Genomic DNA, 68,914 nt, shown 5'->3' with positions numbered 1-68,914 from the left:
ATAATAACAATAAAAATACAGTTTCCATTGGTGCATATAGTATATGGGAGCAGTTATTTGTAGCTTTTCATTGTAATACTAAGTATCCTCTCAGTGTAAACATTCTTTTGCTCTGGTTTATTCAGATAGGTTTGTGTTTTGGTTCTGAAACCTTGTATTGCTCATCAAGTTGGAATATTTTTGACATTAGACATTTGAAACATGAAAAATATGAATAAATTGTCGCAGCAGGGTCTTGATAATTTAAAGGAAAGATCCTTCCCAGCTTTACCACAGTTGTTCTGTGAATGAATTTCTAGTACTTCTTGGAATTTTCCAGAAACAGAATCTCTCAGTGCAGGGGATTGTCCGTGGGAATGTAGTTGTGTGCCTGGTGATATGTTATTTTATGTGGTAGTACCTGTCTTGAAGGGTATGGAGTTGGGTAAACAACTGTAGAAAACTGCAAGGTTCAGGTGATAGTTCTTAAACAGAAGTAACCTAATTGTCTTTCCTTTTTTATACACATTACCAATGAAAAAGGATTTCTACAGCTCAGATGGTTTTGTGGAAAGACTTGAAAAGATCATTTGAAACCATTAACAGTTCGAGAACTAACATGCACACCTCGTCCTAAGATTTCCCACCACAAATGTACTGAGCAGTATGGAGAGACGCTGCTGATGTTTCTAAACTAGAAATGTCTTCTGAAGGACAAGCCTTCCTACAGTTGGAAGAGCAATGCCTGCCCCGCGCTTTCTCGGCTGGCACTGAAAATGGAAAGAGACTTGGCGCTCCACGGGGATTCTTATTTCTTTCTCTGTTACAAACCCATCTTCTTCACCTCGGGTATTAATATTTGTTTTCACCTGTTTTGCATAAAAGGTAGGATGAAGGTACTATGGGGTAATCAATGCACAGTTCTCTGTTGTGAGGGTCTCCCCCAGAGGGCTAAGTGCTGATAGAGGCTTCACCTGACCGTCTCCGCCGGGTTACCTAGGTGACCCGCACACCTGGGGGCGGTGGCCTCCCCGCCCCTGAGGTCACATCCGGGCCCCACCTCCCATCCCGGCCCTACAGAAGGCCTCGCCCGGGGCTGTCTCGCTCTCTGGCCCGCCGCGTGCGCCTGAAGCATCTGCAGAACGAGCTCTCCTCTCCGGCCCGAGACGCGTGGCGTCCTCCTTTCCCGGCTCCTGCTCTTCACACCCAGCAGCCATCAGGTAAGGAGTGCGCCGAGACGGAAGGCGGAGGTTCTCATCCTCCTTAGAGGGGTCTTGAACTTTCGGGCGGTTAGTGTGGGGCGCTGCAGTGAACTTGCAGTTTCACCGAGGCTCTGAACTCCAGGTGGGAAGCCCACACGGAGCCGCCGCGGCTTCTCCCGCGGAGTCCACGGGTGTTCACCGGCAGCCTCGCCGGCCTGGTTTCTTCTTTAGGACCCGCATTTGCACTGCGGGTGCTGCCGGGCGGGGCGCGGGGAGCCGGGTCTGGAAGGGGCGGCCCGCCCCCATCGCCACCCGGAGCCCTCCCCTCGCCGAGCTTCCAGCCCCCGCTCCCGGCTCCCGTGGGACGCGCGGCCCCGAGCCGCCGGCACGGACCTGTGGGACGGCGCGCGCCGCACCGAGTCCGGGTCCTCCCGGTTCCGGGGCGCAGGCTCGGGGTGCTGACCCTGCCCGCCCGAAACGCCCGCCTGAGAGTCGGGCAGACGCGGGAGCGGACGGTGTAGACCCCGCTCGGGGACGGGCGCCGACCGCCCGAGGGCGAAGCGCCCCGGGACTGGAGGCCTCTGTGCGCCTCTGGGCGCCGGGCGCCGCCCCTCCCCGCCCGGGGCCGGCAGGTGCGCGCGCCTCCTCCACCCGCCCGGCTCTCCCGGAGCCGAGCCCAGGGCCGGCGCCGCCCGGAGCCGCGCTCCTCGCCTCTGGCGCCGGCCGCAGCGCTTCTCCCTTCTGCAGCACTGCGGGCGGCCCTGGCCGGGTTGGGGTCCCCCGCCGCCCCGGAGGCAGCGCCGCTGAACCTCGCTCGGGCCGGGGAGGAGCGGAGTCTCCCGAAGGACTCCCGGCCCTCAGTGTGCTCGGAAGAAGGAGAATGAGACGGAAAGGGGGCGAACTGGACGTCTGCTCTTGGTGTGAGTCAACACGCTGCCTAAAACCACATGTTGTTGAAAATGAACTTTGTCAGGATAGGCGATATTTGGGTTACGCTTCAGGCGTAGGGCTCGGTGTTAATGGTAGGATTAAAATTTGATTATGGTAACCATGCCCTAATACATACCCTAAGACACTCAGGAATCCTATGCCTTACTTGAGACTTTTCAATAACTAAACCCACACGGTAACTGTGCCCAACACAGCAACCCTAACACAGTCCTCAAAGCTGGGAGAGGGAACTGGTTTGCTGGTATGGTTTTTGTTCTTTCCTCCCTCTTTGGCCTGTTTCCCCACAGTGTGGAGGGTCTGTGTGGGCTGCAGGGCCTTTGTAACAGCTGGCTGCCTGCAGACTGCTAATGCTCTGATAAAGACTCCAAGATTCCATCCTTAAGTATGTGGCTTCTCAGATAATTTGCATATATCTAACAGTTAGGGTTCCGTTGTTGATGTCAATAAGGACAGGTGGTTTTAGGGCTACTCAGTGAACGTTATCATAAAGATTTAGTTATGGCTTGGAAATAGATTAGGCAGGTGTTGGGTTTTCCATTAACTTTACAAAGCAGGTTAGTGTTAGGGACTAAGTTAGGGTTAGGCTCACTATTACAGAAAGCTAGTAGATGATGGTTGAGGAATGGGTCAGGCTTAGGGAGTGGGTTAGGGAATGTGGTAGACAAAGGATGAGGTTGGGGAGCCTGTTAGGGAAGATTTTAGGATCAGGGTTTAGGAAGGGTTGAGGGTTAGGGAATGGGTGAGAACCAACTTTGTGGCATGAGTTTGAGTTATGAGATGTGTTATGGAGTGGTTTACAAAACAAGTTCTGGAACAGGTAAGGATTAAGAACGTGTTAAGGAAGGTGCTAGGGTGAGAGTTAGGCAATGTTTTCAATATGAATGTGTTAGGTACACAATTGTATCGATTTTGGTTAGTGAATGGCCACAATTGTATGGATTTTGGTTAGTGAATGGCTTAGGGTGAGGCATAAGATTGGTGAGTAGTGTGGGTTTCGGTTGGAGCACATTAGGGTGTGAGTACTGGCTAGAGTTAGTGTGCACAATGGCGATCCATGTTAGGGTATGGGGTAGGGGTAGGATTAAGGTTGGGTTGAAGCTGTACCACACTTAGGGTACATGTGAGTGTAGGGTTATGGTTACGGTTAGGACATGTGTTTTGGTATGGGGTAGGAGATAGGGTAGGGGTTATAGTCTGAGTGGCCTCAAGATCCTCTTGGTTTACTAGCCCTGCTCTTTCCCATGTCCTCCTTTCTGGTGTCTCAGGGTTTGTCTTCCCCATGTATTTGTCTTCACCATTTGTCTCCCACTTATTATGCAAAAAAGTCCATTTCCTCTCACTGGAAGGCCTGTAAGCATACAATTTAAAGCTTAAGACAAGGGTCCTAGCTTTGAAGAAAGCCCATCTGTACTCTCAGAAATACCTCTGAAGAACCTAGATAGTTGAGGATGAAGCTGTGAGGATAGGTGGTGGTTTCCCCTGGACTGTGTCAATCCTGTTTAAAGGCCCTGTACTCTTCCCTATGGTAATATGGCACCTGGGTGACCCAAACCCCTGGGTGGTCTGGGTCTGGGTTCTCTATGGTTCACCTCTCAGGAGCAGTACCCTGATGGAGGGTTCGGTCTGTGGAGAACATTTGTTGGAGTTGCTGGTACCCAGCGGTACCAGTTTCCTTTTTTTGTGGTGTTAGGCCCAGATTTCATGTCCCCAAAGACCACCAAGGAGCCGATTCTGATGCAAATGCAAGTCCAAGCAAGTTGGAGCCTGGACTCTAAACTGCCACTGAGACAGCTGATCTGCATTGAGACTCCCTCCCCCCCCCCAACACCCTCAGATAAACAGTTTTTATTGTGATTGCTACGGGGCAGGGTATTTTCAACTTGTCAGATACTTGATTGGATGGCATTTAGCAAGCAAGTCCTGTTGTATTTCTATTGGCTATCTACCCTTTCAGTTATCTATTTTGGCTTTGATAATGGGAACTGGCCTTCATATCAGGAACTGACATCAGGTGGTCACATAGCAGTGTTAATGCATGGGGTAGAGCAAGTCACAAATAGGTTAAGCAAGCCGTTTACAGAAACAGAATTCTGCAGTCAGGCTGACCTAGTACCAACTTTATTTTAACAATTGCTACCGTGTTTTCCCATTACCAGTAAGCAAGCTTGAGTGGGCTAAAACAATCCAGTACTCAATCATAAGTAAACCAACCCAACAGTTACCATGGCATTTCTACTATTATGGTTATTTCTATAGTCTATGACTGTGATCATTTTTTACTGTCTTTTACCATGGTTGCTACCTAGGTACAGAGGGGAACAAGGGCTCCCTATATTTTTAAATGTCAGCTACAAAAAACTAGTCTCATGGGTGGGTGTTGGGGATTATTATGGCCTGGGAAAGACTGCCCTTCCACCAGCCTTGGGACAATAGAAGCCCCTCCCACCTTCTGACCTCCACCCCTTGGGAGGTGAACACGTGTGTGCCACCATGATGGGGTTGTCCCGCCCACAAAGGGAAGTTTCGTGATGTCACTTGATGAACGTGACCCCTAGCCTATGACTGACCCTTTGGCCAGCCCCCTTTCCTTCCCGCCATTACTTCTATATAAGTGCCCTTCCATATTAAAGTCTTTGAGACGCATTCCACCACCGCAGCGTGTCCCTGATGCCTTCCTTTTCGCCTCCGCCCTCGGTAACATGTGGGGGGGACTGGGGGGAGGGGAAGCTTCAGCAACCCGTCCTCAACTTAGCGCTTGCCCATGTGAGCACGCCTTTGGCCTTCTGCTGGCGGAGGGCCAGGCTAGGTGCTCTTTCATAGAGTTTGTGGTTGTGTCCAGAACCCCAACAGGTGGGGGTCCACCCCTCTAGCATGGAGTCATCACCAGAGTTTAGGAGCTGTTATAATTTTAACAATAAACTTGTATTTAGTCATTCAGGTTCTCAGATTAGCCCTTACAGTGGCAGGACCTCATGTGCCTCCACAGAAGTATCCTGATGTTGTTTCCTGTCCTGTGTGTATACTGGGATAGGTATCCACTTTTTGTCGCTGCTTCTAGAAGGCCGAGGGCAGCTCTTCATCCGAGGTCTTCCTTGTCTTTGGTACCTGTGAACGTTTGTACCCATCTACAGACTACTGAGCTAGGGCTGGGGAGCAGAGAGGGACTTGAAGGGACTCCAGTTCCTTGACTGAGACCAGGCTGATATCTTGTGAGGGATATAGAGTCTTGGGGGTATTGGTGTCAATTCAGCAGTGGATATGGACATGAAAAGAGCAGGCTGCTGTAGTCAGAGTGGGTCCCAGCATGCTGCCTGAATTCTTACCTGGACCCTGTCATCTGCTTCAGGCCTGGGCCTGGACTTGATAGAGCCTCTCTACAGCCTGCCAGGAACTCCTGTCCAGGAACCTGGGAGGCCATCACACTGCTTACCTATAGCCACTGCACCCCTGGCAGTCCTCAGGCCTAAATGAGGAGGAAGGCACTGGCCCTGCCCACCCAGGGGTTCCTTAGCTCCAAGGATGATGTGTTGGCAGCAGAGGCATGTAAGGGGGGGCAGGGGAGTTGGGAAGCTCTCTGTCTGCTTGCCTCAGGAGGACTGGATCCTTTCTCCCACCAGGCTGGCTCCTCCAGAGTCAGAGGGAGGCAGCAGTGACTACTGCACTTTAGGCTGCTGTGGTGAGTTCCACCTGTCTTTGTTCCACATGGAGAACCCCATGCCCATTCTAGGCCTGTGTTCTTTCCTATATACAGCAGAGCCCAGATACCCAGCAAAGGGCTACTTGTAAAGAAGCTTCCCACAGTCACAGGTGCAGACTGCTTGAGGACTGCTTGAAAGCACATTTTGCTTTCTCCCATTCTGGGCAGGCAGCAGGTTCTCTCTGACGTGGCCAGCTGCTTCATGTCCACATTGAGGAAAGTGAATTAATGCCCCTGTTGCTGAGTGTTGGTGGGCTTTTGCCTCCTGAGAAGGTCACCTGCACACTGTACAGAAGCCCTTCATCAATCCTCAGTTCTGTGGGGAAAGGTCCCTACCCTTAACATCCTGACACCCAGCCTCTTTCCTCCCTTTCCCCCTTCTGGTTTTGCCCCAGGCCTCTCTAAGAAGGGAGTGGATACACATACTGTTCTGTGCTTCCCCCTTTAAAGGCCCAGCCCGGGCTCTGTGGACACAGGTGAGATGCCATGACCAGGTGGAACAGCCTCTTCATGCATCTTCCTGAGTCACATTCCCAACTGAGTTTACAAGGGATGTCTTGGCTCTTCCAAAGTGTAGATTACCAAGCTCTGGGTCCTGCTGATGCAGCATCATCAGGGTAGAGGCCCACCAAATTTCAGAAAGATATACCTCTTACTTGTCTTAATTTTCCCACTGCCCCATAGATTGAGAGCTGAGGCCAGGGATGGCAGACAGACTGAAACGACCCTCTGGCAGTTCCCATGGCCTTTGAAGGGCCCTGCTTCCTATAAAATCATATTGGGTGACCTTGAGGGAGGCACCCATGGTCTGGAGAGAGTATAGACAAAACATTTGTGTTATTTCCCTATGGTTGCTATGACAAGGCACTGCACACTGGGAGCTATGGAGATCTTTCACAGCTCTGAAGTCCAACAGGTGGAACAAGGTCCAACAGTGAAAGCAAGGTATATTATAGGCCACATTCCCTTGAGAGGTGCAAGAGCATGGTGTGTTCCAGGTCTTGTCCTGGTTTCTAAACCTGTGAGGGAATAGCATAGTTTGTAGAGTAACTCCCCTGTGTGCATTTCTGTGACTGAGTTTCCACCTTTTTTTTTTCCAGTGTTAAGCCTTGAACTCAGAGCCTGAGCACTGTCCCTGGCTTCATTTTGCTCAAGGCTACCACTTTGCCACTTGATGCACAGTGTCACTTCTGGCCGTTTTCTATATATATGGTGCTGAGGATTCGAACTCAGGGTTTCATGTGGGGCACTAAGGTTTGGAGGAGGATCAGACAGAGCCTAGTCTTGTCTGTGTGCACTGAGACATTGGTATACCTACTTAGGGCTTCAAGTTTCCCTGTGACCTGAGCAGAAAGTAGTTGCAGCTACAGGCTGCCTAAGGCTAAATCCTTTCCTAGCTGGGGTATGAATTGCTCTTGGGATCTGCAGAGATGACAGAGTTTCCTGGTGAACCTCGGTGGCCAGATCCTGGTCAGTGGGAGCAAGGCATGCCCAGAATATGTCTTCAGCATCCAGAGTGGGAGAGGTATGGGCAGAAGAGAGGAGCAGGCATCCTCATGTGTAACCAATTGTAAGACACCATTGTGGATCCACTTCTAGGACCCAGCCTCTGGGAGACTCTGGCTAGTGAGGCTCCAGATGCTTCACATAGAATCTGTGCCACTTGAGGGCCAGACAGACACATGTGACCCCCCATGGCTGGAGTGCCCCAACCCACCCTGTGTGGCCTGGGCTTATGTTCACTGGAGTGTTAGATGCCCTGAGTAGTTCTTAGGGTTCTTACCCTGGGTGGGAATCTGAGTGTTAAGCACTAAGAGGCTATGCAATTACAGGATCAGGGGTCACTTCACCTGGACTTCATCTTCCTTTCTCTACATGGGATTAAACACACATAGCGGGTTGTTGTGAGGTATTCATTATTTTGAGCAGGACACTTGCCCATGGTCGGTGCTGAGAGAACACTGATTTCCATTTATTGAGAGATGACAACCATTAGAAACCATTATGAGGTAGGCATCACTGTAGGTCAGGGACACTGAGCACTGTAATCCCAGTCATCTGAGGAGGCATCAGGGAGAAGGTGACAAGGACCTGGTATGAAAAGATGGTCACTGGGTTTAGGTTAGGAGCTGAGTAAACAAGGTGTCTGGGACACAAAAACACAGGCTCTGGCTGGCCAGGCTCCAGGTAGCACTGGGCTGTGGAGGGACTTGGAAGCTATGCTGAGGAGGAACCATGGTGTCACCAGGCAAATGACTTCTTAACTTCCAGGAGTTATCATGTGTTAGGCAGTGCTCTGTTTCAGACAAGATCCCCACCTAGGCAGCCACACAGACACCTGTGGCCTCCTTTGCTCCCATGAGGCAGGATGCAGAAGGAGATGTGGCAACATGCATTTTAGCCACAAAGGATGCCACGTGGACTGGCTGTTTACACATTTCCTAAAAAAAAAAGTTATGAATGATCCTACTCAGTTAAAATGTCTCTTTTGACCTTAGTCTTAAAAGGACCCCATCTCTTAGATGAGAGATGGTGGCTCTGCTTCTTCCACAGATTTTTCCTGTTTTTTGGCTGAAGTATAAATTCTCCATCACTGCATTAGCTCTTGGTTTTGTTATTGTTTCCATAATTTGTAGAGGGAGAGAGAGTCTCATTTGTGTCAGATATGAGTAACAATGGGAAGCGAATTCATCCTAAGATTATTCTGGAAACACACTGTTTTCAAAGATTCAAAGTTCAAAGTAAAGTTCACATGATACAGAAGGACTTGAACACTTTAGTGATGCACACTGCCCATGTTGTGTGTTTATTTGTCCTAGATACTTCGCTTGTTTCCATCGAATTTCTGTTGTGCACAATGCTGCTAAACACTTATATATTCACACATTTCTGTGTGAATGTTTTCACTTGTGTCAGTATATGTAGGAATAGAATTCCTGGATCCTATGGAAATTCAAGTGTTAGCTTTTGTTTCACATGTGCCAAACTGGTTTCTGCAGCTGCTGCACAATTTGCATTTCTATGATCAACGTCCACTTCTTTATTTTTTCTCACCAATACTTGAGCATTTTTACCTTTTTTTCTCTTCCTGAAGAGATGTCTTGTGGTTTTGATTCTTATTTCCCTCTTGAGTAATGATGTTGAATAAGTTTTTTCCTTTGGTTTTTGGTGGGAGGTTTTCACTGTGTGGCCTTGAACTCATGATCTTCAAGCCACATCAGATGGCTGCAACCAACCAACAGAGCATGGGGCAACTTGATTGTGGGGTCCTGCTCACCTGTGGCGTTGCTAGGGTATATGAAGGCTTGTATGAAGCCAATGGTGTTGGAGGGGTACTGACTGTAGAGAGGCTTGCCATGTCCATCCCAGGAGACATGGAGGTGCAGGCTCACAGTATCTGGCTCTAAGGAGATGCTGTCCATCTGGAGCACACCTGCACAAGGGCATCCATGAGCGTCTAACCTCTACCGGTATCTACTGAGCACTGAAGCTTCAGAGGCTAAACAGAAGAGGAAAGGCCACTGTGATGTTTGGGCTGGACAAAGCTGAAGCCTGGTGATGAGTAGGTGCTATGGTGGGCGACAGAAAATCCACTAGCCATCAAAGAAAAGTCCAATAAATTGAACTGTTTCAAAGGAAATCAGTATAAACCTCCTAAGATTTCCAAGACAAGCTGCCAAATTCTACACAGCACCCATGATAGGCTGCCAAACTCTCCAGAGACAAAGCACCCGTTAAGTCCTAAGAACGGAGATTTAATAAATTTATAATAAATCACTGAATGACCTGAGAGACACACAATCCAAAGATGTGAACAAGGAAAGAAATGTAACTCATTGTTGAAGCTCCATAGTTGTATTTTAGGTATTAGTAAGGAAAGTGCACAGTAGTTCTGAGTTCATCTACCATTTCTACATTCTAAACCACATTTTAGGGTTGGCTATTGAATCCTGGCCACTTACTTGCTAGCCACGTCTTATTGAATGACTTTTATATTTTGTTTATTTCCACATTCTCAGTCTACAATTTGGGAAGCCATTGTAGAATTAAAACATATCTTATGCTGTGATCCATTCGTTCTGCCTTTAGTTATTTCCCCAATAGTTGCACTCTGCCCTACTCTCAGTGACTCTCAGTGCTCCAATGAGAAGGCTCCCAAGAGAATATCAGTAAGAACCTGTGGAAATTGTCCATACAGAGTCAAAGTGGGGCTCTATGGCGCTGTCCCAAGTGCTAGGGTGCCCTCTGCTGTTTACTTGGGAAATGACAGGTGTGACATGTAAATGTGTGAAACAGTTTTTTTCCCCCCTTAATTCTGTGTGTGTGGGTGCAGTTAATAGAGATTTACTTTAGGACTTGGGTGCTGTTCTTTAGCTTTTCTACTTAGGATTGTGCTGCACTGCTTGAGCCACAGCCCGTCTTCTGGCTTCATTTTGTCTAAGTGTGTGTGTGTATTTATTATTTTGTCTCTGTGTTTTCCAGCATGAATTTCATCTTTTTTTTTTTTTTTTTTGGCCGGTCCTGGGGCTTGGACTCAGGGCCTGAGCCCTGTCCCTGGCTTCTTTTTGCTCAAGGCTAGCACTCTGCCACTTGAGCCACAGCGCCACTTCTGGCCGTTTTCTGTATATGTGGTGCTGGGGAATCGAACCCAGGGCCTCATGTATACGAGGCAAGCTCTCTTGCCACTAGGCCATATCCCCAGCCCCGATGAATTTCATCTTTAAAGATCTCCTTACTCTCTTTATAGAGTATTATTTCGGCAAGCATGGATGAGGTCAGAGTGAGGGAAGGAAGAAGGCAGGGAGGGAGAGGGAGAGTACAGTTTTTTTTTTTTTTTGGTTGTTGTTGTTGTTGTTGTTTTTTGGTTTTTGGCCAGTCCTGGGCCTTGGTCTCAGGGCCCAAGCACTGTCCCTGGCTTCCTTTTTGCTCAAGGCTAGCACTCTGACAATTGAGCCACAGCGCCACTTCTGGCCATTTTCTATATATGTGGTGCTGGGGAATCGAACCTAGGGCTTCATGTATATGAGGCAAGCACTCTTGCCACTAGGCCATATTCCCAGCCCGAGAGTACAGGTTTTTCATTCATTTTTGTAGTTTATGAGGGAGCATGAAGCTGCAAATAAACTAATCTTGGATGTAAGCTTTTTGTGAAGATAGCACTTGTTGCCTATGAATACCTAGCCATTGTTTTCCATGGCTGTTTGCCTGCCTCCCTGCTATAAATTTTTGAAGGAAATACTGGTTGATGAAGTCAGGAGAAGATTAAATGTTTTAATTTAAATTCATCCTTCAACAACTAGATTGCTGTAAAGGTCTAACAGACCCATATGATAACAAAGGTATTTCCCCCTTCTACCTGCAAAATAGAATAATGAGTAAACATCAATAAAAACCCAGCCTACTTATTCTTGTTTAGTTTTGCTCTCTGGTCTTGTCTGTCCTCCTCTCTGTTCTCCCTCCCCTCGCCCCCTCATCTGCCAAATCTGATTGTGACAGTAATCTGGGATGAATGGAAGTGACTATGTGATTCCCCTAGCTGTTGTCCCTAGCAGGTGTCCCCTTAAGCCTGCTTGTGCCAGTGGGTTGGATATTTCTAGGTGCAGGAGAGACCCTGAAGTCTTGTGGACTGTCCTGCCTCAGGCCCTGGGTTGGAGCAAAGGCCTTCTAGGCAGGCGGTCCGTTGGTGGGGCCTCAGGAAGCTAGAGGTGTAGGGGCGGGGCTTATGGGGCATCATAGCACAAGAGAGGTGGGGCAAGAGCCAGGAAGCTAGAGGTGCAGGGCTGGAGCTTATGTGGCATCACAACTAGAGAGAGGAGGGGCAAGGGCAAGGAAGCTAGAGGTGCAGGGGCAGGACTTATGGGGCCTTACATTACAGCACGAGGGGCAGAGAAAGCAGGAGGAAGTGAGAAGTCATGGGCCGTGGCCCTGGTACTGGACTGGTTTAGGTCAGTTCTGCCTGGGACTAGCAGTCCTGCCAGTAGCCCCCATCTAGGGGTTTGGGCCTGCAAAGCTGGTCAGGCTCACTGTGGTTTGGTGGTGGGTCTGGGCCTCTGTACACCCATCCCATCAGGCACCATCCCCTTGTTTGTGTGGGGAAACCTGGAGAAACATGGACCATTCACAGATTCAGCTTGTGTGTGGAGAAGGCCTGACCCAGGTGCACCAAGCTGACTTTGAGGCAACTCTGGAAGACAAGCAGAGCTAAGTGGAGCTTCCTGGCAGGTGGGGCTCAGGGCTTGGGTGTGGGGTGGCTGTGAAAGTGTGTGGAGAAGCACGGCCTGCCTCTCCAGTTTGCTTGTTTGTACCCTTCCTGATGTGGCTTTGGTGAGGCTAGGCCTCAAACTAGGTCTACGGAGCCCGCTTCTAGTCTGAGGCTTTTAGTCTTGGTAGGCCCAGGCCATGGTTGTGGGATCGCTTATGGTGTTGAGCTTATGGGGTGTTACAGCAGGAGACAGGTGGGGCAAAAGCAAAGAAAGTAGAAGTAAGGGGTGCTGCTTATTGGGTTTCAATGCAGGAGAGGGGAGGAGCAAGGGCCAGGAAGTGAGAGGTGCAGGGGCGTGGCATATCGGATATCACAGCAGGACAGGGGTGGGGAAACTGGGAGGAAGTGAGCCGTCAAGGGGCCTGGTGGCCCTGGCACTGGACTGGTTTAGGTCGGTTCTGCCTGGCATAAGCCAGTCACTCAGCTCCTTTCTGTGAGGTCCCATCTTTTGGTTTTGGCCTACAAAGCAGGTCAGGCTCAGCATGGTTTCATGGTAGGTCTGGGCTTCCATACATCTGTCCCATCAGGCAGCAGCCAATTTTCTGTGTGGGGAAGCCTGGGGTAATGCTGCACAGATGGGGCTTGTTTGTGGAGATGGCCAGACTCAGGTGCACCGAGCTGACCTTGAGGCAACTCCGGAAGACAAGCAGAGCTAAGCGGAGCTTCCTGGCAGGTGGGGTCCAGGACTTGGGTGTGGGTTGGCTGTGAAAGTGTGTGGAGAAGTGTGACCTGCCTCTGCTGTTTGCTTGTGTCCTTCCTGACTTAGGTGAGGCTAGGCCTTAAACCAGGCCTCCAGAGCTGGCTTCCTCAGTGCTGAGCCTTTAGCTGGGGCAGGCCCTGGCCACAGTTGTGGGGTGGGTATGAATGTGTAGAGGAGCGTGGCCTGCCTATCGTGTTTGCTCATTTGTGCCCTTCCTGAAGTGGCTTTGGTGAGGCTAGGCCTCAAACCAGGCCTCCGGAGCTGGCTTAGTAGCGCCAATCCTTTTAGCTGTGTTTTTCAGTCTTGGCAGGCCCACGCCATGGTTGTAGGGTAGCTGTGAATGTATGTGTAGGAGCGAGACCTGCTTCTCCTGTTTGCCCCTTTGGGCCCTTACTGAAGTGGCTTTGAGGCTAGGTCTCAAACCATGCCTCCAGAGCCGGGTTCCAGTCAGTGCAGAGCTTTTATCCGGTGCTTTCAGTCTTGGCAGGCCGGGTCTACAGTTGTATGGTGTCTGTGAAAGTGTGGAGGAGTGGGGCCTGAGATGCAGGTTTTGGGCTTTTGCAGCCTCACAGCACCAAGGGGGAGGGCAAGACCTGGAAGCTAGAGGTAAGGGGGCCAGGCTTATGGGGTATCACAACACCAGAGGGGAGGGGCAAGGGGGTGGAAGTGAGAGCTGCAGGGGCGGGCGGCCCTTATGTGGCATCAGCATGAAAGTGGTGGAGCAAGAGACAGGAAGTGAGAGGTGAAGGGGCTGGGCTTATGGGGCATCACAGAACAAGAGGGGAGGGGCAAGGTGAGTAAGTGAGGAGTCAAGGGGTGTGGCTTGGGTGCTGGACTGGTTTAAGTCGGTTCTGCCTGGAACTAACAGTCCTGCCAGTAGTCCCCATCTAGGGGTTTGGGCCTACAAAGCTGGTCAGGCTCACTGTGGTTTGGTGGTGGGTCTGGGCTTCTGTACACCCGTCCCATCAGGCATAAGCCGCTTGTCTGTGTGGGGAAGCCTGGAGGAACGCTGACCATGCACAGATGCAGCCTTTTTGTGGAGAAGGCTGGACCCAGCTGCACAGAGCTCACCTTAAGGCAACTCTGGAAGACAAGCAGAGCTAAGCTGAGCTTCCTGGCAAGTGTGGCCCAGGGCATGGGTGTGGGGTACTTGTGAATGTGTGTTGAGTAGCATGGCCTGCCTCTCCTGTTTGCTCCTTTGGGCTCTTCCTCAAGTGGCTTTGGGCTTCCAGTCAGTGCTGAGCATTTAGTGAGCTTTCAGTTTTGGCAGGCCCAGGCCATGGTTGTTGGGTGTTTGTGAAAGTGTGTGGAGGATTGCGGCCTGCCTCTCTTGTTTACTTGTTTGTGCCCTTCCTGAAGTGGCTTCAGTGAGGTTAGGCCTCAAACCAGTCTTCTGGAGGTTGGCTCCTAGTCAGTGCAGGGCTTGTAGCCGGTGCTTTCAGTCTTGGCAGGCCCATGGCATGGGTGTCGGTTTTAATTGCCTGCCTGCCTGCCTCTCTGTGTTGGTTTGTGTCCTTCCTGAAGTGTCTTTGGTGAGGCCAGTCCCCAAACCAAGCTTCTGGAGCTGGCTTTTAGTTGGCACTTTCAGTCTATGCATGCCCAGGGCATGGATACAGGTGAGGGACAGTGTGGAGAAATACGACCTGCTTCTCCTAAAGTGGCTTGGGCGAGGCCAGTCCCAAAACCAGGCCTCCGGAGCCAGCTCCAGTCATTGTCAAGGTTTTATCTGCCACTTTCAGTCTGTACAGGTCCAGACATGGGTGTGGGGTGTTTGTGATTGTGTGTGGAGAAGTGCGGCCTTCCTCTCTTATTTGTTCATTTGTGCTCTTTCTGTTATATAACCTTTTTTTTTTTCAAATTTTTATTATCAAACTTAGGTACAGAGAGGTTACAGTTTCATATGTTAGGCATTGGATACATTCCTTTTTTTTTTTTTTTTGGCCAGTCCTGGGCCTTGAACTCAGGGCCTGAGCACTGTCCCTGGCTTCCTTTTTGCTCAAGGCTAGCACTCTGCCACTTGAGCCACAGCGCCACTTCTGGCCGTTTTCTGTATATGTGGTGCTGGGGAATCGAACCCAGGGCCTCATGTATACGAGGCAAGGTCTCTTGCCACTAAGCCATATCCCCAGCCCCTGGATACATTTCTTGTACTGTTTGTTACCTTGTCCCTCATATCCCCTTCTCTCCTCCCCCTGTTATATAACATAGTAACATATTACATAAGGTCAGGTCCGGCTGGTGCCATCTTGGCCACACACATGTTCAATTGTAGGGTTTGGCATCTCTTCTTCATGGTGGAGGGAGGGAATTCTGACCCCCAGGTGATGGTTGTTCCTGAATTCCTGGAGACAGGTGTGAGCACTTCCTTTATAGGTGACTGAACCTGTGAGTCCAGTGTTTGGGAATAGGAGCTTCCTATTTCCCTGTCCCCTGACTTTATCTTATTTAGGCCCAGACAAGCACTGGTGCCTTTGCACCATATCATAAAGACTCCAACATTTGATCCTTCAAAATGTGGTTTCTCTGATAATTTGCATTATAACAGGCCCAAACCAGGCTTCTGGATCCAGCTCCCATTCACTGCAAAGACTAGGGAGTCACAGGGCTTGGTTGTGGTGGTATTTGTGAAAGTGTGTGGAGAAGTTCAGCCTGACTCTCTTGTTTATTCCACAGTTTACTTGGCATACCAAGGTATTTTGTCCAGTTTTTGGAGCATGCCTTGCCAGCCAGGCAAGCACCTTTATACTGAATTGTGTCCCCTCCTGGTCTCAGTTTGACCATCACTGCCCCCAGGCCTGGCATGAGAGCTGTCTCATTAGGAGCTGGATGGAGGTAGCAAAAGGCAGGAGCAGAAAGTGTGGTCTAAATGGCCTTTTCCTGTTTTTCCTTCTATCAGCCATGGCTCTGATCCCACTCAACAGAGAGGCCTAAGTGTTGAGGATTGGAATGGTAGGTGTTGGATCTAGGTGTTCAGTCTAATGTAGGGTGGGCTCAGTGGACCCCAACAAATCTTGGTTAGGAGAACATAGACCCCAATCCAGGTCTTTCATAGGGCACAGAGGTTCTGGTGGATGGGATGTGTGGACAATGTTTTTTCCAGATGCCTGTAATCCTATCTACTCAGGTGGCCAAAATCTGTTGATTGCAGTTCTAATCCAGCCCTGGTAGGAAAGTCCATGAAGCTCTTTATCACCAATCAACAGCAACAACAAAAAACCTCTAGTAGAAGCAGAGCTGTGTCTTAGGTGGTACGGTGCTCATGCCTGAATTCAAGCCCCAAGACCAGCACAAAAAGAATTTTGGGGGTGGGAATGTGGCTTAGTGGTAGGGTGCTCGTCTAGCCTTCATGAAACCGTGCGTTCGATTCCTTAGCACCACATACACAGAAAAAGGAGGAAGTGGTGCTGTGGCTCAAGTGGTAGAGTACCACCCTTGAACAAAAGAAGGTCTGGGACTGTGCCCAGACTCTGAGTTTAAGCTCCAGGATTGGCAAAAAAAAAAAGATTTTCATTTTTATTATATGGGTCTTACATGCATTTATTTTTAAAGTTTAATTTATTATTATTATTTTTTTTTTTTTGCTCGATGTGGGTTGTGAACTCTGTGCCTGGGTTCTGTCCTTGAGGTCTTCAGCTGAAGACTAGTGCTCTACCACCTGAGCCACAGCACCACTTCTGGTTTTCTAGTGGGTCATTGGAGATAACAGTCTTATGAACTTTCCTGCCAGAGCTGGCTTTGAACCTGGATCCTCTTGTCTCAGCCTCCTGAGTAGCTAGGATGACAGGAGTGACCCACATTTTATAAGGCATACAAAAGTATTTCACTTTTTTCTGAGTTCCAGTGGTCTTGTGTTCCAGGGCCTTCCACAAGCTCGGCAAGTACCTCAGCTCTTAGCCTTGGTTGTTTTTATGCCGCCATTAGTTTTATGATTTCCAGCTTTTGTAGGCATTTTGAAGAGAAAATGCAGTGTGTCAGAATAAAATGTGTAAAGCCTGGAAGCTTGGAAGCATGAAAAGAGGTTCTGGCTCTATTGCCCAAGGTAGAACAATGTGGATGGGCCCCATTCGAACTTGCTCTGGTGAACTCATGCCTTGCCCAGGCCCTGGTCTCTGTTCAAGTCTGCATCAAGTTTTCATTTATTCTTTCATACCCATCCTGGGGGCCTGGAGATGGAGGTGAAGGCATGTGTGAGGAAGGGCAGTGTTGGACCCAGGAACTGCAACTGTAGTCAGGACACAGGGGATGCAAGGCGAGTGAACCAATGTATACTTTATTTTAGGAGGGCCAGGGTTTATATTTCATTAGAAATCAATTCCCAAATTTCAGGGCAAAGGTTAACACAGCATATATCATTAGAAATCAGCTTACAAGTTTCAGGGTAAAGGTTAATACAGCATATTATCCATTATAACTACAAGAATTTGAGGAACGCCATTTCTGGGAGGAAGGACACTAACATAGAAGTTTATCTACTACAAAATTTTACTGCTTTGAAGAGAGTTTACTTATTTAGGGCCAAACTATTTACTACCTAGCTACTATTTGCTCCGGACCTTGACCAGGGCTCTATGCACCTAGAGGAGACTTCTCTGTTTACTGTGGGAAGAAACTATCCTGATTGAGAAGGGAATTTGCGATTTGCTAAGAAGTTATCCTATCTATAATTAGTAACTATCACAAAAGGCAGCTGTGCAAACCAGTCTCCTCAGGAAGACTGTATGGGGAAAGGGGAGAATCTCCTGACAAAAGGTGCATCCTTTGGCTCACAGACACAAAGAAATTTCTAACTGGGAATATGTTCCCAGGAGCCTGTCAATTATCTGACATGGCATTGAAGTGGCTGTGCCGAGTCTAAGTCTTCCTTTGGCCCAACAGACACAAAGAAACTTCTAGCTGGGAATATGTTCTCAGGAGCCTGTCAGTATGCTGACCGGCATTGAAGTGACTGTGCCAAGGCTAAGTCTTCCTTTTGGTCAGAGAAATTAATTCTCCCACAGGGCAGCCTATCTTTTCCTGCTTCATAAGTTGGTGCTGATCAGAACAACTTCAGTGACCCTAGGCCTCTGCCCAAGCCTCTGAGTCTTTGCTATGCATTCAGTTCTGCTTTTGGTCATGTCCTACTCTGTGATTGTGGGTTAGGGGCTGAGGGGCTGTGTGGAAAATATTTTATTTTTATTACATAGGTCTTACACACATTTTGTTCAGCATACCAAGGCATGCAAATTTCTTTTTGGTGAATTTAAAATTTATTGTGTTTCAGGGCCTCCCACAACCTAGGCATGCAACTCAACACTGAACCTCACCCTTTAATGTAACCCAGTCAGTTTCCTTAGACAGGTATTGTTTAAGTTTCCTAGTACTGAGTTTCTTCCCATGTCGCCTATATAGGATCCTGCTTCCCAGCGGAGTAGTTCCAGCATGCCCATCCTTTGTTGCATGTTGATTTCTTCTGACTGTAAGTACTTTGAGTGCAAACTGTGTCTAGTATCAGAAGAAAATATGGAGTACATAAACTTGGAATTTTGAGTATAGTATCTGGAAGTAAGGCCCAATGTAGTAAAGTGGCTTGAATGACACCCCCTCTCCTGAAGAAGTGACACCCATTCAAAAACATTCTGAAGTTGGCATCACTGTAGGTCAAGGTTGTAAGACCCTCTAATCATTGAATCACAATCATATGAGGAGGCTTCCGGGATAAGGTGACAAGGACCTGGTATGAAAAGATGGCCACTGGGTTTAGTTTAGAAGCTGAGCGACCAGTGTGGCTGAGACTGAAGTACCCAGACCCTGGCTGGCCATGCTCCAAGTTAGTACTTGGCGATGGAGGGACTTGAAAGCTATGCTGAAGTAGTGCCATGGTGTCACCAGGCAAATGGCCTCTCAAACCCTGGGAGCTATCCCTTATGCTCATTAGTGCACAGTTTCAGACAGGAACTCCACCTAAGTAGCCGCACAGATACCTGGGGCCTGTTATGAGAAAGGATACACAATGAGGCTTGACAAAACACACATTTTAGCCATAAAGGGTGCCATGTGGACTGGCTGTTTCCTCCTGGTACTTGAACTGTGGGCCTGGGAGCTGTCCCTGAGCTTCTTTTTGCTTAATGCTAGCACTCTACCACTTTTAACCATAGCACCATTTCTGGGCTTTTCTGTTTATGTGGTACTGAGGAATCTAACTCAAGGCTTCATGCATGCTAGGTAAGCACTCTACCACTAAGCCACATTCTCAGCCCCAGTCTTTGGTTTTGAGATGACACTTGAGGCACACCTGAGGATCAGACATTGTTGCCTTTGAAGCAACAGAAGCATGTGCCTCACTTGATCAACACGAGTGTTGCATGATGGTAGAGAGTGGGGTGTCCCAGGCACATACTGAGCACTGTAGGCTCAGGCTGGAAAGGCCACCATGATGCTTGGGCTGGACAAGGCTGAAGCTTGGAGATTAGTAGGCGCTATGGTGGATGCCAGAAAATCCACAAGCCATTAAAGAAACGTGTGATAAATTGAAATCCATTAAAGGAAATCAGTACAAACCTCCTAAGATTCTAAACATAAGCTGCAAGCAAAACTCTTCAGATGCAAAGAACCCATTAATTTATAAGTACAGAGGTTCAATAAATCAAGAACAGAGGCACCATTGGCTCACACCAGTAAACCTTGCTACTCAGGAGGCTGAAATCTGAAGATCATGGCTCAAAGCCAGCCCATGCAGGAATGTCCTCGAGACTCTTATCTCCAGTTAACCACCAGAAAATCAGAAGTGGCACTGGCTCAAGGACAGCCCACGACTGACAACAACAAAAGAACAGACCACTAATGACCTGAGTGAGAGACAGACGGTCCAAATGTGAACAAGGAAGGAGATGGCAACTAACTGTTGAATCTCCATAAATTGTATATCATTGACTTTTCAACAGTGGCACAATTGACTGTTCATTCTTTTTCTTATTCATATGTGCAAATCCCTTGTGTTCATGGTGATTCTTAGGGACATTTTTGGTGGTTCATTATTTCTAGGATTCGTTTTATTTGAGTAAGTGTTGGAATGTTAACATGCAAAATACATTTGATGTTGGATTCTTCTAGACCAGCAGCTTTTACAGATTAGTGCACTGAAGAAAACTGCACTTGTGCCACCTAGTGGCTTACTTAAGTGGCTCTCTCCTCTCCCATTTCCCTCTCTTCTTCTCCCCTCCTGTTTTTTCTTTCTCCAGACATTGTATTGCTGCATTAGACCAGGCAGGTCTCAAACTTGTCTTGCCTCAGCCTCCCAACTGTTGGGGTTACCTGCATTTATACCACCTGAAAACATTATTCTCCCTCTTCTACTTCTCTCCTCTGTGCTCCCCTCCTCCTTTGCTTCGGCCTCCACCTCTGCCCTCCTCCTCTCCTTCTCTTCTCTTTTTTTTCTCTTCTTTTCTCCAGACATTTTTATGTTTGCGGTACATGTTACTATTCATGATTCTAAACCCATGTGGTTTAGAGTGTCTGTCAGGCCCCTCTGATGGCCTTCAGCTGTGGGGTTGTTTAATCAGAGTCCTTGCTCTACCATGCTTGATTGTGTGCTCTCCCTGTGCCTAACTTTGGGTGATAATGGAGATTTGAATAAACGGTCAGCTGTGCTTTCCCTGTGTTCATGCACCTGCTCTACATACACATGTGAGGGTTTGGTTGGGGGATCGAGTACTGTGTATCTCTGTGTGTAAACATGGACACCCCTTAAGCACGTTTGACAAAACAAGGCCACCTACCCTCAAGGATGCAGAACACTGGTCAGCAATGGAGTGTGTTGGGTTTTAGTTTAAGGAATTGGGTTGTTAGGTGTCTGGGGTTAGAGGTAAGGGTTTCAGGTCTTAGGGCTACTGTTGTCAGGGTTGGTATGATTGAGATTAGGGTTGTCGATCTTAAGGATAGGGTTAAGGTTGGGTGTTGTTAAGGATACTCAGGGTGTGAATTGCAACTAAATTTTTTGTTATGCTGCAGAAAAATAGATATCACAGCACTACATCATGGCACAGACTCAACATCACATCACATCTTGAAATCACTTCACATCATCACATCACGCCAACCTTATGTGAATTTGCCACCTTACCTGGCTCAGTTTTCTGATCTAATAGTTCTTTTTTTTTCTTTTTTTTTTGTTTTTTTTTTTGTTTTTTTTTTTTTTTTTTTATTAATTGGACATAAATTTTTTTACAAGGTGTTGTGCAAAGAGGGTGCAGTTACATAGTAGGGCAGTGTGTACATTTCTTATGATATCTTACAACCTGTTTTTCTATCCCTTGTCTAGGTCAGGTTGACATATATGCAATATACAATGTATCAAGAACATATACAGTATTCACAGACTTGGTCTCTACTGTCTCTCCGTCTCCCTTTGTTAACAGTCATATATCAGGGAGATCATGCCCCTTTGTTTTCTGTGTTCTAGGCTTGTCTCACTCAACATTATTTGTTCGAGTTCCGACCATTTCCCTGCGAATAACAATATTTCACCATTCCTAATCGCTATGTAGTATTCCATTGTGTATAAGTACCATATTTTTTGGATCCATTCGTCTGTGGAGGGGCATCTGGGTTGTTTCCATATTTTAGCTATTGTGAATTGTGCCGCGATAAACATGGTAGTACAAATGCCTTTTTGATATCTTGGATTTTGCTGTTTAGGTTAGATGCCTAGGAGTGGTATGGCTGGGTCATAGGGTAGGTCTATATTGAGCTTTTTGAGAAACCTCCATACTGTTCTCCAAAGTGGTTGTACTAATTTGCACTCCCACCAACAATGGAGAAGGGTTCCTCTTTCCCCACAGCCCCTCCAGCATTTGTTGTTTCCTGAGTTCAGAGTATAGGCCATTCTAACTGGGGTGAGGTGGTATCTCAGGGTTGTTTTTATTTGCATTTCCTTTACTAGCAGGGATGTTGAGCATTTCCTCATATGTTTCTTTGCCATTTTTATATCTTCTCTTGTGAAGTCTCTCTTTAGCTCTTTTGCCCATTTCCTAATAGGTTTATTGGGCTTGGAGGGGCTTAGTTTTTTGAGTTCTCTGTAGATGACCGATATCAGGCCTTTGTCTGTTGTTGTGCTGGTAAATATCCTTTCCCATATCGTTGGCTGTCTTTCTATTTTGGTGGCTATGTCCTTAGCTGTGCAGAAACTTTTTATTTGTAGTAGTCCCATTTGTCGAGTCTTTCTCCTATTTGTTGTGCCCCTGGGACTCTATTCAGGAAGTTCCTTCCTGTGCCTATAAGTTCTAGTGTCTTTCCTACCCTGTCCTTCAGTAGTTTCAAGGATTCAGGTCTGATGTTGAGGTCCTTGATCCATTTTGAGTTGATCTTGGTGCATGGTGATAGGCTTGGGTCTACTTTGAGTTTTCTGCATATGGCTGCCCAGTTCTCCCAGCACCAGTAGTTGAAGAGGCTATGTTTATTCCATTGTATATCTTTAGCTCCTTTGTCGAATATCAGTTGGCTGTAAGAGTGCGGTTTTATTTCTGGGTCTTCAGTTCTAATCCATTGGTCTTCCGATCTGTTTTTATACCAATACCATGCTGTTTTTGTTATGATGGCCTTGTAGTAGAACTTGAAGTCAGGTATTGTGATACCTCCAGCATTGCTTTTTTTGCCTAGAATTGCTTTGGCTATTCTAGGTTTTTTGCTGTTCCATATGAATTTATGGATTGGTTTCTCTATTTCAGTGAAGAATGTGGCTGGGATTTTGATAGGTATTGCATTGAATTTGTATAACAATTTGGGCAATATGGCCATTTTCACTATATTGATTCTGCCTACCCATGAGCATGGGAGGTCTTTCCATCTCCTTGTGTCTTCTTTGATTTCCCTTATTAGATTTTTGTAGTTTTCATTGAATAGGTCCGTCACGTCCTTGGTTAAGTTGATCCCTAGGTACTTTATTCTTTTTTTGGCTACTGTAAATGGAATTGTTTCCATAATTTCCTTTTCTGTTTGTCTATTGCTGGTCTATTGCTGATCTAATAGTTCTTCACCAAGTAGATTGCTGTAAAGGTCTAACAGAGACCCATGTGATAAAAATGGTATTTCCCCCTTCTACCTGGAAAACGGAATAATGAGTAAACATCAATTAAAAACCCTGCCTGCTTATTCTTGTTTTGTTTTGATCTCTGGTCTTGTCTGTCCTCTCTGTTCTCCCTCCCCTGGCCCCCTTATTTGCCAAGTCTGATTGTGACAGTAATCTGGGATGAATGGAAGTGGCCATGTGATGCCCCTAGCCGCTGTCCCTAGCAGGTGTCCCCTTAAGCCTGCTTGTGCCAGTGGGTTGGATAGTTCTAGGTGCAGGAGAGACCCTGAAGGCTTGTGGTCTGTCCTGCACCAGGCCTGGGTTGGAGCAAAGGCCTTCTGCTAGGCAGGCAGGGGAGCAGGTTCGCAGGTGGGGCGTCAGGAAGCTAGAGGTTGAGGGTCGAGGCTTATGGGGATTCAGAGCACTAGAGAGGCAGGGCAAGAGCCAGGAAGCTAGAGGTGCAGGCCTGGAGCTTATGGTGCATCACAGCTGGAGAGGGGGAGGGGCAAGGGCAAGGAAGCTAGAGGTGCAGGGGTGGGCCTTATGTGGCCTTACAGCAGAGAAAGTGCAGGTGCAGAGAAAGCAGGAGGAAGTGAGAAGTCAAGGGGTGTGGCCTTGGCACTGGACTGGTATAGGTCGGTTCTGCCTGGGACTGGTTGTCCTGCCAGTAGCCCCCATCTTTGGGTTTGGGCCTACAAGCTGGTCAGGCTCACTGTGATTTGGTGGTGGATCTGGGCCTCTGCACACCCATCCCATCAGGCACCATTTGCTTGTCTGTGTGGGGAAGCCTGGAGGAATGCTGACCCTGCCCAGATGTGGCTTGTGTGTGAAGGCCTGACCCAGGTGCACCAAGCTGACTTTGAGGCAGCTCCAGATGACAAGCAGAGCTAAGTGGTGTTTCCTGGCAGGTGGTGCCCAGGGCATGGGTGTGGGGTAGCTGTGAAAGTGTGTGGAGAAGCGCAGCCTGCCTCTCTGGTTTGCTTGTTTGTGCCCTTTCTGATGTGGCTTTGGTGAGGCTAGGCCTCAAACTAGGCCTCTGGAGCTGGCTTCGAGTCAGTGCAGAGCTTTTATCTGGTGCTTTTAGTCTTGGCAGGCCCAGGCCCCGGTTGTTGGGTGGGTGTGAGAGCATGTGGAGAATCGCGGCCTACACCTCCTGTTTGCTTGTTTGTGTCCTTCCTGAAGTGGCTTAGGTGGTATGGCTAGGTCTCAAACCACGCCTCCAAAGCCTGCTTCCAGTCAGTGTAGAAGCTGTTAGCTGGTGCTTTCAGTCTTGGCAGGCCCAGGCCATGGTTGTGGGGTGGCTTATGGTGTTGAGCTTATGGGGTGTCACAGCAGGAGACAGGTGGTGCAAAAGCAAGGAAAGTGGAGGTGAAGGGGCACTGTTTGGGCTTTACTGCAGGAGGGGGCTGGGGCAAGGGGAAGGAAGTGAGAGGTGCAGGGGCAAGGCTATTGGGCATCACAGCAGGAGAGGGGAGTGGCAAGGGGAAGGAAGTGAGAGGTGCAGGGGTGTGGCTTATGGGGCATCACAGCGCCACAGTGGTGGGGCAAGAGGCAGGAAGGTAGTGGTACAGGGGTGTGGGTTACAGGGCATCACAGCATGAGAGGGGAGGGGCAAGGGGGAGGAAATGAGAGGTGCAGGGGCGGGGCTTATGGGTCATCACAGCAGGATAGGGGTGGGGAAAGCAGGAGGAAGTGAGAAGTCAAGGGGTGGGGCTCTGTCACTGGACTGGTTTAGATCAGTTCTGCCTGGGACTAGCAGTCCTGCCAGTAGCCACCATGTCTGGGTTTGGGCCTACAAAGCTGGTCAGGCTCAGCGTGGTTTGGTTGTGGGTCTGGGGTCCCATACACCTGTTCCATCTGGCACCATCCGCTTTTCTGTGTGTGGAAGTCTGGAGGAATGCTGACCATGCACAGATGCAGCCTTTTTGTGGAGAAGGCTGTACCCAGGTGCACCAAGATGACTTTGAAGCAACTCTGGAAGACAAGCAGAGCTAAGCCGAGCTTCTTGGCAGGTGTGTCCCAGGGCTTGGGTGTGGGGTGGCTGTGAAAGTGTGTGGAGAAGCGCGGCTTGCCTTTCCCGTTTGCTTGTTTGTGTCCTTCCTGATGTGGCTTTGGTGAGGCTAGGCCTCAAACCAGGCCTCTGGAGCCCACTCTGAGTCAGTGCAGAGCTTTTGTCTGGTGCTTTTAGTCTTGGCAGGCCCAGGCCACAGTTGTTGGGTGGGTGTGAGAGTGTGTGAAGAATCGAGGCCTGCCCCTCCTGTTTGCTTGTTTGTGACCTTCCTGAAGTGGCTTAGGTGGTGTGGCTAGGCCTCAAACCACGCCTCTAAAGCAGGCCTCCAGTCAGTGTAGAGCTGTTAGCTGTTGCTTTCAGTCTTGGCAGGCCCAGGCCATGGTCAGGGGGTCGCTTATGGTGTTGAGCTTATGGGGCATCACAGCAGGAGACAGGTGGGGCAAAAGCAAGGAAAGTAGAGGTGAAGGGGCATGGCTTATTGGGCTTCAATACAGGAGAGGGGAGGGGCAAGGACCAGGAAGTGATAGGTACAGGGGCGGGGCATATTGGGCATCACAGCATGATAGGGGTGGGGAGACCAGGAGGAAGTGAGAGGTCAAGGGGCGTGGCCCTGGCACTATGTCGGTTCTGCCTGGGACAAGCTAGTCACTCAGCTCCTTTCTGTGAGGTCCCATCTTTGGGTTTTGGCCTACAAAGCTGGTCAGGCTCAGCGTGGTTTGGTGGTGGGTCTGGGCTTCCATACACCCGTCCCATCAGGCAGCAGCTGCTTTTCTGTGTGTGGGAAGCCTGGAGGAATGCTGACCATGCACAGATGCGGCCTGTTTGTGGAGAAGGCTGGACCAGGGGTGGGGCTTTGCGGCATTACAGCATGAGAGAGGTGGGGCAAGAGTCTTGAAGCTATAGGTAAAGGGGCCAGGCTCATGGGTTATCACAGCACGGGAAAGGAGGGGGCAAGGGGGTGGAAGTGAGAGCTGTAGGGGCGGGGCTTATGCGGCATCAACATGAAAGAGGTGGGTCAAGAGACAGGAAGTGAGAGGTGAAGGAGCAGGGCTTATGGGGCATCACAGAACAAGAGTTGGAGGGGCAAGGGGTGTGGCTGGGGCGCTGGACTGGTTTAGGTTTGTTCTGCAAGGAGCAAGCAGATTTGCCACAAGGCTAGGAAGCAGCTCCTTTCTCTGAGGGTCCTCTAGTTGTATTCGGGCCTACAAAGCTGGTCAGGCTCACTGTGGTTTGGTGGTGGGGCTGGGCTTCCATATACTCATCCCATCAGGCAGTAGCTGCTTGTCTGTGTGGGGCAGCCTGGAGGAACGTTAACCATGCACAGATGCAGCTTGTTTGTGGAGAAGGCTGGACCCAGGTGCACAGAGCTCACCTTGAGGCAACTCCAGAAGACATGCAGAGCTAAGCTGAGCCTCCTGGCAGGTGTGGCCCAGGGCATAGGTGTGGGGTGCTTGTGAATGTGTGTGGGGTAGCATGGCCTGCCTCTCCTGTTTGCTCCTTTGGACACTTCATGAAGTGGCTTTGGTGAGGCTAATGCCTCAAAAAAGTCCTCCAGAGCCGGCTTCCAGTCAGTGCTGAGCATTTAGCGGGCTTTCAGTTTTGGCAGGCCCAGGCCATGGTTGTGGAGTGTTTGTGAAAGTGTGTGGAGGCGCGCGGCCTGCCTCTCCTGTTTGCTCGTTTGTGTCCTTCCTGAAGTGGGCTTCGGTGAGGCTAGGCCTCAAACCAGTCTTCCGGAGCTGACTCCTAGTCAGTGCAGACCTTGTAGCTGGTGCTTTCAGTCTTGGCAGGCCCATGGCAGGGGTGTGGTTTTTATTGCCTGCCTGCCTCTCTGTGTTGGCTTGTGTCCTTCCTGAAGTGGTTTTGATGATGCCAGTTCCCAAACCAAACTTTTAGTTGGCACTTACAGTCTAGGCAGGCCCAGGGCATGGATACAGGTGAGGGATAGTGTGGAGAAATAGGGTCTGCTTCTCCTAAAGTGACTTGGGCGAGGCAGGTCCCCAAACCAGGCCTCCAGAGCCAGCTCCCAGTCATTGTCAAGCTTTTAGTTGGCACTTTCAGTCTATGTATGCCCAGAACATGGGTGTGGGGTGTTTGTGATTTTGTGTGAAGAAGTGCAGTCTTCCTCTCTTGTTTGTTCATTTGTGCCCTTCCTGTAGTGGCTTGAGGGTGGCTAAGCCCTGAAGTAAGGAGGTCAGGTCTTTCCGGTGCCATCTTGGCCACATGTTGAATTGTAGGGTCTGGCATCTTGTAGGGTCTGGTGGAGGGAGGGATGGATGGAATCCTGACCCCCAGGTGATGGTTGTGCCTGAATTCCTGGAGACAGGTGTGAGCACTTCCCTTGTAGGTTACTGAACCTGTCAGTCCAGTGCTTGTGAATAGCAGCTTCCTATTACCCTGTCCCCTGACTTTACCATATTTAAGCCCAGACAAGCACTGGTGCCATTACACCATGCCACACATCTCCGTGTTTGCATCCTGTGTCCTGTCTCTTGGCTTATCTCTGGTCAACATTGTGTCTCAAATCAGCTCTTGGAGCTGAATTGGTTTGTTAGTATAGTTTTTGATTTTTCTTTCCTCTCTGGCCTGTTTCCTAACAGTGATAAATATATTTGGGGCAGCAGCAGGCCATTGTAACAATTGGCTGCCTATAGACTACTAGCATTCTAATAAAGATTCCAAGATTGGATCCTTCAAAATGTGGTTTCTCTCATAATTTACATTACAACAGTCTCAAACCAGGCTTCTGGATCCAGCTCCCAGTCACTGCAGAGACTTTAGATGGTGCTTTCAGTCTAGGCAGACACAGGGCATGGTTTTGGGGGTATTTGTGAAAGTGTGGTGAAGTTCAGCCTGCCTCTCTTGTTTATTGCATATTTTACTTGGCATACCAGGGTATTTTGTCTAGTTTTTGGAGCATTCCTTGCCAGCCAGGCAAGCACCTTTATTCTGAGTCGTGTCCCGTCGTGGTCTCAGTGGGCCATCACTGCCCCCAGGCTTGGCGTGAGATCTGTCTCATTAGGAGCTGGATGGAGGTAGCAGAAGGCAGGAGCAGAAAGTGTGGTCTAAATGGCCTTTTCCTGTTTTTCCTTCCATCAGGCATGGATCTCACTCAACAGAGGAGAGGCCTAAGTGTTGAGCATTGCAGTGGTAGGTGTTGGATCCAGATGTCCAGTCCAATGTAGGATGGCCTCAGTGGATCCCAAGAAATCTTGGTTAGGAGAACATAGACCCCAATCTAGGTGTTGCATAGGGCACAGAGTTTAGGGTGGAGGGAATGTGTGTAAAATGTTTTTTCCAGATGCCTGTAATCCTATCTACTCAGGAGGCCAAAATCTGTTGATTGCAGTTGGAATCCAGCCTGGTAGGAAAGTTCATGAGGCTCTTTATCATCAATCATCATCAACAACAACAACAACAACAAACCTCTAGTAGAAGCAGAGCTGTGTCTCAATTGGTGGAGTGCTCATGCCTGAGTTCAAGCCCCAGGACCAGCACAAAAAGAGTTTTTGGGGTGGAAATGTGAGTTATTGGTAAAGTGGTCCCCTAGCATTCATGAAATCCTGTTTATTTCCTCAGCACCACATACAGAAAAAGCAGGAAGTAGTGCTGTGGCTCAAGTGGTAGAATACTACCCTTGAGCAAAAGAAGCTCAGGGACAGTGCCTAGACCCTGAGTTCAAGCTCCAGGATTGGCAAAAAAAGATTTTCATTTTTATCATATAGGTCTTAAACACATTTATTTTTAAACTTTTATTTATTTAAAATTTTTTTCTTTGCCGAATGTGGGTTGTGAACTCTGTGCCTGGGTCATGTCCTTGAGGTCTTCAGCTGAAGACTAGTGCTCTACCACCTGAGCCACAGCGCCACTTCTGGTTTTTTGGTGGGTCATTGGAGATAACAGTCTTATTCACTTTCCTGCCTGAGCTGGCTTTGAACCTGGATCCTCTGGTCTCAACATCCTGAGTAGCTAGGATGACAGGAGTGAGCCACATTGTATTAGACATGCAAAAGTATTTCACTTTCTTTTTTGTGAGTTCCAGTCTATTGTGTTCGAGGGCCTTCCACAAGGTAGGCAAGTACCTCAGCTCTTAGCCCTGGTTGTTTTTATGCCGCCTTTGGTTTCCATGATTTCCAGCCTTTGTAGGCATGTTGAATAGAAAATGCACAGAGTGCACAGAGTGTCAGAATAAAATGTGTAAAGCCTGGAAGCTTGGAATCCTGAATAGAGGTTCTGGCTCTATAGCTCAAGGTAGGACATAGTGGATGGCTCCCATTGGAACCTGCTCTGGAGAACTCATGCCTTGCCCAGGCCCCTGGCCTCTGTTCAAGTCTGTGTTAAGTTTTCATTTATACTTTCATGTCCATCCTGGGGCCTGGGTCTGGGGTCGGATTGGGTGGCAGGGAGGGTGGTGGGGTTGTGTTAGGGGTCTGGGCACTGCTGGCATGCTGCTGATGCACACGCCTCCTCCCTGCACGTGCCACCCGTGACGTCACCAGCCCCTTCACACGCGCGGGAACACTGAACTCGCGCCAGCGGCACCAAGCACTGGTTCGGGTTGGAGTGCGGCCTCACACGCAGGCGGGAGGTCTGGGTCCCGTCCTTACCTTCCTGTGTGTGCAAGCGCACTGTAGGCCAGAGAAGAGCTGCGGCTCAGCAGCGGGGCGGGGACAGTGAAGGCCTGGTTTGAGTGCCAGGCGAGGCCGGGGGGGGGGGGGGGGGTGAGCGCCAGCCCGAGCATGCGGCCCTGAGGGCAATGGCGATGGTGATGTCGTGGACAAGTGCATTTGTACTGGTCAAGGGTCCAACAAAGTCCTAACCCCAGATGGAGATCCCTGCCCTGACAGTGTCTCAGCCTTGCCCCACAGTGGCTTCACAGCCCCGCCCCTGTTGGCATCACGGCCCCTCCCCATGCCATCGCCACGGCCCCGCCCCTCATGGCGTCACAGTACTGCCCTATGCCTTCGACGCGCGGGATAGGGGGAGGGGCGGGCCTGCAGTGCATGGGAGGAGGCCCTGCCTCATGTGGAGGGGACCGGAACCTCTGCCTCCACCCTGGGAGGGCAAGATTTCTGGGAAAGGGAGCAGAGGCACGGGAAAGCCACAGCCAGGAGAGCCTCCTGCTGCTGAACTGCCACAGGAGCGACCTGCAGGCCCACGGGCGGGAGGAGAGCGAGTCCCCGGGCCTGAGGACAGAGGACAGGAGGTGAGCTGGGGCCTGCGGACAGAGGAGGCCCGAGCCCCGGGCCTGTGGAGAATGGAGGCCGGGCAGCCGAGCCACATGTGGGTGGGAGAAGAGCCGAGGTCTGCGGAGCCAAGGCCCGCCGAGAGCAGCCTGGGAGCACTGGGCCTGCCGACCTTGAGGCGACTCCAGGAGACGATCTGAGCGCAGCCAAGGAAGCGGAACCTCCTGTCATGTGTGGCGCGGGTGTGGGGTAAGTGTGACAGTGTGTGGGGGAGCGCGGCCCGCCTCCCTGCTTGCTCACTTGTGCCCTTCCTGTGGTGTCTTTAGGGTGCCCAAGCCCTGCAGGAAGGAGGTCAGGTCTGGCCGGCGCCATCTTGGTCACAGACATGTTTAATTTTAGGGCCTGGCATCTAGTCCTCATGGTAGAGGGAGGGAAGTCTGACCCCCAGGTGATGGTTGTTCCTGAGTTCCTGGAGGCAGGTGTGAGCACTTTCCTTATAGGTGACTGAACCTGCCAGTCCAGGGCTTAGGAATAGCAGCTTCCTATTACCCTGCCCCCTGACTTTACCTTATTTAGGAAGGTAGAGTTGCAGGGCTTATTTGGGCATCACAGTACGAGAGGGTAGGGGTAAAATGGAGGAGGTCAAGGAGCTAAGCTTATGTGGGCATCCCAGCATGAGAGAGGCAGGGAAAGAGCCAGGAAGGTAGAGGTGCTTATGGGGCATCACAGCAAAAAAGGGAAGGGGCAAGGAGGAGGAGAAAGTTAGAAGTCAAGGGGTGTGGCCTGAGCACTGGTGTAGGTCACTTCTGGGGGGAACAAACAGGCCTGCCAGAAGCTCCTTTCTCTGGGAGTGCAGTCGTTGGCTTTGGGCGTACAAAGCTGGTCAGGCTTACTGTGGTCGGTGGTTGGGCTGGGCTTCCGTACACCCATCCCATTTGGCACCAGCAGCTTTTCTGTGTGGGGAAGCCTGGAGGAATGCTGACCGTGTGTAGATGCTGCTTGTGTGTGGATAAGGCCAGACCCAGGTGCACTGGGCTGATCTTGAGGCAACTCTGGAAGACAAGCAGAGCTAGCTAAGCTTCCTGCCAGGTGTGGCCCTGGGCATGATGGTGGGGTGTTGGTGAAAGTGTGTGGAGAAGCATGGCCTGTCTCTCCTGTTTGCTTGTTTGTGGCTGTGGTGAGGCTAATCCTCAAACTAGGCCTCTGGATCCAGCTTCCAGTTAGTGCCCAGCCTTTAGCTGGGGCTTTCAGTCTTGGCAGGCCCAGGCTACAGTTGTTGGGTGTCTGTGAAAGTGTGTGGAGAAGCTTGGCCTGCCTCTCGTGTTTGCTCGTTTGTGCCCTTTCTGAAGTGGCCTCGGTGAGCCTAAGGCCTCAAACCAGGCCTCCAGAGCCGGCTTCCAGTCAGTGCCGAGCATTTATCTGGCTTTCAGTCTTGGCAGGCCCAGACATGGTTGTGGGGTGTGTGAAGGAGCACGGCCTGCCTCCCTGTTGGCTTCAGTGAGTCTAGGCCTCAAACCAGTCTTCTGGAGCTGGCTCCCAGTCAGTGCAGAGCTTTTAGCCAGTGCTATCAGTCTTGGCAGTCCCATGGCATGGGTGTTGGTTTTTATTGCATGCCTGACCCTCTGTGTTTGTTTGTGTCCTTCTTGAAGTGGCTTTGGTGAGGCCAGCCCCCAAACCAGGCTTCTGTAGGTGGCTTTTAGCTGGCAGTTTCAGTCTATGCAGGCCCAGGGCATGGATACAGGTGAGGGACAGTGTGGAGAAATACGGTCTGCTTCTCCTGAAGTGGCTTGGGTGAGGCCAGTCCCCAAACCAGGCCTCTGGAGCTGGCTCCCAGCCATTGTCAAGCTTTTAGCTGGCACTTTCAGTCTATGCAGGCCCAGAACATGGGTGTGGGGTGTTTGTGGTTGTGTATGGAGAAGTGTGGCCTTCCTCTCTTGTTTGTTCATTTGTGCCCTTCTTGTAGTGGCTTCAGGGTGCCTAAGCCCTGAAGTAAGGAGGTCAGGTCTGGCTGGCGCCATCTTGGCCACACACATGTTCAATTGTAGGGTTTGGCATCTCTTCTTCATGGTGGAGGGAGGGAATTCTGACCCCCAGGTGATGGTTGTGCCTGAATTCCTGGAGACAGGGGTGAGCACTTCCCTTATAGGTTACTGAACCTGTCAGTCCAGTGCTTGGGAATAGGAGCTTCCTATTACCCTGTCCCCTGACTTTACCTTATTTAGGCCCAGACAGGCACTGGTGCTATTACACCATACCACACATCTCCGTGTTGAATCCTGTGTCCTGTCTCCTGGCTTATCTCTGGTCAATATGGTGTCCCAAATCTGCTCTTGGAGCTCAGTTGTTTTGTTAGTATAGTTTTTGTTTTTTCTTTTTTCTCTGGCCTGTTTCCTAACAGTGATAAATATATTTGTGGGCAGCAGGCCTTTGTAACTATTGGCTGCCCATAGACTGCTAGCATTCTTATAAAGACTCTAAGATTTGATCCTTCAAAATGTGGTTTCTCTGATAATTTACATTATAACATGCCCAAACCAGGCTTCTGGATCCAGCTCCCAGTCACTGCAGAGACTTTAGATGGTGCTTTCAGTCTGAGCAGGCTCAGGGCATGTTTGTGTGAGTATTTGTGAAAGTGTGTGGAGAAGGTCAGCCTGCCTCTCTTGTTTATTCCACATTGTACTTGGCATACCAAGGTATTTTGTCTAGTTTTTGTAGCATGCTTTGCCAGCCAGGCAACCACCTTTATACTGAGTCGTGTCCCCTGGTGGTCTCAGTGGACCATCACTACCCCCATGCCTGGCGTGAGATCTGTCCCATTAGGAGCTGGATGGAGGTAGCAGAAGACAGGAGCAGAAAGTGTGGTCTAAATGGCCTTTTCCTGTTTTACCTTCCATCATCCATGGCTCTGATCCCACTGAACAGAGGAGAGGCCTAAGTGCTGAGGATTGGAATGGTAGGTGTTGCATCTAGGTGTCCAGTCCAATGTAGGATGGGCTCAGTGGACCTCAACAAATCTTGGTTATTAGAACATCAACCCCAAGACCCCCAGGTCTTGCATAGGGCACAGAGGTTAGGGTGGAGGGGATGTGTGAAAAATGTTTTTTCCAGATGCCTGTAATCCTATGTACTCAGGAGGCCAAGCTTTGTTGATTGCAGTTCGAAACCAGCCCTGGTAGGAAAGTCCATGAGGTTCTTTACCACCAATAACAACAACAAACCTCTAGTAGAAGCAGAGCTGTGTCTCAGGTGGTAGAGTGCTCATGCCTGAGTTCAAGCCCCTGACCAGCACAAAAAGATTTTTTTGGGGTGGGAATGTGGCTTAGTGGTAGGGTGCTCCCCTAGCATTCATGAAACCCTCTGTTTGATTCCTCAGTACCACATACACAGAAAAAGCAGGAAGTGGTGTTGTGGCTCAAGTGGTAGAGTACTACCCTTGAGCAAAAGAAGCTCAGGGACAGTGCCTAGACCCTGACTTCAAGCTCCAGGATTGGCAAGAAAAAGATTTTCATTTTTATCATATAAGTCTTACACACATCTATCTATCTATCTATCTATCTATCTATCTATTTATTTATTTTTTGGACCAGTCCTGGCCCTTGGACTCAGGGCCTGAGCACTGTCCCTGGCTTCTTCTTGCTCAAGGCTAGCACTCTGCCACTTGAGCCACAGCGCCACTTCTGGCCATTTTCTGTATATGTAGTGCTGGGGAATCGAACCTAGGGCCTCATGTATACGAGGCAAGCACTCTTGCCACTAGGCCATATCCCCAGCCCCACACACATTTATTTTTAAACTTTTATTTATTTAAAATTTTTTTCTTTGCCGGATGCGGGCCTGAAATTTGTGCCTGGGTTCTGTCCTTGAGGTCTTCAGTTGAAGACTAGTGCTCTACCACCTGAGCCACAGCACCACTTCTGGTTTTCTAGTGTGGCATTGGAGATAACAGCCTTATGAACTTTCCTGCCTGAGCTGGCTTTGAACCTGGATCCTCTTGTCTCAGCCTCCTGAGTAGCTAGCATGACAGGAGTGAGCCACATTTTATTAGGCACACAAAAGTATTTAATTTTCTTTTTAGTGATTTCCAGTGGTATTGTGTTCCAGGGCCTTGCACAAGCTAGGCAAGTACCACAGCTCTTAGCCCTGGTTGTTTTTATGCCGCCTTTGGTTTTCATGATTTCTAGCTTTTGTAGGCATTTTGGAGAGAAAATGCACAGAGTTTCTGGGTAAAATGTGTAGAGCCTGGAAGCTTGGAATCATGAATAGAGGTTCTGGCTCTATAGCTCAAGGTAGAACAGTGTGGATGGACCCCATTAGAACCTTCTCTGGAGAACTCATGCCTTACCCAGGCCCTGGCCTCTTCGTTTCATGTCCTTCCTGGGACCTGGGTCAGGGGTCAGGGTTGGATTGGTTGCGGCGAGGGTGGCGGGGTTGTGTTAGGGGTCAGGGCACTGCTAGCACGTCGCTGATATACAGGCCTCCCCGCACATGCCACCCATGGCGTCACCATCCCCTTCCATCACGCGCAAGCACTGGCTCCAGGTGGATTGGTGCCTTGCATGCGGGAGCCCTGAGTCCCATCCTCCCGTCCCCATACAAGCATGCACACTGTAAGGCCAGAGAAGAGCTGCGGCTCAGCGGCGGGGTGGGGACAGTGAAGGCCTGGTCTGAACGCCAGGCCTGGTGTGAGGGCAAGGTCCCACGGGGTGAGGGCTCGGCCCGAACAGGTGGCCCTGAGGGCAATGGCTTTGGCTATGTGGAGGACAAGTGCATTTGCACAGGTCAAGGGTCGACAGTCCTAGCCCCAAATGTGGAGATCCTCACCCCTGACCGTGTCTGGGCCCCGCCCCACAGTGCCCACAAAGCCCTGCCCCTGGTGGCTTTGTGGCCCCTTCCCATGCCATCGCCACGGCCCCACCCCTGGTGGTGTCACAGCCCCGCCCTATGCCTTCCACAAGTCCCCGGCCCTCTGCAGAGTCTGGGAAGAGGCCCCGCCCCATGTTGAGAGGACCAGAACCTCTGGCTCCACCCTGGGAGGGCGGGACTTCCGGGAAAGGAAGCCGAGGTGCCGGAAAGCCACAGTCAGGAGTGACTTGTGCAGGTGAGCTGCCACAGGCGTAATCCACAAGCCCGCAGGCAGGAGGAGAGTGGTGCCTCGGGCCTGAGGAAGGAGGACAGGAAGTGAGTAGGGACCTGAGGACGGAGGAGGCCTGAGCCCCTGGCCTGTGGAGAATGGAGGCCAGGCGGCCTAGCTGTTGGCGGAAGGAGAGCCGAGGTCTGAGGAGCCCAGGCCCGCAGAGAGCAGCCTGGGAGCACTGCGACTGCTGACCTTGCGGCGACTCAGGGAGATCATCTGAGCACGGCCAAAGAAGAGGAGCCTCCTGTCAGGCCCAAACCAGGCTTCTGGCTCCAGCTCCCAGTCACTGCAGAGACTTTAGATGGTGCTTTCAGTCTAGGCAGGCTCAGGGCATGGTTGTGGGGGTATTTGTGAAAGTGTGTGGAGAAGTTCAGCCTGCCTCTCTTGTTTATTCCACATTTTACTTGGTGTACCAAGGTATTTTGTCTAGTTTTTTTAGCATGCCTTGCCAGCCAGGCAACCACCTTTATACTGAGTCGTGTCCCCTGGTGGTCTCAGTGGACCATCACTGCCCCCAGGCCTGGCCTGAGATGTCCCATTAGGAGCTGGATGGAGGTAGCAGAAGACAGGAGCAGAAAGTGTGGTCTAAATGGCCTTTTCCTGTTTTTCCTTCTATCAGCCATGGCTCTGATCCCACTGAACAGAGGAGAGGCCTAAGTGCTGAGGATTGGAATGGTAGGTGTTGGATGTAGGTGTCCAGTCCAATGTAGCAAGGCCCCGTGGGGTGAGTGCCCGGCCCGAACACGTGGCCCTGAGGGCAATGGTTTTGGGGATGGTGAGGACAAGTGTATTTGCACAGGTCAAGGGTGGACAGTCCTAGCCCCAAATGTGGAGATCCTTACCCCTGACAGTGTCTGTGCCCCGCCCCACAGTGCCCACACAGCCTCGCCCCAATGCAGAGCTTGGGAGAGGCCCCGCCCCACGTGTAGGGGACCTGAACCTCTGCCTCTACCCTGCTAGAGCGGGACTTCCGGGAAAGGGACCTGAGGCTCAGGAATGCCGCAGCCTTGAGAGCCTAGTGCTGCATGCTGGACTCGCAGACCTGCGAGCTAGAGGAGAGCAGGGCCGGGCTTGAGGACAGAGGACAAGAGGAGAGCAGGGGCCTGCGTACAGAGGAGGCCAGAGCTCCAGGCCTGTGGACAATGGAGGCTGGTCAGCCGAGCTGTGGGTGGGAGGAGAGCCGAAGTCAGCAGAGCCAAGGCCCATGGAGAGCGGCCTGGAGCACCTCCTGCTGACCTTGAGGCGACTCTGGGAGACTATCCAAGCACAGCCAACTAAGCAGAGCATCCTGTCAGGTGCGGCCTGGGGCGTGGGCATGGGGTGGGTGTGACAGTGTGTGTTGAGGAGCGTGGCCCGCCTCCCTGCTTGCTTGCTTGTGCTCTTCTTGTGGTGGCCTCAGGGTGCCCAAGCCCTGCAGGAGGGAAGTCAGGTCTGGCCGGCGCCATCTTGGTCACACACGTGTAATTATAGGGTCTGGCATCTTGTCTTCATGGTAGAGGGAGGGAATTCTGACCTCCAGGTGATGGTTGTGCCTTAATTCCTGGAGACAGGGGTGAGCACTTCCCTTATAGGTGACTGAACCTGTCAGTCCAGTGCTTGGGAATAGGAGCTTCCTATTACCCTGTCCCCTGACTTTACCTTATTTAGGCCCAGACAAGCACAGGTGCCATTACACCATACCACACATCTCCGTGTTTGGATCCTGTGTTGTCTCCTGGCTTATCTCTGGTCAATATGGTGTCCCAAATCAGCGCTTGGAGCTCAGTTAGTTTGTTAGTATAGTTTTTGATTTTTCTTTCTTCTCTGGCCTGTTTCCTAACAGTGTTTAATATATTTGGAGGCAGCAGGCCTTTGTAACAATTGGCTGCCTATAGACTGCTAGCATTTTAATAGACTGCAAGATTGGATCCTTCAAAATGTGGTTTCTCTGATCATTTATATTATAACAGGCCCAAACCAGGCTTCTGGATCCAGCTACCAGTCACTGCAGAGACTTTAGATGGTGTTTTAAGTCTGGGCAGGCTCAGGACATGGTTGTGGGGGTATTTGTGAAAGTGTGTGGAGAAGTTCAGCCTGCCTGTCTTGTTTATTCCACATTGTACTTGGCATACCAAGGTATTTTGTCTAGTTTTTGGAGCATGCCTCACCAGCCAGGCAACCACCTTTATACTGAGTCGTGTCCCATCACTGCCCCCAGGCCTGGCCTGAGACTTGTCCCATTAGGAAGTGGAGGGAGGTAGCAGAAGGCAGGAGCAGAAAGTGTGGTCTAAATGGCCTTTTTCTGTTTTTCCTTCCATCAGCCATGCTCTGATCCCACTGAACAGAGGAGAGGCCTAAGTGTTGAGGATTGGAATGGTAGGTGTTGGATCTAGGTGTCCAGTCCAATGTAGGATGGGCTCAGTGGACCCCAACAAATCTTGGTTAGGAGAATATACACCTCAATCTAGGTCTTGCATAGGACACAGAGGTTAGGGTGGAGGGGATGTGTGGAAAATGTTTTTTCCAGATGCCTGTAATCCTATGTACTCAGGAATCCAAGATCTGTTGATTGCAGTAGGAAAGTCCATGAGGCTCTTTATCACCAATCAACAACAACAAAAAATCTCTAGTAGAAGCAGAGCTGTGTCTCAAGTGGTAGAGTGCTCATGCCTGAGTTCAAGCCCCAGGACCAGCGCAAAAAGATTTTTGGGGGTGGGAATGTGGCTTAGTGGTAGGGTGCTCCCCTAGCATTCATGAAACCCTACGTTTGATTCCTCAGTACCACATACACAGAAAAAGCAGGAAGTGGTGTTGTGGCTCAAGTGGTAGAGTACTACCCTTGAGCAAAAGAAGCTCAGGGACAGTGCCTATACCCTTATTTCAAGCTGTAGGATTTTCAAAAAAAAGATTTTCATTTTTATCATATAGGTCTTACACACGTTTATTTATTTTTTATCTTATATAACTCCATAGTGGTTTATTTTGGAAATAGTATTTTCTGAAATATCCTTATAATTTGAGGTGAGCTAATTGATGGTATACCAGTATTACCTGTTTGTCTGGAATTTCTAAATGCTGCTGAAAGAATAGTTACTAACATATTATTATAGCACACAAACCTAATGGCACCCTGTACATTTTTTTTAAGAAAATGACTTTCCTTATTGTTTTAGAAAGGCTACCATATCCATATACTAATATATCTTCAACTTTAAGGTAAATATTTAAAAAAATATAAAAATGTAAGTACGCTGAAGAGTAACTGCTATTAAACAGTTCTGAACAGGCAGAAAATGTATACTTTCCTTTTATAGAAAATGTTAAATCTCTAATAGCAGCATTTTATATAAAAGCTGTCTTTGAAAACCCAGATTTTTGTATACACAAAACATTTTTTTTTCTTTTCCCTGTACAATATAACAATGTTTACACTGGAGAAAAGGTTTCTTCACAATATTTTTCCCATCACTGGCAGTCAGCTCGAGTGTTATCAGTGGGCCCTGAGCTCAAGCTTCTCAGCACAGCCTTCAGTCCAACATCATGGCATTGTTGACATTCAGATCTTTCATGTATGGATAGGCCACCAAGATCTGGTCGATTTTCCGCCTCTGCTTGGAGTCAGGGAAGATCTTTAGCAGGGCCTCCCTCAGCTCTCTGGTTTCAGCAGAAGATCTCTGTGCTTGCATGGGCAGGTTGTGCTGCACAGTGGGAAGGTTTGGTAGGAGGGGGAAGTGAGACTGCTGAGAGAGCCAGGGGCTAGAAGAGGCTCCCTGAATCTGGGGCAGAGGTTGGTGACTGCACCCTGCAATTTTTAAAACTTCATGACTGGTCAATTTTGGTTGGACACTTGAGTTGATGTGTATGGAAAACATTCTCTCTACTGACGGAAGGTAACCTGCATACAAGTGTACTTTCAATATAGAATTCAATTCTTTTTTTGGCCAGTCCTGGGCCTTGGACTCAGGGCCTGAGTACTGTCCCTGGCTTCCTTTTGCTCAAGGCTAGCACTCTGCCACTTGAGCCACAGCGCCACTTCTGGCCGTTTTCTGTATATGTGGTGCTGGGGAATCGAACCCAGAGCCTCATGTATACAAGGCAAGCTCTCTTTCCACTAGGCCATATCCCCAGCCCCTAGAATTCTATTCTTAAAGGTAAAGTGGCTTAAATTGGAGCAAATAATCTGACTCCCATGAAATAAACTAAATACAAAGCAACAAGTAGTAAGAATATTAAAGATTTATTCCACCTGTCTTCCTCTTATTTTGTGTTTTTATTTTGTATTTTGAGGCATGTTATAACCCAGGCTGGCCTTCTGCTTCAGCCTCCCTAGTGCTGGATGTACAGGCACCACCATTCCTTGCTTCTATCTGAAACATACAAGTGTGCTCCATGAGTAAACTGAGTTAAAACGTTTCTGAGAGCAGAGGAGCTGCTATCAGTAGAGCTATTGTGACTCTATAAGAGCCCAGGTCAGCAAGGTACAAGGTAAGCAGTAGCACTGGGCAGTGCTAGGCATTCAACATGCCCGGTAGACCATACTGTCCAGGTCTTCCTGAGCTCAGGTCATTATTACTTCACAGGGTTGTATTTTGTTCTTCCCTATTTCCTTGTTCCACTGTTTGGTAATCAGGAGAAAATGAGAAGTCATTTAACTTCTTGGTTAAATAAAAATAATTTGTCACCTACAATTATGTTTAAGAGTAAGTTAGCTGAAGAAACAACAGGGGCTGGGGCTAAGGAAAGCTTCTACACTTAGGCACAGGACTAGTGGGTGAGTTGTTGGCTTGGCTGTGGGCATTGCTAACCTAGTGGGCCTTCTCTAGGAAGGCCTTGCAACACTGGAGGCACTGCTGATAGACCAGCTCGAAGTCGGAGTCGTTTCCATAATAGGGATCTTCAATCATGAGTTGTTTTTGTGGATCATAGCTCCCAAGTAGTTCAATTTTAGCTTTGCAGTTTTTAACTTGATTACTTCGTCTTTGGTGACCTGTCTTGCCTTATGGGCTGTGCTAATGTCATGATTTGTTAGGCAGTTCATAGCTCTTGGATCTGGGGCACGACCCACGTTCCAGTCGGAAACAGCACCGCTGCCAATGGCCCAATTATCTGTAACATTTTGGTCTGCTACAAGTTTTCTGAAAACTGCTTCTACGATGGGTGACTGGCAAATGTTACATAGACACACGAATATTACGGATTTTGGACTCTGTTCTGCTATTTTTCTGTGTTGTCGCTGGCTCCTACACATTTATTTTTAATCTTTAATTTATTTAAAATTTTTTTCTTTGCCGAATGTGGGGTATGAATTCTGTGCCTGGGTTCTGTCCTTGAGGTCTTCGGTTGAAGTCTAGTGCTCTACCACCTGAGCCACAGCACCACTTCTGGTTTTCTAGTGGGTCGTTGGAGATAACAGTTTTATTAACTTTCCTGCCTGAGCTGGCTTTGAACCTGGATCCTCTTGTCTCAGCCTCCTGAGTAGCTAGGATGACAGGAGTGAGCCACATTTTATTAGGCCTACAAAACTCTTTCACTTTCTTTTTAGTGATTTCCAGTGGTATTGTGTTCCAGGGCCTTCCACAAGCTAGGCAAGTACCTCAGCTCTTAGCCCTGGTTGTTTTTATGCTGCCTTTGTAGGCATTTCGGAGAGAAAATGCACAGGGTGTCAGAATAAAACGTGTAGAGCCTGGAAGCTTGGAATCCTGAATAGAGGTGCTGGCTCTATAGCCCTAGATAGAACAGTGTGGATGGACCCCATTAGAACCTGCTCTGGAAAAATCATGCCTTGCCCAGGCCCCTGGCCTATGTTCAAGTCTGCATAAAGTTTTCATTTATACTTTCATATCCATCCTGGGGCCTGGAGAAGGAGGTGAAGGCATTTGTGAGGAAGGGCAGCTTATATTTAATCCTTCATATGTTGGTGCTGATCAGAACAATTTCAGTGACCCTAGGCCCCTGCCCAAGCCTCTGACTGTTTGCTATGTATTCATTTCTGCTTTTGGTCATGTCCTGCTCTGTGATTGTGAGTTAGGGGCTGAGGGGCTGTGTGGAAAATATGTTATTTTTATTACATAGGGTTTACACACATTTTGTTCAGCATAGCAAAGCATATAAGTTTCTTTTTGGTGAATGTAAAATTTATTGTTTCAGGGCCTCCCACAACCTAGGCAAGCAACTCAACACTGAACCTCACCCCTTTAATATAACCCAGTCAGTTCCTTTATACTGGTTTTATTCAAGTTTTCTAGTAAGGACCTCCTGTGTGACTTTCTGTTTTGTTCTTCCCCTGTCGCCTATATAGGATCCTGCTTCCCTGGGGAGTAGTTCCAGCATGCCCATCCTTTGTTGCATGTTGACTTCTTCTGCCTGTAAGTACTTTGAGGGCAAAATGTGTCTAGTATCAGCAGAAAACATGGAGTACATACACTTGGAATTTTGAGTGTAGTATCTGCAAGTATGGCCCAATGTAGAAAAGTAGCTTGAATGACATCCCCTCCCCTGAAGAAGTGACACCCATTCAAAAACATTCTGAAGTTGGCATCACTGTCCATCAAAGTTCTAAGACCCTCTAATCATTGAATCACAATCATATGAGGAGGCATCAGGGAGAAGGTGACAAAGATCTGGTATGAAAACATGGCCACTGGGTTTAGTTTACGAGCTGAGCAACCAGTGTGGCTGGGACTGAAGCAACCAGACCCTGGCTGGCCCTGCTCCAAGCTAATGCTGGGCGATGGAGGGACTTGCAAGTGCCATGGTGTCAACAGGCAAATGGCCTCTCAGACCCTGACAGCTATTCCTTATGCTCATTAGTGCGCAGTTCCAGACAGGGACTCCATCTAAGTAGCCACACAGATGCTTGGGCCCTCAATTGCTGCTATGAGGCAGGATGCAGAATGAGACTTGGCAAAACACACATTTTAGCCATAAAGCATGCCATGAGGACTGGCTGTTTACTCCTGGTACTTGAACTGTGGGCTTGGGAGCTGTCCCTGAGCTTCTTTTTGTTTAACGCTAGCACTCTACCACTTTAACGACAGCACCATTTCCGGGCTTTTCTGTTTATGTGGTACTGAGGAGCCGAACTCAAGGCTTTATGCATGCTAGGCAAGCACTCTACCACTAATCCACATTCTCAGCCCCAGTCTTGGTTTTTTTTTTTTTTTTGGCCAGTCCTGGGCCTTGGACTCAGGGCCTGAGCACTGTCCCTGGCTTCTTCCCGCTCAAGGCTAGCACTCTGCCACTTGAGCCACAGCGCCGCTTCTGGCCGTTTTCTGTATATGTGGTGCTGGGGAATCGAACCTAGGGCCTCGTGTATCCGAGGCAGGCACTCTTGCCACTAGGCTATATCTCCAGCCCCCAGTCTTGGGTTTTGAGATGACACTTTAGGCACATCTGAGGATCAGACATTGTCGCCGTTGAAGCAACAGAAGCATGGGCCTCACTTGATCAACACTAGGGTTGTTTGATGGTAGAGAGTGGGGTGTCCCAGGCATGCACTGAGCATTGTAGACTCAGGCTGGAAAGGCCACCATGATGCTTGGGCTGGATAAAGCTGAAGCCCAGAGATTAGTAGGTGCTATCATGGGTGACAGAAAATCTACAAGCCATTAAAAGAAAAGTTTGATAAATTGAAATCCTTTAAAGGAAATCACTACAAACCTCCTAAGATTCCAAACGTAAGCTGCAAAACTTGTCATACAAAGCACCCATTAATTCCTAAGTACAGAGTGTCAATAAATCAAGAAGAGAGCCAGGCACCAGTGGCTCACACCAATGATCTTCGCTACTCAGGAGGCTGAGATCTGAGGATCATTGCTCAAAGCCAGCGCAGGCAGGAATGTCCTTGAGTCCCTTATCTCCAATTAAATGCCAGAAAACCACAAGTGGCACTGGCTCAAGGACAGTCCACGATGGACAACAGCAAAAGAACAGACCACTGAATAACCTGAGAAACACATGGTCCAAACATGTGAACATGGAAGGAGATGCAACTAACTGTTGAATCTCCATAAATTGTATGTCATTGATTGTTCAACAGTGGCACAAATGACTGTTAATTCTTTTTCAGATTCATATGTGCAAATCCCCTGTATTGATGGTGATTGTTAGGGACATTTTTGGTGTTTCATTATTTCTAGGATTGGCTTCATTTGACTAAGTGTTGGATTGTTAACATGCAAAATACAGTTGATGTTGGATTCTTCTAGTCCAGCAGCTTTTACGAATTAGTACACTGAAGAAAACTGCACTTGTGCCACCTAGTGTCTCATTTAAGTGCCTCTCTCCTCTCCTATTTCCCTCTCTTCTCTCCTCCCCTCCCCTCCTCTTGTTTCTTTTTCCAGACATTGTATTGCTGCATTAGACCAGGGGGGTCTCAAATTTGTCTTCTTGCCTCAGTCTCCCAACTGTTGTGGTTACCTGCATTTACCACCCTACCAGTCTCAATATTATTTTTCCCCTCCCCTCCTCCCTTCCTCCTCCCCCTCCATCCTCTCTCCTCCTCTTCCCCTCCTCTTTTCTGTCTTTTCTCTGTCCCCTAGATGTGGTATTTCTACATTAGACCAAGCTTATTTTGAACTCTCAATCTTCCTTCCTCATCCTACCAACTGTGGGGCTTACCTGAATTTGCTACCCTACCTGGCTCAATTTTATGATCTAAAATTTCCTGAAAAAGGACTCTTCTAGGGGCAGGGAATATGGTCTAGTGGCAAGAGTGATTGCCTCTTATACATGAAGCCCTGGGTTCGATTCCTCAGCCCGAAATATATAGAAAGGGTCAGAGGTGGTGCTGTGGCTCAAGTGGCAAAGGGTTAGCCTTGAGCAAAAAGAACCCAGAGACAGTGCTCTGGCCCTGAGTCCAAGCCCCAAGACTGCCCTCCCCCCCCCAAGGAACTCCTTTAGTTCTGTTTTAATAACAGACTTACCTGTAGAATAAAATAGAATGGGTTTTCGTTCCCCTTTTCATTTGAAAACATTATTCTCCCTCTTCTCTTCTCCTTATCTCTCCTCTGTGTCCCTGCCTCCTTTTCCTCCTCTGCCTTCTCCTCTCCTCCTCTCCATTGATAACATGAGAACATACCTTAATTTTTCTTCACTTAATGCCAATCATTCTTACAATTCCACCAAGTCCTATTCTTGGCCCTACAATTATAGTTTAAACTCTAGTTTACATTATAGTTTAAACAAAACAATTGACTGTGAATCTAGAAACAAAGAATTATAGTTCTTTTAATTACCCGCAAAGGTAAAGTGGAGCTCCTAACTCCTCCACCCATACATAAAAGTATGGCTTTTTAATTAACTTTTTAAGGATAATGGTAATCCAGTGGCCTTAGGAGCCAAAAATTTGGTGCAAATCCAAGATAAAGTAACCTATAATGCTTATCCTATCTTTTATATTCATAATAGCTATTCTTCTAAAACCCCTAACAAAAGTTTTAATGGGTCAACCAACAGTAACGTATCCTGATCAAATGACTAAATCTATAAAATGAGCCTTCATTATTAGTCTGATTCCACTATTCCTATTCATCAATATAAAAAAAGAGACAGTCATCTCTAATTATAACTGAATAACTATTCACTCCACAGAATTATACATAAGCTTTAAGTTAGATCTTTATGCTGTTATTTTTTTTATCTATAGCCTTATTCCTCACTTGGTCCATCATAGAATTTTCTACATGCTATATACATTCAGATCTAAACCTAAACTGATTTATGACCTACCTCCTTATATTTCTCATCACTATGATCATCCTACTCACAGCTAATAATATGTTCCAACTCTTTAGTGATGGGAGGGTGTAGGAATTATATCCTTTCTATGAACCGGATGATGGTATTGTCGAGCAGATGCTAACACTGCAGCTTTACAAGGTATTATCTATAACCACATTGGACACATTGGCTTTATTTTATCTATAACATGATTTTATAATACCTGTAATTCATGAGAACTTCAACAAATTTTTTTTAATAAGTAATGAAACTGCCTTACCCTTACTGGGTTTAATTGTAGCAGCTCAATTTGGCTTACACCCATGGCTTCCATCTGCTATAGAAGGTCCTACACCTGTATCTGGTCTACTATACTCTAGTACTATAGTTGAAGCAGGAATCTTTCTGTTAATTCATTTTTATCCCTTTGTAGCTAATCTCCGAAATATTATATCACTAATGCTATGTATTGGGGCCATTGCAACCTTATTCACAGCAATCTGTGCCCTGACCCAAAACGATATTAGAAAAATTATTGCATTCTCTACCTTAAGCCAACTAGGTTTGATAATAGTAACTCTAGGCATTAATCAGCCTTATTTATCATTTCTTCACATCTGTACACATGCATTCTTCAAAGCTATGTTACTTATATGTTCTGGCTCAATTATCCACAACTTAAACGATGAACAAGACATTCGAAAAATAGGAGGAATCGCCCCATGTCTACCATTTACAACATCTGATCTAATTGTAGGTAGCCTAGCTTTAACTGGCACACCCTTCCTTACAGGATTTTACTCAAAAGGCCTAATCAATGAAGCAATAAATCTGTCATATACTAATTCTTGGGCCCTAATCACCCTAATTGCAACATTTTTTACAGCTATCTACAGCTCACAAATTATTTTCTTCATTTTAAAAGGACATCCACAATTTTTACCAATTAATTCCATCAATTAAAATAATCTAAGCCTAATTAATCCGATCAAACGCCTTCTAATAGGAAGCATCTTCGCTGGTTTCCTATTTTCCAACTGTATTAATCCTACCAACACCCAAACTATAACTATGCCTATTATAATCAAATTATCAGCTCTAACAGTAACTATCATAGGGTTTATTACTGCAATAGAATCCTGCCGAGCCAGCCGGCAGTGAACGGGAATCCTGACTGAGGGCGGCGAGGATTAAGGAAAAGGAAAAATAGAAGACAAGAGAGAAAAGACAAGAGGCAAAGATGGGGCACGGGAGGTCTGCATCTTGAGATTGAAACTCAAGACTGCAGCCATGTTTATTCTTAACTTCCAGCTTATATGCAGTTTGAAAACCAGGAAACAGCAGCATAGGCTTAAAATTCCAGAACACAAAAAGGCTTGGAGTTAGCAATACCCGATGATAGCTAAGACTGGATGAGGTTGGTTAACATAAGAATGGACTCATGGCAGACACAGTAAAGCATTTCTGATTTTCCATTAAGCCATGTCCTTGCGTGTCCTTGAAAACACAGCCAGAGGTCAGGAAGAATTTAGCTGCTAGCTCAGCTCCTGACATAGAACTAAACATATCATCTTATTTAAAATTAAATCCAAAATCATATTCATTCAACTTCTCTAATCAGCTAGGAATTTTTCCAACCATCACACATAGACTCCTTCCTAATATAGGTCTCACATTTAGTCAAAAATTAGCAACATCAACTATAGACTATACATGAAATGAAAAAATTATACCTAAAACCCTAGCTACCATTAATACATCTTCTAGCTCCGTGTCATATCATAAAGGCCTATTAAAAATGTATTCATCATTCATCTTATCCACCCTACTTCTACTAGTTATTAGCTAAATGCCATGAGTAATTTAAATAATAAGATAAACAGCTATAGAGTTCAATCACCAACTACTGTAATTCAACTCCCATAACTGTACTTAGCCGCCACCCCAAGTGAATCTTCCCGAACTAGTAATACATTGTCTTCACCAAATGCTAAAATATTATCTCAATTATATAATCCACCTACACCTAACCCCTCAAAATGCAGAACAGTAATTACTAAAATGACTTCTAGTGTGATTCCTAATAATAGTAAAAATCAGAGTCATAAATTTGAGCCTCAAGTTTCAGGATATTCATCACTTGATATAGCACTTGTATAACCAAATACTACTAACATCCCTCATAAATAAATAAAAAAATACAATCATACCAATATAAGAGCTATCATTTGGAATTATTAAGATCACACCCAACAGCCCCACTAACAATCAATCCTACACCCGCGAAAATAGGTGAAGCTTTTATAGCCGCCCCAACAAAACCTAAAACTATTAAGATTAAAGTTAAATAAAGTAAATTTGTCATGATTTTCACATGCACTTAAACCATGACCAATGACATGAAAAATCGTTGTTAATTGAACTATAAAAACACTTTATAATGACAATCATATCAAAGTCTCATCCTCTCATAAAAATAGTAAACCATGCTTTCATTGACCTTCCAACTCCAACATCTCAGGATGATGAAACTTAGGATCCCTTTTTGGAGTATGCTTAATTATCCAAATTTCTACTGGCCTATTCTTATCTATGCACTACACATTTGATACACTCACAACATTTTCTTCAGTCGCGCATATTTGCTGAGATGTTAACTATAGTTGATTATTCCGATGTATATACTCTAACGGAGCATCATAATTCTTCATTTGTCTTTATCTGCACATTGCACGAGGTATTTATTAGGGCTCATACCTCTACAAAGAAACCTGACATATCGGAATTATTCTATTTCTAGTAATTGCTACAGCCTTTATAGGATATGTACTTCCATGAGGACAGATTTCATTTTGAGGAGCCACTGTAATTACCAATGTATTATCTGCAATTCCTTATATTGGCTCAGACCTAGCAAGAGTGAATTTGAGGGGGGTTTCCAGTTGATAAAGCTACTTTAACTCATTTCTTCGCATTCCATTTCATTCTAGCATTTATTATTGCAGCAATGTCCATAGTTCATCTTTTATTTCTTCACGAAACAGGATCTAATAATCCAATAGGCATCCTGTCTGATTTAGATAAAATTCTATTCCATCCTTACTACTCGTTCAAAGATCTATTAGGAGGTGTAGCATTGCTAGCCTTCTTGTTTATGATCGTTTTATTCTTCACAGATGCCTTAGGAGACCCAGATAATTATACACCAGCTAACCCACTCAATACAACAGCTCATATTAAACCAGAATGATATTTACTATTTGCCTGTGCTATTCTACGCTCCATTCCAAATAATCTAGGAGGAGTAGTTGCCCTGATCCTATCAATCCTAGTCCTTGCCCTATTCCCACTCCTCCATACATCTAACCAACGTGGATTAATATTCCTACCTATTAGCCAAATCCTATTTTGAATTTTAGTCTTAGATTTATGTATTCTAACCTGAATGGGAGGACAACCAGTAGAACCCCCCTTTATCATTATTGGACAAATCGCATCCATTGTCTATTTTTCTATTATCCTTCTCTTTCTCTCAATTGTCGGATTAATTGATAATAAAATACTTAAATGAAGACTGCTTTAATAGTATAAGGATTATATAGGTCTTGTAAACGTAAGATGAAGATTTTATCTTCTTAAAGCATTCAGGGAAAGAATACAATCCTGCTTCCAACCCCCAAAGCTGGAATTCTTAATTAAAGTATTCCCTGTACTTGGGAGACTCAATAAATTTAAACTGTTTCATCAGGCTTAATCTTAAACTCTCCCCCCCCAAAAAAATTACCGTGCATATTATGATTAATTGTTCATAAACTGTAAAATGCTTATGCCACATTAAATTAATGCATACATGCTTATAAGCAAGTAATAACCCCCATAAAGTACGTTTACATCCTGTTCTATCCACATTAAATGCTCCAAAATATGAATATTGTACAGTATAATCAGTTAATGCTTGTAAACAGTAATACCATACGCACATTAGTCCATTAAATTTCGTTAGTCCTTGAACACGTGGATATCCCCTAGTACTTGTTGTCTCTTAATCTACCATCCTCCGTGAAACCATCAACCCGCCTACTCAGCCTACCCTTCTTGCTCCGGGCCCATAAAACTTGGGGGTAGCTATTGTGAAACTATACCTGACATCTGGTTTGTACCTCAGGGCCATAAAATTAAGATCACCCACACGTTCCCCTTAAGACATCTTGATGGATTAGTGACTAATCAGCCATGACCAACATAACTGTCATACCCCTGGTATTTTTTTATTTTCTGCATGCTGTGACTCAGCTAAGCCGTCAAGGCATGGACGCAGTCAATTGATCTGTAGCTGGATTTATTAACTAACATTCTCCAACCCCATAAGTATCAAGCCATTGACATATTAATTAATGCTCGAGGACATGAAAAAATGTTATACTAAAATAGTACTCTAATGCATACACAGAAATAATATTTATTCTTCCCCCCTTAGGAGATTAGCACTTTGTTAACACCCATTTCCCTAAACATTAATAGATGCAAATACCAACGTAGTCCTAATCTGAACTTTCTAAAAACTTAGTGGACACTCAAAACTCCTAAGGCCACCCGGTTAATGTAATTGTTTAATCCAATAGACACAAAGGTTTGGTCTTGGCCTTTTTATTTGCTGTCATTAAAATTCTACATGCAAATATCAGTACGCTGGTGAGTTTTACCCTAAAATTCAGTTAGAATAAAAGGAGTAGGTTTTAAGCTCTCAATATAATAATTGAAGCTCATAATGTCATGTTTAACCACATCCCCATGGGCTACAGCAGGGATGAAAATTAAGCTATGAACTTAAGTTCGACTTAAGTTATACTGACATAGGGTTGGTAAACATCGTGCCAGCCACCGCGGTCATACGAAAGACCCAAATAAAGTTCGGCGTAACGAGTGTTGAATTAAATATCCATTAAAATTAAAGTACAGCTAAGCTGTAAGAAGTCCTACCATTTATGAAAAACAATGTGGAAAGAAATCTTATGAAATTAAAACAGTAAAACTATAACACAAACTGTGATTATATACCCCACTATGTAAGTTGTAAACATAAATAGGTTTAAAACAAGCATATTCACCAGAGAACTAGGCACAGTTTAAAACTCAAAGGACTTGGTAGTGCTTTATATCCATGTAGAGGAGCCTGTTCTGTAATCAATAAACCCCAATAAACCTCACTATTTCTTGCGAATTCAGTCTATATACCAACATCTTCAGAAAACCCTAAAAAGGCCCTCAAGTAAGCCCAATTATATTATTTAAAAAAGTTAGGTCGAGGTGTAACTCGGGATGAAATGGCCTACATTTTCTGGTCCAGAACATAGGAAACCTTGTCTGGAATAGACAACATAAAGGATGATTTAGCAGTAAAGTAAAAATAGAGTGTTTACTTGAATAGAAAGCACACACACACACCGCCACTCACACTCCTCAATATTCGATGCAGATAAGTACATAACTTTTAACTACAAGAATTAAGAGGAGATAAGTCTTAACAAGCTAAGCGTACTGGAAAGTGCACCTTGATTAATCAAAGTATAGCTTAAATAAAGCATGTGACTTACGGTCAGAATACTTCAAAATACTTGAATGCTTTGAACTATTGCTAGCCTAGCCTTCCATAAACTAAATTATTCTTAATGTATAAATTAAATCATTCACTCCTAAACTAGTATAGGAGATAGAAATTTTATTACTAGATCTTATAGAAACAGTACCGCAAAGGAAAGATGAAAGATATAATTAAAGTATAATAAAGCAAAGATAAAAACCTTCTACCTTTTGCAAGTGGACTAACTAGAATAAATTTGACAAAAAGTGTTTTCGCCAAACACCCCAAAATCAGACGCAATACCTTTAAATGGCTAGCCAGAGCCAACTCTTCTATGTCGCAAAATAGTGAGATAATTTAAAGGTATAGGTGAAAATCCTACTGAGCCAGATGATAGCTGGTTGCCCAGCCAAAGAATTGTAGTTCAACTTAAAATTTACCTAAAATATTAATAAATTAAACGTAATTTTTAATGTTAATCTAAAGAGTTACAGCTCTTCAGAATTACGATTCAACCTTTTCTAGTGAATAAATAATCATAATTGGCCTAAAAGCAGCCACCAATTAAGAAAGCGTTCAAGCTCAACACGAGTTAAATATAAATATTACTAAAACCTATAACAATTCCTACAAATACAGTGGGCCAATTATATTAGATGCACCAATGTTAGTATAAGTAATAAGAATAATTTCTCTTGACATAAATGTATATCCGCCCGAATAAGTCACTGATAATTAAAATTAACATTTAAAAAACCCCATATTAATCTTAAACCCATACAAACCAATGTTAATCCAACACAGGTATGTCACCAAAGAAAGATTTAAAAATTTTAAAAGGAACTTGGCAAACACAAGCCCCGCCTGTGTACTGAAAACAGCACCTCTAGCATCACAAGTATTAGAGGCACTGCCTGACCAGTGACTAACGTTAAATGGCTGTGGTATCCTAACTGTGCAATGGTAGCATAATCACTTGTTTCTTAATTAGGGACTAGTATGAACGGCATAATGAGGGCTTAACTGTCTCTTACATTTAGCCCATGAAATTGACCTTTCCGTGAAGAGGCGGAAATTAAATAATAAGACAAGAAGACCCTATGGACCTTAAATTAACTTCTATTAAAAACTTAAACTCACTGTAGCAGAGGTAAACAGTAACAAGCTAGAAAGAAAATTTTGGTTGGGGTGACCTCGGAGAAAAAAATAATCCTCCGAAAGACCTAGACCTGGACTTTTAAGTCAAAGTTAAACTACGTCACCTTTGATCCAGAATTTCTGATCAATGGACCAAGTTACCCTAGGGATAACAGCGCAATCTCATGAAATAGTCCATATTGATAATGAGGTTTACGCCATCGATGTTGGATCAGGACATCCAAATGGTGCAGCAGCTATTAGAGGTTCGTTTGTTCAACGATTAAGGTCCTACGTGATCTGAGTTCAGACCGGAGAAATCAATGTCGGTTTCTATCTATTTACTATTTTTCGTAGTACGAAAGGACCAGAGAAATCAGGCCAACTTTTTCCAAAGCGCCTTAATTCTTAATTAATGATTTATTTCTTCATTAAATTAGCATGCCCAAAATAAGTTCCAGGATAAGGAACTGTTAGGATGGCAGAGCTCGGCAATTGTGTAAGATCTAAAACTTTATTATCAGAGGTTCAACTCCTCTTCCTAACATCTTGTTTATTTTAAATTTACTTGTATTTATTATTCCAATTTTATTAGCAATAGCCTTCTTAACCCTACTGGAACGCAAGATCCTAGGCTATATACAATTACAAAAAGGTCTTAACATTGTATGTCCATACGGTGTTTTTCAACCATTCTTGGATGCTATAAAACTGATCATTAAAGAGCCTGTTCATCTTATCGGCATCAAGCATATCAGTGTATTCAATTTTATGATCAGGTTGAGCATCCAATTCAAAATACGCTATATTTGGAGCATTACGAGCTATAGCTCAAACCATTTCATATGAAGTAAGCCTAGCAATCATCCTCCTATCAATCATACTATTAGCTGGACCATTCTCAATATTATCCCTATCAATGTCTCAAGAATATATCTGAATAATTCTCCCAGCATGACCCCTAGCTATAATATGATTTATCTACAGACTAGCTGAAACAAACCGAGCTCCCTTTGACCCAACCAAAGGTGAATCTGAAGTAGTTTCAGGCTTCAATGTTGAATATGCCACAGGACCGAATGCCTTATTCTTTATGGCAGAATATATAAATATTATCCTAATAAATTCATTAACCGATATTTTATTTTTTGGTCTAACATACTCAACACTCAGTGCAGAAATGATAACTTCAAATTTAGTTGTAAAAGTATTAATTTTAACTTCTTCGTTTCTATGGATCATTTTTTTTTTTTTGGCCAGTCCTGTACCTTGGACTCAAGGCCTGAGCACTGTCCCTGGCTTCCTTTTGCTCAAGGCTAGCACTCTGCCACTTGAGCCACAGTGCCACTTCTGGCCGTTTTCTGTATATGTGGTGCTGGGGAATCGAACCCAGGGCCTCATGTATAGGAGGCAAGCACTCTTGCCACTAGGCCATATCCCCAGCCCTCTATGGATCATTTTTGATATGACCAACTTATGCATTTTCTATGAAAAACTTCCTTCCCCTAACCCTGCTCTATGTATGTGGCACATTTCACTACCTATATGTAAGACGAGCATACCACCACTAATATAGAAATATGTCTGTCTAAAGAGTTATTTTGATAGAGTAAAATATAAGGGTTATATTCCTTTTATTTCTAGAATTGTAGGACTCGAACTCAACCTAATAACTCAAAATTCTTCGTGCTACCTATTACACTAAATTCTAGTAAGGTCAGCTAATTAAAGGTCTCCTGCCCATACTCCGAAAATGTTGGTTTTATCCCCTCCCATATTAATATTGTTGTATATTCACTAGTTACATTTACTATCTTTATAGTATCTTTATTTCTCACAACCTCACACTCAATATACATATGAATAGGACTAGAAATTAGCATACTTGGGGGGCTGGGGATATAGCCTAGTGGCAAGAGTGCCTGCCTCGGATACACGAGGCCCTAGGTTCGATTCCCCAGCACCACATATACAGAAAACGGCCAGAAGTGGCGCTGTGGCTCAAGTGGCAGAGTGCTAGCCTTGAGCGGGAAGAAGCCAGGGACAGTGCTCAGGCCCTGAGTCCAAGGCCCAGGACTGGCAAAAAAAAAAAAAGAAATTAGCATACTAGCAATTATTCCTATAATAATTTACAACAGTAACCCACGTTCAACAGAAGCAGCCACAAAATATTTCCTAACACAAGCAACAGCATCAATAATCCTTATATATGATATCCTCAATAACCTTGATTCATCTGGACAATGAAACATAGTTGACCTAAAAGACAACCTATACCTATATATACTACCAATTGCCCTAGCCATAAAACTTGGATTAGCCCCATTCCACCTTTGAGTATTAGAAGTTACTCAAGGCATTCCATTACTCTCTGGTATAATCCTACTAACATGACAATTAACATGTTCATCTCCTTAGACTTTCTTTCAGCTAATAACACTACATCTCTAACCATAGCATGAAATTCTACCCTATTAATTACTTTAATTATGCTGGTCACACATATCATTAGGAGGACTACCCCCACTAACAGGATTTCTACCTAAATGGTTTATTATCCAAGAAATAGTGTCAAACAAAAATATTATAACAAGTATATTTATAGCCATATCAGCCATACTAAACCTTTGCTTTTATCTTTGACTAATCTATTCATCTGCCCTTACATTATTTCCCCTTCCAAATAATAAATTCATATGAGGACTAAATAATCACAAAAGCTTATGACCCATCCCGACTCTTCTTTTTCTATCCTCATTTTCACTCTCCCATCCCCATTATTGAACTCAATATTCTAGAAATTTAGGTCAACCAAAGACCCTAAGTAAACACTCAAATTTAATTTCCGTCTTTAAGGACTGCAGAACGAATAGTACATCTTCTGGACGCAAACCAATCACTTAAGCTAAATCCTCACTAGATTGATAGGTATCAAACCTACAAAATACTAGTTAACAGCTAAATACCCTAAATCATCTGGCTTCAATGTACTTCTCCCGCCAAGAAAAAAGGCAGGAGAAGTCCCGGAAGGATTGAAGCTGCTCCTTTGAATTTGCAATTCAATATGAAATGTCACCTCAGGACTATGATAGAAAGTGGTCTACCCCTGTAATTAGATTTACAGTCTAATTCCTTACTCAGCCATTCTATCAATAATTATGTTCATTATTCATTGATTATTTTCAACCAATAAAGAAATTGGAACCCTATACTTTATATTCAGAGCATGAGCCGGAAGAGTAGGTGCGGGTTTATGCATCCTCATCCAGGCTGAACTTGGTCAACCAGGAGCTCCATTAGGGGATGATCAAAGCTACAATGTAGCTGTCACCGCCCACGCATTTGTTATAATTTTCTTTATAGTTATACCAATTATGATTGGAGGGTTCACAAACTGATTAGTGCCATTAATGATTGGAGCACATGCTATAGCATTTCCTCATATGAATAGCATAAGCAATTCTATGATCTGAAAGTTCTTGAGAAGGCACTTTTATAGTTGTTTTAGTAGCTCTCCTTTTCTCTTCCCCTCCTCCACCTCTGCCCCAATCCCTCCTCCATTTCTCCTCCTTCTCCTGCCCCTCCCTGCCTCCTCTCCTGCTCCTCCTCTTTCTCCTCCCCACTCCCCTCCCTGCTCCTCCTTCCCCTCCCATCTTCCTCTTTTCTGTCTTTCCTCTTTCTTTTTTCTTCTGTACATGTGGTACTGGGGAATCGAACCCAGGGCCTCATGTATACAAGGCAAGCACTCTTTCCACTGGGCCATATCCCTAGCCCCTCATTCCCCTTTTCATTTGAAAACTTTCTCTCCTCCTCCCCTCTTCTCCACCTCCGCCCCGCCCCCTCCATTTCTGCTTTTCCTCCTCCCCCTACCTTCTGCCTCCCCCTCTCCTCCTCCTCTTTCTCTTCCTCCTTCCCCCTCTCCTCTGTGCTCCTTCCTGCCATTCTCCTGTTTTCTGTCTTTTCTCATTACTTTCTTTTTTCTCCAGACATTGTATTTGTATTTCTACATTATACCCAGCCAGTTTTTACCTCTCAATCTTCTTGCCTCAGCCTACCAACTGTGGGGCTTAACTGAATTTGCAACCCTACCTGGCTCAATTTTATTACCTAAAAGTTCTTGAAGTGGCACTTTTTTTTTTTTTGTTTTTTTGGCCAGTCCTGGGCCTTGGACTCAGGGCCTGAGCACTGTCCCTGGCTTCCCGCTCAAGGCTAGCACTCTGCCACTTGAGCCACAGCGCCGCTTCTGGCCGTTTTCTGTATATGTGGTGCTGGGGAATCGATCCTAGGGCCTCGTGTATCCGAGGCAGGCACTCTTGCCACTAGGCTATATCCCCAGCCCCGAAGTGGCACTTTTTTTAGTAGCAAGTGACTTAGCTGTAGAATAAAACACAATGGGATTTCATTGTATTTTTTATTTGAAAACTTCATTCTCTCTTTTCCTTCTCTTCTCCTTTTTTTTGGTCTTCTCCTCTCCCCTCCTCTGTTTTCTCTCTTCTCTGTGTGGTTTAGAAGGCTGTCTGTGACAGCCTTCAGCTGTTGTGGGCGTTCTTTGATCAGTGCTTGCCTCATCATGGCTGATGTGCTCCCTCTGCACACACATGTGAGTGTTTGGGCAGGGACCGAGTGCTGTGTATCTCTGTTTAAACTTGGACACCCCTTAAGCATGCATGACAAAAGGAGGCCACCTACGTCCAAGGATGCAGAACACTGGTAAGTCACAGAGTGGGTTGGGGTTGAGCGGAATCGGGTTGTTAGGTGTCTGTGGTTAGTGGTAGGTGTTTTCAGTTCTTAGACCTACTGTTTTCAGGGTTGGTATGATTGATATTAGGGTTCAGGTATAGGGTTGTCGATGTTAAGGATATGGTTAAGGCTGGGTGTTTTTAAGGATACTCAGGGTGTGAATTACAATTTTTAGTTACGCTTCAGAAAATTACATTACATCCTCACATCACATCAAATAACGTCACATCATCACATCACATCTCATCCGCAGATCACATCAACACGATTTATCTTGTCGTATGACATGTCACACCCTCACTTATCACATCACATCATGTCATCATATCACGTCATACCATCACTTCATATCACCAGATCACGTCACATCATCACGTCATGTCACCAAGTCACAGGACTCCATCACATCATCATCTGACATCACATCTCATATCTAGTCACAGCTTCACATAACACTATCACATCCATCCTCAAATCACGTCATATCACATCACAGCATCATAACTTGTCACATTACATCACATCACATCACATCACAGCACAACATTCGGTCACTTCATACCATCACAACCCATCACATCATTCCACTTGTCACTTGAAAACTGCCTCTGTGCTCTCTGCTCCATCCTCTCCTCCCCTGCTTTCCAACTTCCCCCTTCCTCCCCCCCTCTCCTCCTGCCTCTCCACCTCTCTATCCTCCTCTACTCTTTCCCCTCCTCCCCTCTTCTTCCTCCCTTCCTCTCCCCTCTCCTCTTCCTCCTCCTCCTCCATTCATCCTTCTCCTCCTCTTCTACGTCCTCTCATCCTTCTATTTTGTATCTTTTCTCTTTTTTCTTTTTCCTCCAGATTGTATTTCCACACTCGAGCAGGCCTGTTTTGAACTCTCAATCTTCTTTCCTCAGCCTACCAACTGTGGGGATTACCATAATTTGCCACCTTTCCTGGCTGAATTTTAAGTAACAAGAGACTTATGTGTAGGACAAAATAGAATGGGATTTCATTCCCCTTTTCATTTGAATACTTTATTCTCTCCTTTCCTCCTCTCCTCTTATGTCCCAGCCTCCTCCACCCCCTCCCCTCCTTCTCTTTTCTTTTTTTCTCCTCTCTTTTCTCCAGTTATGTTTGCGGTACATGTTACTATTGATGAATCCAAACCCATGTGTTTTAGAATGTGTGCCAGACCACTCCAATGGCATTCATCAGTTGTGGGGTTGTTTGATCAGAGTCCTTGCTCTACCACGCTTGATTGTGTTCTCCTGTTATGCCTAACTTTGTGTGATAATGGAGACTTGAATAAATGGTCAGCTGTGCTTTCACTGTGTTCATGGACTTGCTCTGCCTACACATGTGAGGGTATGTGTGGGGAATCGAGTGCTTTGTGTCTCTGTGTGTAAACTTGGACACCCCTTAAGCATGTTTGACAAAAATAAGGCCAACTACCTCCAGGGATTCAGAACATTGGTAAGTCACGGAATGCATTGGGGTAGGGCTTTACATTAAGGAATTGGGTTGTTAGGTGTCTGGGGTTAGAGGTGGGGGTTTCAGGGCTTACGGCTGTTTTCAGGATTGGTTTTTTTAGTTATGCTTTCAGATTGTTTTTTTTAGTTATGCTTCAGATAAGTAGATTACATCCCCACAGTATGTCACATAATTACACGTCACATAATCACATCACGTCATCACATCACACCATCACTTCACATCACTAGATCCCATCACATCACCAGCTCCCATCACATCACCAGATCACTGCACATCATCACATCACATCATCACAACACATCACATCATTCCCCTTGTCACTTGAAAACTGCCTCTCTCCTCTCCGCTCCTTTCCTCTCCCTCTCCTCCCCCTCCTCCGCCACCATTCCTCCTCCTCCTCCTCCTCCTCTCCTCACATCCTTCTTTTATATTTTTTCTCTTTTCTTTTTCCTCCAGACATTGTATTTCTATATAAGACCAGGCCGGTTTTGACCTCTCAATCTTCAAGCCTCAGCCTATCAACGCTGGGGCTTATGTGAATTTGCCACCCTACCTGGCTCAATTTTTTGACCTAAAAGTTTTTGAAATAGCACTTTTTTTTTAGTTCTGTTTTAGTAGCTACAGACACCTGAAGAATAAAATAGAATCGGATTTCAGTACCCTTTTCATATGGAAACTTTGTCTCCTTTTCCTCCCCTCCACCTCCACCCCGCCTCTTCCTCCATTTCTCCTCCTCCCTCTTCTGCTATTCCTCCTTTTTCTTCTCTTCTTCCTTCCCCTTCCTGTCACTGTTCCTACCTCCCTTACCCCCTCCTCCTCTTATGTGTTTCCTTTCTTTTTTCTCCAGACATTGTATTTGTATTTCTACATTTGACCTGGCCTGTTTTGAACTCTCAATCTTCCTGCCTCAGCCTACCAACTGTGGGGTTTCCCTGAATGTGCCACCCTACTTGGTTCAATTTCATGATCTAAAATTTAGTTCTTGAAACGGCACTTTTTTAGTTTTGCTTTTGCAGCAAGACACTTACCTGTAGAATAAAATAGAATGTGATTTCATTCCCCTTTTCATTTGAAAAGTTTATTCTCTCTTCTCCTCTGCTGTCCTTTTTTCCTCTGCCCTTCCCTCTGCCCTTGCTCTCCTCTTCTCTGTTTTCTCTCTTTTCTGTTTTCTCCAGACATTTTATGTTTGAGGTACATGTTTATTCATGATTCCAAACCTGTATAGTTTAGAATGTGTCTTGTGCTACTCGATGGCCTTCAGTAGTTGTGGGGTTTGTTTGAAAACATTCTTTGCTCTACCATGCTTTATTGTGTGTTTCTGCTGTAGCTAAGTTGGGTGACAATGGAGACTTGAATAAATGGTCAGCTGTGCTTTCACTGTGTTCATGCACCTGCTCTGCACACATGTGAGGGTATGGGTGGGGGGTCGAGTGCTGTATCTCTTTGTTTAAATTTGGACAACCTTTAAGAATGCTTGACTAAAGGAGGCCACCTACCTCCAAACATGCAGAACACTGTTAAGCAATGGCGTGGGTTGGGCATTACTTTAAGGTATTGGTTTTTTAGGTGTCAGTGGTTAAGAGTTCTTAGAGCTACTGTTTTCAGGGTTGTTATGATTGAGATCAGGGTTTTGGTGTCTGGTTGTCGATGTTAAGGATAGGGTTAAGTTGGGTGTTGTTTAGGATATTCAGGGTGTGAATTACAATTTTTAGTTATGCTTCCGAAAGATATATCACATCATCCCATCAAGTCATCACATCATGTCACATTATCACATCACATCACCCCAACCTTATCTGAATGTGCCACCCTACCTGGCTCAATTTTATGATCGAAAAGTTCTTGAAAAGGCACTCTTTTAGTTCTGTTTCAGTAGCTACAGACTTACCTGTAGAATAAAACAGAATGGGATTTCATTTGAAAAGTTTATTCTCCTTGTCCTTCTCCTCTCCTCTTTTTTTGTCCTCTCCTCTACCCTCTCCTTGTCTTCTCTCTTCTCTGTTTTCTCCATACATTTTATGTTTGAGGTATATGTTAGTATTCATAATTCCAAAACTGTATGATTTAGAATATGTCAGGCCACTCCGATGGCCTTCAGCTGTTGTGGGGTTGCTTGATCAGGGTGCTTGACCTACCATGCTGAATTGTGTGCTCTAGCCGCACATAACTTTGTGTGACAATAGAGACCTGAGTAAATTGTCAGCTGTGCTTTCACTGTGTTCATGCACTTGCTATGCCTACAAACGTGAGGGTATGGGTGGGGGATCGATTGCTGTGTATCTCGGTGTAAATTTGGACACACCTTAAGCATGCTTGAGAAAAGAAGGCCACCTACCACCAAGGATGCAGAATACTGGTAAGTCATGGAGTTTGTTGGGGTTGGGCTTTTCTGTAAGGAATTGGGTTGTTAGGTGTCTGGGGTTAGAGGTAGGGGTTTCAGGTCTTAGGGTTACTCTTTAAAGGATTGGTATGATTTAGATTAGGGTTCAGGTGTAGGGCTGTCGATGTTAAGGATAGTGTTAAGGTTGGGTGTTGTTAAGGATACTCGTGAGTTACAATTTTTATTCATGGTGCAGTAAATTAGATTACATACGTCACGTCACATCATTTCACAACCTGCAATCATCACATCAACACACATTTCTCATAACTTGTCATATCTGAAGTCACATCCTCAGATAACATGATATATCACATCATCTCATCACATCATCATTTCATGTCACAACACATCATGTCACACCATCACTTCATTTCCTCAGATCACGTCACATCATCACATCACATCACCAAGCCACAGGACTCCCTCACACCATATGACATCAGTTAACATCATCATATAAAGTCACATCTTAACATCACACTATCACATCACATCCTCAAATCATGTCACAGCACATCACGTCACAATATAATACGTGACGTCTTCAGAGTACACCATCATATCCTGTTACCTCACATCACACCATCACTTCAGGTCACATCATATCCTCCATCATCATAATACATCACATCATTCCCCTTGTCACTTGAAAACTGCCTCTGTCCTCTCTGCTCCCTCCTCCCCCATTCTGCTCCCTTCCTCTCCCCGTCTCCTCTCTCTCTTCCCCCCTCCTCCCCTCTTCCCCCTTTTCCATTCCTCGTCTTCCTCCTCTCCCACCCTTTTCTATCTTCTCTCATTATTTTGTTTTTATGATTGAGTTACTTTTATGATTGAGTTTTATGATTGAGTTACTTGTTAGTATTCATGATTCGAAACCTGTATGGTTCACAATGTTTGTCAGGCCACTTCGATGGCCTTCAGCTGTTATGGGGTTGCTTGATCAGAGTGCTTGACTTACCATGTTTGATGTGCTCCCGCTGTACCTAACTTTGGCTGACAATGGAGATTTCAGTAAATGGTTAGCTGTGCTTTCACTGTGTTCATGTACCTGCTATGCCCACACATGTTAGGGTACGGGTGTGGGAATCAAGTGCTTTGTATCTTTGTGTGTAAACTTGGACACTCCTTAAGCATGCTTGAGAGAAGAAGGCCACCTACCTCCAGGGATACAGAACACTGTCTAGTAAGTCATGGAGTGGGTTGGGGTTTTCTGGGTTGTTATGATTGAGATTAGGTTCAGGTATGGGGTTGTCAATGTTAAGGATAGGAAGGATAGGGTTTGGGTTGGGTGCTATTAAGGATACTTGGTGAAATTACAATTTTTGGCTATGCTTCAGAAAATTAGATTAAATCCTCACATCACATCATCACATCACCACATAATGCATTGCCTCACAACACACTATCACATAATTACACATGTCACATAATCACACCACATTATCACATCACACCATCACTTCACATAACCAGAACATGTCACATCATCAAGTCTTGTCACCAAGTCACAGGACTCCATCACATCATCAAGATATCACATCACAACAAGTCACATCTTCACAACACATCCTTACATCACGTGACATCATAACACATCACATTCCCTTTTTCACTTGAAAACTGCCTCTCTCCTATCAGCTCCTTCCCTACCTCCCCTGCTCTCCCATTCCCCTCCCTTCCTCTACCCCTCTCCTCCCCCTCCTCCATTTCTCCTCCTTCTCCCCCTCCCTTCCCATCCTCCTTTCTGTCTTTTCTCTTTCCTCTAGACATTGTATTTCTACATTAGACCAGGCCCCTCAATCTTCCTGTCTCAGCCTACCAACTCTGGGGCTTATCTGAATTTGCCACCTTGCCTGGCTCAATTTTATTATCTAAAAGGTACTGAAAAGGCGCTTTTTTAGTCCTGTTTTAGTACCAAGCCTTAACCAGAAGATTGAAATAGAATGGGATTTAATTTCCCATTTCATTTGAAAACTTTATTCTCTCCTCTCCTCTCTGCCACCATTACCCCCTCATCTGCCCCCGCCCCCTTCACCCCACCTCCTCCACTTCCTCTCTTCCCCTCCCCTCCTTCTTTTGTCTTGTTTTCTGCAGACATTTTATGTTTCAGTTATATGTTACCATTCATGGTTTAGAGTGTGTCAAGCCACTCCGATGGCCTTCAGCTGTTGTGAGGTTGTTTGATCAGAGTCCTTGATCTACAATATCTGATGGTGTGTTCTCGCTGCGCCTAAGTTTGGTTGATAATGGAGAGTTGAATAAACGGTCATCTTTGTTTTCACTGTGTTCATGCACCTGCTCTGCACACACATCTGAGGGTATGGGTGGGGGATCGAGTGCTGTGTGTCAACCCTTAAGCATGTTTGACAAAACAAGGCCACCTCTCTCCAGGATGCAGAACACTAATAAGCAATGGAGTGGCTTGGGCTTTAGTTTAAGGAATTGGGTTGTTAGGTGTCTGGGGTGTTCTTAGGAGTACTGTTTTCAGGTTTAGTATGATTGAGATTAGGGTTCAGGTGTAGGATTGTCGATATTAAGGATAGGGTTAAGGTTGGGTGTTGTTTAGGATACTCAGGTTGTGAATTACAGTTTTTATTCATGCTGCAGAATATCAGATTACATCCTCATATCATGTCAAATAATGACATCATTTTATATCCTCCATCACCTCAACACATTTCTCATAATTCTTTTTCATATCACAATATGTCACATCCTCACATTACAACATATCGTTCCACATCATCCCCACACCTCATCATATCATGTCACATCACATAACATCAAACCATCACCACACCGCAACAAGCCACAGGACTCCCTCACATCATATGACATCACATCACATCTTCATATAAAGTCACATCTTCACATCACACTATTACATCCTCAAATCATGTCACATTACATCACGTGTCAATATATCACGTCACATCGTGACATCACACCATCATATCTTGTCACATAATATCACACCATCCCACAGGTCACATCATATCATCAATCACAATACATCACATCATTCCCCTTGTCACTTGAAAGCTGCCTCTGTCCTCTCTGCTCCCTCCTCCCCTCCCCTGCTCTCCCATTCCCCTCCCTTCTCCCCATCTCCTCTCCCTCCTCCTCCCCCTCCTCGCCCTCCTCCACTCTCCTCGCCCTCCTCCACTCTCCTCTTCCTCCATTCCTCCTCTTCCTCCTATTGTCTCATCTTTCTCTTTTCTATCTTTTCTCTTTCTTTTCTTTGTCCTCTAGACATTGTATTTCTGCATTAGACCCAGGTGGGTTCTGTACTCTCAATCTTCCTGCCTCTGCCTACCAACTGTGGAGCTTACCTGAATTTGCCACCCTACCTTGCTCAATTTGTGATTCAAAAGTTCTTGAAAAGGCACTTTTTTAGTTCTGTTTCAGTGGTAAGAGACTTACCTATAGAATAAAATAGAATGTGATTTCATTACTCTTTTCATTTGGAAACTGTATTTTCTCCTCCCTGCCTCTCACCCCTCATCCTCTTCCTCCCTTCCGCTCCTTCTCTTCTTTCTTTTCTCCAGACGTTTTATGCTTGTGGTATATGTTTGCATTCATGATTCCAAGTCTGTGTGGTTCATAATGTGTGTCAGGCCAATCCGATGGCCATCAGCAATTGTGGAGTTGTGGGTGTTGTTGATCAGAGTCCTTGACGTACCATGCCTTATGGTGTGCTCCTGCTGCGCTTAACTATGGGTGACAATGGAGACTTGAAAAAATGGTCAGCTGTGGTTTCACTGTGTTCATGCACCTGCTCTGCACACACGTGAGTGTATGGGTGGGGGATTGAGTGCTGTGTATCTCTGTGTGTAAACTTGGAAATCCCTTAAGCATGTTTGAGAAAATAAGGCTACATACCTCCAAGGATGCAGAACACTGGTATGTCACAGAGTGGGTTGGGGTTTGGCTTTAATTTAAGCAATTGGGTTGTTAGGTGTCTAGGGTTGGAGGTAGTGGTTTCAGATCTTAGTGCTACTGTTTTCAGGGTTGGTATGATTGAGATTAGGGTTTAGGGTTGTGGATGTTAAGGATATGGTTAAGGTTGTGTGTTGTTAAGTAGACTCAGGGTGTGCATTACAATTTGTAGTTATGCTTTAGAGAAACACAACACATCATATCACATCACATCATGTCTCATCACCTCACATCACATCACGTCACATCCTCACAATAGACAATATCATACCATATCAACTCATCACATTATAATATCAGGTCACACCATCACTAGTCACACCACTTCATATCAGCAGATTACGTCACGTCAAATCACGTCACGTCACCAATTTACAGGACTCTTTATCACATATGAATTAACATCTTCACATCACAGTATCACATGACATCCTCAAATCACATCACAAGAACATATCACGGCACATAGTCACATCACACCATCATATGTTGTCACATCACATCATTCCCCTTGTCAGTTGAAGACTGCCTTTTCTTCTCTCCCTCCTACTCCCCCTTCTCCTCTTTTCATCCTTCTCCTCTTATTCCTCCTCTCACCCTCCCATCTTTCTCTTTTATCTTTCCTCCAGACATTGTATTTATACACTATACCAGGCCGGTTTTGAACTTTCAGTCTTCTTGCCTCAGCCTGGTAACTGTGGAGCTTAACTGAATTTTCCACCCTTCCTTGCTTAATTTATGATGTACAAGTTACTGAAAAGGCACTTATTTAGTTCTGTTTTAGTAGCAAGAGACCTGTAGAACAAAATAGAATGGGATTTCATTCCCGTTTTCATTTGAAAACTTTATTTTCTCCTTTCTGCCTCTAACCTGCCCCCTCCGCCCCTGCATCCTCTGCTTCCTCCCCTTCCTTCCTTCTCTTCTCTTGTTTTCTTAAGTTATTTTATGTTTGAGGCACATGTTAGTATTCATGATTACGAACCCGTGTGGTTCAGAATGTGTGTCAGGCCACTCCGATGACCTTCAGCAGTTGTGGGGTTGTTTGATCAGAGTCCTTGCCTTACCATGCGTGATGGTGTGCTCTGGCTGTGCCTAATTATGGGTGACAATGGAGATTTGAGCAAATGGTCAGTTGTGCTTTCACTGTGTTTATGCACCTGCTCTGCAAACATGTGAGGGTATGGGTGAGGGATTGAGTGCTGTGTATCTCTGTGTAAACTTGGACACATGTTAAGCATGTTTGACAAAATAAGGCTATGTACCTCCAAGCATGCGGAGCACTGTCTGGTAAGTCATGGAGTCAGTTATGGTTGGGCTTTAAGGAATTGTGTTAGGTGTGTGAGGTTAGAGGTAAGGGTTAGAGTTCTTAGGGCTACTGTGTTTAGGGTTGTTAGGATTTTGATTAGCGTTCAGGCGTAGGGTCGTTGATGTCAAGGTTGGGTGTTACCGATACTCATGGTGTGAATGACAAGTGTTTAGTTATGCTGCAGAAAGATAGATCACATTACATCAGCACAGCACTTTACACTATGACATCACATCACCACATCACGTAACACTATTACATCCTCAGAATACTCCACATCCTCACATCACATCACTTCATTCTTACCTGAATGTGCCACCCTATCTGGTTCATTTTTATAAAGTATAATTTATGATCTAAAATTTTGCAAATGTACTTATTTAGTTCTGTTTTAGTAGGAACAGACTTTAGAATAAAATAGTGTGGGATTTCATCCCCCTTTTCATTTGAAAAGTGTCTTCTCTCTTCTCCTCGTCTCCTGTCATTTTGTGCTCTCCTCTCCCCTTCCATCTGCCTCTCTTCTCTGTTTTCTCCAGATATGTGTTTGAAGTACTTGTTAGTATTCATGATTCCAAGCCTGTGTGGCCTTCAGCTGTGTGGGGTTGCTTGATCAGAGAGCTTGACATACCATGCTTGATGGTGTGCTCTCGCTTCACCTAACTTTGGGTGATAATGGAGACTTGAATAAATGGTCAGCTGTGGTTTCAGTGTGTTCATGTACCTGCTATGCCCACACATGTAATGGTATTGGTGGGGGATCGAGTGCTGTCTATCTTTGTAAACTGGGAAACCCCTTAAGCATGCTTGACAAAAAAAGGCCACCAACCTCCAAGGATGCAGAACATTGTCTGATAAGTCACGGAATGGTTTCGGTTGTGCTTACGTTTAACAAATTGGGTTGTTAGGTATTTGTGGTTAGAGGTCAGGGTTTCTGGTCTTAGGGCTCCTTTTTTCAGTGTTGGTATGATTGCGATTATGTCTCAGATATGGGGTTGTCGATATTAAGGCTATGGTTAAGGTGTTAAAGGTACTTGGTGTGAGTTACAATTTTTATTTATGCCTCAGAAAATTAGGTTACATCTTCACATCACATTATCACATCACATCATTGCATCACCTTACATCACCACTTCACATACAGTTGTTCCATCATCACATCACATCATATCATACTATTACTTAATATCGCCAGGTCACTTCACATCACATCATCACATCATGTCACCATCTCACAGGATTCCATCATATCATCATGATATCATGGCACATTACAAGTCACATCTTCACATCACATCTTCAAATCACGTCACGTCACATCACAACATATATCATTTCCCTTTTCACTTGAAAACTGCCTCAGCTTACTCCCCCTTCCCCTTTGCCCCACTCCCCTCCTTTCCTCTACCCCTCTCCTCCCCCTCTTGTGCCTCCCCTCCTCCTCATCCTCCCTACCCGTCCTTCTCGTTTCTATCTTTTTTTCTTTTTCCTGCAGACATTGTATTTCTACATTAGACCAGGCCGGTTGTGAACTCTCAATCTTCCTGCCTCAAGCCTAGCAACTGTGGGGTTTACCTGAATTTGCCACCCTACGTAGCTCAGGTCCTGAAAAGGAGCTTTTTTAGTTTTGTTTTAGTACCCAGAGACTTACCTGTAGAATGAAATATAATGGGATTTCCTTCCCATTTTGATTTGAAAACTTTGTCTCTTCTCTTATCTGCCCCTGCCTCCCATTATTCCGCCCTGCCCCCTCCACCCCCACCTCCTCCACTTTCTCCCTTCCGCTCCTTTTGTTCTCTCTTTTCTCCATACATTTTACATTTGACGTACATGTTAACCATTCCTAATTCGAAACTTGTTTATAATGTTTGTGAGGCCCCTCCGATGGCTTTCAGCTTTTGTGTGGATGTTTGATCTGAGTCCTTCCCTTGTCTTTCATGATTGTGTGTTCTTGCTGTGCCTAACTTTGGGTGAAAATGGAGACTGGAATAAATGGTCAGCTGTGCTTTCACTGTGTTCTTGGACGTGCTATGCCTACACATGTGAGGGTGTGGGTTGGGGATTGAGTGCTGTGTATTTCTTTGTAACCTTGGACACCCCTTAAGCATGTTTGACGAAAGAAGGCCACTTACCTCCAAGGATGCAGAATGATGGTAAGTCACGTATGGGGTTGGGCTGGGCCTTAGTGTAAGGAATTGGGTTGTTAGGTATCTGTGGTTAGAGGTAGGTGTTTTCAGGTTTTAAGGCGATTGTTTTCAGTGTTGGTATGAGTGCAATTACGGCTTAGGCATAGGATTGTCGATGTTAAGGTTAGGGTTAGGTTGGGTGTTAAGACTCAGGGTGCAACTTACAATTAAGTTTTTAGGTATGCTGCAGAAAAACAGTTCACATCATCCTATCACACCAGCACATAATGGCACATCCTGATGTGACCCTAACCTCAAACTCAACCGTAAGCCATAACCCTATACCCCATCCCTAAACCCTAACCCCAACCTGAACACTAACCCCCAAGTCCAACTGTAACCCGAAACCCCAACCCATTGGGGTGGTTGGGTTGGGACTGGAGTTGAGGTTTAGGTTAGGGTTCAGGTTGGGGTTAGGTGTTAGGGGTTGGGCTTTAGTGTCGTGTTTTAGTGTTGGGGTTTTGGGTTTGGATTCAGAGGGTTAATGTCAGTGGGTCTTTGTGTTAGTGTTGTGGGTCTTAGGGTTTACTATTGATATTTAGGGTTATGGTTGGGTGGGTCTTAGGGTTATAGATTAGATTTGAGGGTTCTTAGTTTTAGAGTTTTTGGTTAAGGGTAAGGTGAGGCCCCCCTCCCCGAATTATGGTCATGTGTTCGGTTAAGGTTAGGCTCATTGTTAGTGGGATCCCCCCCACTCAGATTTAGTGCTAATCCTAGGGTTGAGGCTTGGGTTATGGTTAGACTTAGGATTAGGATAGGGTTAGGATTAGGGTTAGGGTTAGGGGTTAGGGTTAGGGTTGGGGTTAGGGTTGGGTTGGGGTTAGGGTTGGGGTTAGGGTTGAGGTTAGGGTTGGGGTTGAGGTTGGGGTTAGGGTTAGGGTTGGGGTTGGGGTTGGGGTTAGGGTTAGGGTTAGGGTTAGGGTTAGGGGTTAGGGTTAGGGTTAGGGTAGGGTAAGGGTTAGGGTTAGGGTTAGGGTTAGGGTTAGGGTTAGGGTTAGGGGTTAGGGTTAGGGTTAGGGTTAGGGTTAGGGTTAGGGGTTAGGGTTAGGGTTAGGGTTAGGGTTAGGGTTAGGGTTAGGGTTAGGGTTAGGGTTAGGGTTAGGGTTAGGGTTAGGGTTAGGGTTAGGGGTTAGGGTTAGGGTAGGGTTAGGGTTAGGGTTAGGGTTAGGGTAGGGTTAGGGTTAGGGTTAGGGTTAGGGTTAGGGTAGGGTTAGGGTTAGGGTTAGGGTTAGGGTTAGGGTTAGGGTTAGGGTTAGGGTTAGGGTTAGGGTTAGGGTTAGGGTTAGGGTTAGGGTTAGGGTTA

The 68,914-nt window shown here is 46.0% G+C and overlaps 1 long non-coding RNA gene across 1 annotated transcript; it reads right to left on the bottom strand.

Moving 5' to 3' along the window:
* Positions 1–31,540: 31,540 nt before the first annotated feature.
* Positions 31,541–51,765, bottom strand: LOC125352160. Its single transcript, XR_007211147.1, has 3 exons — positions 51,696–51,765; positions 43,192–43,199; positions 31,541–31,550 (listed from the first exon to the last, which is right to left on the bottom strand). It is a non-coding gene; the product is annotated as an uncharacterized LOC125352160 (long non-coding RNA).
* Between the last annotated feature and the right edge of the window lie 17,149 nt (positions 51,766–68,914).

This window comes from Perognathus longimembris, chromosome 6, assembly GCF_023159225.1.
Source record: "Perognathus longimembris pacificus isolate PPM17 chromosome 6, ASM2315922v1, whole genome shotgun sequence".
Classification (NCBI taxonomy): domain Eukaryota; kingdom Metazoa; phylum Chordata; class Mammalia; order Rodentia; family Heteromyidae; genus Perognathus; species Perognathus longimembris.
Note: the sequence above shows the minus strand (reverse complement) of the source record. Positions and strands in the feature narration are given on the sequence as shown.